We start from the raw sequence: 72,089 nt of genomic DNA, 5'->3' as shown, positions 1-72,089 counted from the left end.
ACGTGACATTACATCCACTAATTATTCCTGTAAATTTTACGTTCAAAAAGTCAAATGGCGCTCCTTCCCTTCTGAGCCCTGCTGTGCGCCCAAACAGTGGAACATTTTTGTGAAATAAAATTAAATGTTTATTTTCTCCCTCCACATTCCATTAATTCATGTGAAGCACCTGAAGTGTTAATAAACTTCTTGAATGTAGTTTTGAGTACCTTGAAAGGTGCAGTTTTTAAAATGATTTCACTTTTGGGTATTTTCTGTCATATAAGCCCTCCAAAAATGCTTGAATTTCCCATTGACTTCCATTATACTCGTTACTCGTTACCCCAATGTGGAGTTTACTCTTTGCCACATGGTTTTTATTTTACCTTCCTCTGGATCAACATGTTAGGCCATGTTAGGTTAGGCTACGGGTTGACCTAGATGGAATTAAAGTCCTCCTTCAACCTTAATAACTATGTTACTATGTTACTATGTTACTCGGGTCAAGCACCAGAACATTATTTACAAAGCCTCCTCATTTCAGGGGCTAAAAAAGTAATTGGATAAATTAAAACTTTGTAGAGAATCCTTTGTAGACAATGACTGCCCGATATCTGGAAGCCATGGACGTCATCAAGTGTTGGGTTTCCTCCTTTGCTATGCTTTGCCATGACTTTACTGCAACTGACCTCAGTTGTTGCTTATTTGTGGGTCTTTCTGCCTTAAACTTTGTCTTAAGCATGTGAAATGTATGCGTGAAAGTGTTGAGTTATGATGATTAACGCAGCCATTTCAGAATATTCCACTTCTTTACCTTAAAAAACTCCTGGGTTGATTTTGCATTATGTTTTGGGTCATTGTCCATCTGTACTGTAAAGTGCAATCCAATCAACCTTGCTGCATTTGGTTGAATCTGAGCAGAAAGTATAGGCCTGTAATCTTCAGAATTCTTCCGGCTGCTTCTGTCTTCAGTGACATCATCAATAAACACTAGTGACACAGTGCCATTGGAAGCCATGCATTCCCATGCCATTACACTGTCTCCACAATGTTTTACAGAGGATGTGGTTTGCTTTGGATCATGAGTGGTTTCAAGCCATTTTTCATACTTTCCTCGTCACATCATTCTGGTGCATGTTGATCTTAATTTCATTTATCCAGAACTAGGCTGGCTTCTTAAGATGTTTTTTTGGAAAAGTCTAATCTGGCCTTTCTATTTTTAAGGCTGATTAATGCGTTGTCAGATCTAAAATGAAATATCTGCAGTCACTTTGAGTTACTGGAGATGTGTGAATCCTCCCAGTGCACGCTCTGTGCACTATGACAATTTGCCATTCTCTGCCCCAGGGACAGCGGTCAGGAATGCGGTAAGCGGTAAGCATACTCCTTCCCATCCTATAGGTGTACATCACACATTTTACAAGTCAGGCTCAATGAAGAGTCCATTAGAGTAACATGTGCCAAATTCACTTTTAATGAATTTGGCCCATCTTTTTGGTTCACAGTGATAATTTTGGCCACTTCAATGGCACAGTCACCACCTGAGAAATGCTGCGAGGTTCAACATTGATTCTATGGGTGCAATGGTCTGTTGAAATAGAAATGTAAAAATAATTACAGTAAATTGTAATTTCTAATAGTTTAACCCCTTCCCTTTGCAGTCAATTTTTGTTTTTTTTTCCTCTCCTACTTCCAAGAGCCAAATATTTTTTATCTTTCATTATCATTATGAGGGCTTTTTTTGAGGACTAGATGTAGTTTTGAATAACACCATTATGTTGTGTATTTAAAGTACTGAAATTTTTTTTAAAAAATCCAATTATGAAAAAAAATGCAAATGAATGATTGTTTTGGGTTTTCTGGAGGTTTTGTGGTAAAAGTTATTCAGAGTCATTTTCTTAGTATAATTTATATATGAATAAATATATATTTTTAAATACTCTCAATAAATGATTAATATTGTACTATTTTGAGTTGTGTGTAATTAATATAGTAATGATTAAGGTTTACATATTTTAAATATCTATTCGAAGCTGGGTATGGTGCAATGTAACTTGAGCCACACCACCTTGGCTCATTTTTAATTTAGCTGTTTTGTAGATGCCTGCTATTTTATAGAACACGAGACAACTATGAATCAAGCCAATTCAATAGTTGAGTGTGGGTAAAGTGTGTCACCATAGCCATACCTCCATTTTCGAGTTGCACTCGCCTACCCCATCTTCTTTAATGCTCCCTCCACAGAAGAAAACAGATTTCTACTAGCTTTTCAGATGATTTCATTATTTCCCACAAGTCTGGGAGATCTCTTGGACGTTCCAGAGGAGTTGTCAAGTATGCTTTGCGTTATGTATGACCTAATGAAGGTCTGTCTGTAATAACTGTCTGTAATAGTATGGCAGCTCTTAATAAGGTGACAGGATTTGCACAAGCAACATCATTTACCAGGTCCCTGGGGAACCCTAGCCTTCACCTTTTAACCCCTTTATTGGGATCTCAATTTATGTAGAGCCACCAAGGTTATATTTTGTGCATTCTTACATAGAGGAGGCTCATCAATAGTGATGAGCGAACCCGAACTGTAAAGTCTGGGGTTCGTACTGGACTCCTAGCGTCCGTGCAAGAACCCTGAACACTGACTTTTTCCAAGAAGTCCATCATAATGTTCGGGTTCGCCATCTGAATAAAGCTTTTTGAAAGGCTGCTGTCCAGCCAGTCAACAAACTTTTAGGCTGAGGGCACTTCCGGAGCCATTACAGCCAAGCTAAGTACTGGCATAGCTGCGATTGCCCTGCACACCATGTAACCCTGCCTTTAAAAAGTTCCAGTGATGGGTTGCATCTCCATTCTGCGCTGTCAGTGTGGTTCAATGAGCCATATCAGCTTTGTGTTGTTTGCCATATAAGCCCCATGCTCTGTGCCTGAATTGACTGTTCATGTGTGCCATAGCTGCATTGTGTAGACTGCCCTAAAAACCTGTTAACCGGCAAAATCACATAGCAGCTCTGAGCCTAGCCAGTTTGATGCACATCCATTGCCTGGTAAATGTGCTGAACTTGGTGGTGCAAAACTTCTTGAATGAGTGGGCCTCCATAAGGGATGAGTGTGCCGTGTTGCACTGCTTTGAAGATTCCACCAACATGGCCAGCACTGATGACGCCATCATCAGCATTACTATCCCACTTCCATGTCTGCTTGAAAAAAAACCTTCAGGCAATGATGAATGAGGTGATGGCTCTGGATGAAGAGGAACGGGAGGACCAGGCAACATTCACACCTTCATCAGGCCTTTCATCCACACATAGCTCGGAGGGTGGGTTCCTGTACCCACAGCGGCCTGGTACACAAGGGTCCAGCCAAGAGACAGTTTTGGAGGATGAGGTTGAGGAGGATATTGTGGAATAGTGTTTTCAGCAGGGTGGCAATCCAAGTTTCTCATGGGTATCACTCGAGTGAAGCAAGGGCTGGGTCCTCTTTCCTCTGTACCTGTCTGTGATTGTTAGTTTGTTTATTTTAAGTTATATTGGTGTTTTGTATATAACCCCTTCTCATGTACAGCACCATGGAATCAATGGTGATATATAAATAAATATTAATAATAATAAATAATAATAATATTGTTAGATAATGCATGGACTAATGGTCTTTACCTGGCTGTCATCTCTGCTATTTGCTGGGTTTGAAGCTCGACAGTACATAAGCTATACTCAAGCAATTGTTAGGCAAGACCTTTCTACCGGTGTATGCATAATTCATCTAGTAAACAATTTCTTCAAATTCCAAATGTAACAATATTTTCTGCTTGCTTTGAGCTTGATATAAACTAACAATTTTTGAACAACGTATTATAACTTCAAATTAGATATTTTCATTCAAAGAATATGGCAAATTAGCAGCATTCTCCTTTTATGAACATGAAGGTCAAATCATGTGTTAAAATATTTTATAATTCTAAAGTGACATTTCCCTGCCAGAAATGCAAATTTATTACATGCAAATGAGAGTTGGCAAAAGAGGATATGTTGTTCGTCCTATTTCATGGGTATTTGATTGCTTATACATCTCTATGCAAAAGAAGAGGTTATTCTAATAGAAACAGGAGAGGCAATTTCAAAGTGTTGATGAAGTGACATTGATTCAGCAGAGATACATGAGACGATACTAAATGTAATCAGTCTACATGCAAATCAACCCCCTGGTGTAGCATTTTAATGACAACTCAAAATAACTATCACTCTTATTCAAGTCACACTTATTTCAGAGATTAAACCAAGCTGCATTTAAATCACACAACCTGTCAACAGTATTTGAGTCATGTAGCAGAGTTCACAGTGGGAATATTTCATTTTTTAGACTTAATATATAGAAATGCATGCATAACTGAGGATCATTTTTTTCAGCAAGAACAGCAAGTTTAAAGAAGTAGTTACTTTCCCCACAGCTCTCAGTATGGTAATTTCACTAAACACGATGATTATCTGTAGAAAGGTTAATAAATAATGTAATGTCTTTCCAAAGCCAATTAAAAAAAGGATCACCTACAGTAGTTCTCCATTTTCTTTCTAAATAGTTATATTATGAATCAAGTAAATGCTTGTTTTTTTATGCTGTGCTAAGTTTACCCCTGCCGCCTCAGTGTCTATACTATTCTTGCTCTTTTGTATGGTATACACAGTAAATAATTGTTGGCATGTCTTATTAATAAAAATAAAAAATTATGCCTATATTAACCCGACATGAAGGGGAACAGACAAACACAGACAACCACTTCAATGTGATATTTTGTTAATCAAATAGACAAAAGAACTAATTCTTTAAAAATAGAAGGTGCCTCTCGTTTGAGGGACTGCACAATAAATAACCTCTGCATTTAGTGGCAATGGTACATTAGAGATCCCAAAAAATTGTGCTAAAGACTCGCTAGGTAATATATAGGATTTCTGTGATAAAGCTCCTCACAAATTCACTCATGTCAGAAAAGTGTATGTGCGTACGTACATGGGTTTAAGTTTATCCACCAGGTATGACAAATAGTAGTTGTTGCTATAGAGACTTAACTGTATAAGAAGGTTTATAACAGAGTATTACTTATTGGTGCCAGAGTCAGGGGCAATCCTTTGAGCTACTTCAGGGTCTTTTGGTGCTTCCCTCTGCCCCCAACACACATTTTGTAAGCACTTTTTCAGATGTTTAATAATTTGTTTCCCAATGGGTAAGCAGAAGCAAAGATGTCTAGCATGCCTAAACACCCCTTTCCTTCTGGTAATAAACTAGTAAATGCTTTACCAATGTGCTTCTAGTTAGCAAACCATTATAACATCTGGACTCTGAATACGATGAAAGTTTTGACCCTTAATTTTATATAATATTAAACATAGCATAATCCATATATTAACCCCTTAATGACCGCCAATACCTCTTTTAACTGACCTGAGATATAAGAGAATAGCCTCCCCATACAGGTGACAATCCAGTAGCTGTCAGCTGTCCACTATAGCTGATAACTTGCTGTATCAGCTACGATCAGTGTTGGCACCGTCCAAATCTGTTTAGCCCCTTAGATGCTGCTGTCAATAGTGACTACATCATTATAAATGGTTAGGGTACCGTCACACACTGCCATTTCGATCGCTATGACGGTACGATTCGTGACGTTCCAGCGATATCGTTACGATATCGCTGTGTTTGACACGCAGCAGCGATCAGGGATCCTGCTGAGAATCGTACGTCGTAGCAGATCGTTTAGAACTTTCTTTTGTCGCTGGATCTCCCGCTGGCATCGCTAGATCGGTGTGTGTGACACCGATCTAGCGATCTAGCGATGCGATCTAGCGATGCGTTCGCTTGTAACCAGGGTAAACATCGGGTTACTAAGCGCAGGACCGCGCTTAGTAACCCGATATTTACCCTGGTTACAAGCGTAAAACTAAAAAAAACCAAACAGCACATACTTACATTCTGGTGTCCGTCAGGTCCCTTGCCGTCTGCTTCCCGCACTCAGTGACTGCCGGCCGTAAAGTGAAAGCAGAGCACAGCGGTGACGTGCTTTCACTTTCACTTTACGGCCGGCAGTCAGTGAATGCGGGAAGCAGACGGCAAGGGACCTGACGGACACCAGAATGTAAGTATGTGCTGTTTGTTTTTTTTTACGCTGGTAACCAGGGTAAACATCGGGTTACTAAGCGCGGTCCTGCGCTTAGTAACCCGATGTTTACCCTGGTTACCCGGGTACCTCGGCATCGTTGGTCGCTGGAGAGCTGTCTGTGTGACAGCTCCCCAGCGACCACACTACGATTTACCTACGATCACGGCCAGGTCATATCGCTGGTCGTGATCGTAGGTAAATCGTATAGTGTGACGGTACCCTTAAAAGAGTGTGGGGGCTTCCTATTTATCCAAATTGGTGCCCTCAGATCATCATTTTGTGGTCCTGATGTTTGTCATGGCAATTCATGAACAAATAGGGGCCTTAGAGTCTGACTGCTGTAGTATTCTGTTCAGAAGTTAGAGACATTTAGGTGGTAAAAATACACATTTTCATTTCTGTCATACCACTTTGCATTAATTCCTGTAAAGCACCTGAAGGGGTAACAAACTAACTGACAGCAGTTTTCAATATGTCAGGGGGTACTGTTTTTAAAATGGTATCACGTTTGGGTTTTTTTCCAAAATATATGACCCCTAAAGTCACTTCAAACATGGATAAGTCCTTAAAAAAAGAAATTTTGTAAATTTCCTTGAAATTATGAAAAATTGATGCTACATTTTTAAACCTCGTACAATGCTAACAAAATAAAATAACATTTTACAAATGGTGCTGATATAAAGCTGACATGTGGGAAATGTTATTTATGAACCCCTTTACCCCCAAGGGGGGTTTGCACGTTAATGACCAGGCCAATTTTTACAATTCTGACCACTGTCCCTTCATGAGGTTAGAACTCTGGAACGCTTCAACGGATCCCAGTGATTCTGACATTGTTTTCTCGTGACATATTGTACTTCATGATAGTGGTAAAATTTCTTTGATATTACCTGTGTTTATTTGTGAAAAAAATGGAAATTTGGCGAAAATTTTGAAAATTTTGCAATTTTCCAACTTTTAATTTTTATGCAATGAAATCACAGAGATATGTCACACAAAATACTTAACAAGTAACATTTCCCACATGACTACTTTACATCAGCACAATTTTGGAACCCAAATTTTTATTTGTTAGGGAGTTATAAGGGTTAAAAGTTGACCAGCAATTTCTCATTTTTACAACACCATTTTTTTTTAGGGACCACATCTCATTTGAAGTCATTTTGAGGGGTCTATATGATAGAAAATAATGAAGTGTGACACCATTCTAAAAACTGCACCCCTCAAGGTGCTCAAAACCACATTCAAGAAGTTTATTAACCCTTCAGGTGTTTCACAGGAATTTTTGGAATGTTTAAATAAAAATGAACATTTAACTTTTTTCACAAAAAATTTAATTCAGCTCCATTTTGTTTTATTTTACCAAAGGTAACAGGAGAAAATGGACCCCAACAGTTGTTGCACAATTTGTCCTGAGTATGCCAATACCCCATATGTGGGGGTAAACCACTGTTTGGGCGCATAGCAGAGCTCAGAAGTGAAGGAGCGCCATTTGACTTTTCAATGCAAAATTGACTGGAATTGAGATGGGACGCCATGTTGCGTTTGGAGAGCCCCTGATGTGCCTAAACATTGAAACCCACCGCAATTAACACCATTTTGGAAAGTAGACCCCCCAAGGAAATTATCTAGATGTGTGGTGAGCACTTTGACCCATTAAGAGCTTCACAGAAGTTTATAATGCAGAGCCGTAAAAATAAAAAATCATATTTTTTCACAAAAATGATCGTTTTGCCCCCAATTTTTTTTATTTTCCCAAGGGTAAGAGAAGAAATTGGACCCCAAAGTTGTTGTACAATTTGTCCTAAGTACGCTGATACCCCATATGTGGAGGTAAACCACTGTTTGGGCGCATGGGAGAGCTCGGAAGGGAAGGAGCGCCGTTTGACTTTTCAATGCAAAATTGACAGGAATTAAGATGGGACGCCATTTTGCATTTAGAGAGCCACTGATGTGCCTAAACATTGAAACCCCCCAAAAGTGGCACCATTTTGGAAAGTAGACCCCCTAAGGAAGTCATCTAGATGTGTTGTGAGAGCTTTGAACCCCCAAGTGTTTCACTACAGCTTATAATGCAGAGCCATGACAATAAAAAATCTTTTTTTTCCATAAAAATTATTTTTTAGCCCCAGTTTTGTATTTTTCCAAGGGCAACAGTTGAAATTGGACCCCACAAGTTGTTGTCCAATTTGTCCTGAGTACATTGATACCCTATATGTGGGGGGAAAACCACCGTTTGAGTGCATGACAGAGCTCGGAAGGGAAGGAGCGTCATTTGGAATGCAGACTTAAATGGTTTGGTCTGCTGTTGTGAATTCTGTGGCTGAGTTCACTTCTGTGGTCACAAGTGGTATTGCAGTCTCTGGGCTTCCTCCCTCAGGTGTTTTGGTGAGCTCGTTGGCTGCCTTGCTATTTAGCTCCACCTGAGTCTGTCTTCCTTGCTCCTTGTCAATGTTCCAGTGTTGGATCTGAGCTACTGCATCTTTCCTTGGGCCTGCTGCTCTGCTAGATAAGTGCTTCTAGTTTGTTTTCTGTTTTTTCTGTCCAGCTTGCTATTAACTTTTGCTGGAAGCTCTGAGAAGCAAAGGGGTGCACCGCCGTGCGGTTAGTTCGGCACGGTGGGTCTTTTTGCCCCTTTGCGTTGTTTTCGTTTTAGGGTTTTTTGTAGACTGCATAGTTCTCTTTGCTATCCTCGCTCTGTCTAGAATATCGGGCCTCACTTTGCTGAATCTATTTCATTCCTACGTTTGTCTTTTCATCTTGCTAACAGTCATTATATGTGGGGGGCTGCCTATTCCTTTGGGGTATTTCTCTGAGGTAAGTCAGGCTTGTATTTCTATCTTCAGGCTAGTCAGCTCCTCAGGCAGTGCCGAGTTGCATAGGTAGTGATAGGCGCAATCCACTGCTGCTTATAGTTGTGTGAGGATAGATCAGGTACTGCAGTCTACAGAGATTCCACGTCTCAGAGCTCGTCCTATTGTTTTTGGTTATTGCCAGATCTCTGTATGTGCGCTGATTACTGCACGCTGTGTTGCCTGATTGCCAGCCATAACAGTACAAGGAGCCGGCCAATGATTCCCAATAGAGGGAAAAAAGAAATCCTGACATCATTTTTTTTTCTTAGCTCTGTCTTCAGTCTTTTTTTTCCCCTAGACATTAGAGTGCTTCAGGACACAGCTGTGGACATGGATATTCAGGCTCTGTGCTCCTCAATGGATAATCTCGTTGTAAATGTACAAAAGATTCAAGATACTATTGATCAGAAATCGATGCTAGAACCAAGAATTCCGATTCCTGATTTGTTTTTTGGTGACAGAACTAAGTTCCTGAGCTTCAGAAATAATTGTAAGCTATTTTTGGCCTTGAAACCTCATTCTTCTGGTAATCCTATTCAACAGGTTTTGATTATTATTTCTTTTTTGCGCGGCGACCCACAGGACTGGGCGTTTTCTCTTGCACCAGGAGATTCTGCATTGAGTAATGTTGATGCATTTTTCCAGGCGCTGGGATTGCTTTACGATGAGCCTAATTCAGTGGATCAGGCTGAGAAAAATCTGCTGGCTTTATGCCAGGGTCAGGATGATGTAGAAGTATATTGTCAGAAATTTAGGAAGTGGTCAGTACTCACTCTGTGGAATGAATCTGCACTAGCGGCTTTGTTCAGAAAGGGTCTCTCTGAAGCTCTTAAGGATGTAATGGTGGGATTTCCTATGCCTGCTGGTTTGAATGAGTCTATGTCCTTGGCCATTCAGATCGGTCGTCGCTTGCGCGAGCGTAAATCTGTGCACCATCTGGCGGTATTGTCTGAGAGTAAACCTGAGCCTATGCAGTGCGACAGGACTATGACTAAAGTAGAACGGCAAGAACACAGACGTCTGAACAGACTATGTTTCTATTGTGGTGATTCTACTCATGCTATTTCTAATTGTCCTAAACGCACTAGGCGGTTCGATAGCTCTGCCGTTATTGGTACTGTACAGTCCAAATTCCTTTTGTCCATTACCTTAATGTGCTCTTTGTCATCGTATTCTGTCATGGCGTTTGTGGATTCAGGCGCTGCCCTGAATCTGATGGATTTGGATTATGCTAAACGTTGTGGATTTTTCTTGGAGCCTTTGCGGTGTCCTATTCCGTTGAGAGGAATTGATGCTACACCTTTGGCCAAGAATAAGCCTCAGTACTGGGCCCAGCTGACCATGTGCATGGCTCCTGCACATCAGGAAGTTATTCGCTTTCTGGTACTGCATAATTTGCATGATGTGGTCGTGTTGGGGTTGCCATGGCTACAAACCCATAATCCAGTATTGGATTGGAACTCTATGTCGGTAACCAGCTGGGGTTGTCAGGGAGTACATGGTGATGTTCCATTTTTGTCTATTTCGTCATCCATTCCTTCTGACATCCCAGAGTTCTTGTCAGACTTTCAGGATGTATTTGAAGAGTCCAAGTCTGATGCCCTACCTCCGCATAGGAATTGTGATTATGCTATCGATTTGATTCCTGGTAGTAAATTCCCTAAGGGTCGTTTATTTAATTTGTCCGTACCTGAACACACCGCTATGCGCAGTTATGTGAAGGAGTCCCTGGAGAAGGGACATATTCGCCCGTCGTCGTCACCATTGGGAGCAGGGTTCTTTTTTGTAGCCAAGAAGGATGGTTCGCTAAGACCGTGTATTGATTACCGCCTTCTTAATAAGATCACTGTTAAGTTTCAGTATCCCTTGCCATTGATTTCTGACTTGTTTGCTCGGATTAAGGGGGCTAGTTGGTTTACTAAGATTGATCTTCGTGGTGCGTATAATCTGGTGAGAATCAGGCAGGGAGATGAATGGAAAACGGCATTTAATACGCCCGAGGGTCATTTTGAGTATCTGGTGATGCCGTTCGGACTTGCCAATGCTCCATCTGTTTTTCAGTCTTTTATGCATGACATTTTCCGTGAGTATCTGGATAAATTCTTGATTGTTTACTTGGATGACATTTTGATCTTCTCAGATGATTGGGAGTCTCATGTGAAGCAAGTCAGAATGGTTTTCCAGGTACTGCGTGCTAATTCCTTGTTCGTGAAGGGATCAAAGTGTCTCTTCGGTGTGCAGAAAGTTTCATTTTTGGGGTTCATCTTTTCCCCTTCAACTATCGAGATGGATCCGGTTAAGGTTCAGGCCATCCAGGATTGGACTCAGCCGACATCTCTAAAGAGTCTGCAGAAATTCCTGGGCTTTGCTAATTTTTATCGTCGCTTCATCTGTAATTTTTCTAGCATTGCCAGACCATTGACCGATTTGACCAAGAAGGGTGCTGATTTGGTTAATTGGTCTTCTGCTGCCGTGGAAGCTTTTCAGGAGTTGAAGCGTCGTTTTTGCTGTGCCCCTGTGTTGTGTCAACCTGATGTTTCTCTTCCGTTCCAGGTCGAGGTTGATGCTTCTGAGATTGGTGCAGGGGCGGTTTTGTCACAGAGAGGTTCTGGTTGCTCAGTGTTCAAACCATGTGCTTTCTTTTCCAGGAAATTTTCTGCTGCTGAGCGTAATTATGATGTGGGCAACCGAGAGTTGCTGGCCATGAAGTGGGCATTCGAGGAGTGGCGTCATTGGCTTGAGGGTGCTAAGCATCGCGTGGCGGTTTTGACTGATCATAAGAACCTTACTTATCTTGAGTCTGCCAAGCGCTTGAATCCTAGACAGGCCCGTTGGTCGTTATTTTTTGCTCGTTTTGATTTTGTGATTTCATACCTTCCGGGCTCTAAAAATGTGAAGGCGGATGCTCTGTCTAGGAGTTTTGTGCCCGACTCTCCGGGGTTATCTGAGCCGGCGAGTATCCTCAAGGAAGGAGTCATTGTGTCTGCCATCTCCCCTGATTTGCGGAGAGTGTTGCAGAAATTTCAGGCTAATAAACCTGATCGTTGTCCGGCCGAGAAACTGTTCGTCCCTGATAGGTGGACTAGTAAAGTTATCTCTGAACTTCATTGTTCGGTGCTGGCCGGTCATCCAGGAATCTTTGGTACCAGGGAGTTGGTTGCTAGATCCTTCTGGTGGCCATCTCTGTCACGGGATGTGCGTGCTTTTGTGCAGTCCTGTGGAATTTGTGCTAGGGCTAAGCCCTGCTGTTCACGTGCCAGTGGGTTGCTTTTGCCCTTGCCGGTCCCGAAGAGGCCTTGGACACATATTTCGATGGATTTCATTTCTGACCTTCCCGTTTCTCAAAAAATGTCGGTCATTTGGGTGGTCTGTGATCGCTTTTCTAAAATGGTCCATCTGGTGCCCTTGGTTAAATTGCCTTCCTCCTCTGATTTGGTGCCTTTGTTCTTCCAGCATGTGGTTCGTTTACATGGCATTCCTGAGAATATTGTTTCTGACAGAGGTTCCCAGTTTGTCTCGAGGTTCTGGCGAGCCTTTTGTGGTAGGATGGGCATTGACCTATCTTTCTCCTCGGCCTTCCATCCTCAGACTAATGGCCAGACCGAACGAACCAATCAGACCTTGGAAACATATCTGAGATGTTTTGTTTCCGCTGACCAGGATGATTGGGTGTCATTTTTGCCGTTGGCTGAGTTCGCCCTTAATAATCGGGCCAGCTCGGCTACCTTGGTCTCTCCATTTTTCTGCAATTCTGGGTTCCATCCTCGTTTCTCTTCAGGACAGGTTGAGTCTTCGGACTGTCCTGGTGTGGATTCTGTGGTGGACAGGTTGCAGCAGATCTGGACTCAGGTAGTGGACAATTTGACCTTGTCCCAGGAGAAGGCTCAGCTTTTCGCTAATCGCAGACGCCGTGTGGGACCCCGACTTCGTGTTGGGGATCTGGTTTGGTTATCTTCTCGTCATATTCCTATGAAGGTTTCCTCTCCTAAATTTAAACCTCGTTTTATTGGTCCGTATAGGATTTCTGAGATTCTCAATCCGGTGTCTTTTCGTCTGACCCTCCCAGACTCCTTTTCCATACATAATGTATTCCATAGGTCGTTGTTGAGGAGATACGTGGCTCCATCTGTGGAGCCTCCTGCCCCTGTTTTGGTGGAGGGGGAATTGGAGTATATTGTGGAGAAGATTTTGGATTCTCGTGTCTCTAGACGGAAACTCCAGTATCTGGTCAAATGGAAGGGTTATGCTCAGGAAGATAATTCCTGGGTTTTTGCCTCTGATGTCCATGCCCCAGATCTTGTTCGTGCCTTTCATGTGGCTCATCCTGGTCGGCCTGGGGGTTCTGGTGAGGGTTCGGTGACCCCTCCTCAAGGGGGGGGTACTGTTGTGAATTCTGTGGCTGAGTTCACTCCTGTGGTCACAAGTGGTATTGCAGTCTCTGGGCTTCCTCCCTCAGGTGTTTTGGTGAGCTCGTTGGCTGCCTTGCTATTTAGCTCCACCTGAGTCTGTCTTCCTTGCTCCTTGTCAATGTTCCAGTGTTGGATCTGAGCTACTGCATCTTTCCTTGGGCCTGCTGCTCTGCTAGATAAGTGCTTCTAGTTTGTTTTCTGTTTTTTCTGTCCAGCTTGCTATTAACTTTTGCTGGAAGCTCTGAGAAGCAAAGGGGTGCACCGCCGTGCGGTTAGTTCGGCACGGTGGGTCTTTTTGCCCCTTTGCGTGGTTTTCGTTTTAGGGTTTTTTGTAGACTGCATAGTTCTCTTTGCTATCCTCGCTCTGTCTAGAATATCGGGCCTCACTTTGCTGAATCTATTTCATTCCTACGTTTGTCTTTTCATCTTGCTAACAGTCATTATATGTGGGGGGCTGCCTATTCCTTTGGGGTATTTCTCTGAGGTAAGTCAGGCTTGTATTTCTATCTTCAGGCTAGTCAGCTCCTCAGGCAGTGCCGAGTTGCATAGGTAGTGATAGGCGCAATCCACTGCTGCTTATAGTTGTGTGAGGATAGATCAGGTACTGCAGTCTACAGAGATTCCACGTCTCAGAGCTCGTCCTATTGTTTTTGGTTATTGCCAGATCTCTGTATGTGCGCTGATTACTGCACGCTGTGTTGCCTGATTGCCAGCCATAACAGTCTGCAGACGTCACATTGCATTTGCAGAGCCCCTAATGTACCTAAACAGCAGAAACCCCCCACAAGTGACCCCATATTGGAAATTAGACCATCCAAGGATCTTATCTAGATGTGTTGTGAGAACTTTGAACCCCCAAGTGTTTCACTACAGTTTATAATGCAGAGCCTTGAAAATAAAAAATCTTTTTTTTCCACACAAATATTTTAGCCCCCAGTTTTGTATTTTCCCAAGGGTAACAGGAAAAATTGGACCCCAAAAGTTGTTGTCCAATGTGTCCTGAATACGCTGATACACCATATGTTGGGGTAAATCCCTGTTTGGGCGCACGGGAGAGCTCGGAACGGAAGGAGCACTGTTTTACTTTTTCAACGCAGAATTGGCTGGAATTGAGATCGGATGCCATGTCGCGTTTGGAGAGCCCCTGATGTGCCTAAACAGTGGAACCCCCCAATTATAACTGAAACCCTAATCCAAACACACCCCTAACCCTAATCCCAATGGTAACCCTAACCACACCCCTAACCCTGACACACCCCTAACCCTAATCCCAACCCTATTTCCAACCATAAATGTAATCCTAACCCTAACTTTAGCCCCAACCCTAACTGTAGCCTTAACCCTAGCCCCAACCCTAACCCTAACCCTAACCCTAACCCTAGCCCCAATACTAGCCCTAATCCTAGCCCTAACCCTAGCCCTAGTCCTAACCCTAGCCCTAACCCTAACCCTAGCCCTAACCCTAACCCTAGACCTAACCCTAACCCTAGCCCTAACCCTAGCCCTAACCCTAATGGGAAAATGGAAATAAATACATATTTTAAATTTTTTTATTTTTCCCTAAGTGGGTGATGAAGGGGGGTTTGATTTACTTTTATAGCAGGTTTTTTAGCAGATTTTTATGATTGGCAGCCGTCCCATACTGAAAGACGCTTTTTATTGCAAAAAATATTTTTTGCGTTACCACATTTTGAGAGCTATAATTTTTCCATATTTGGGTCCACAGAGTCATGTGAGGTCTTTTTTTTGCGGGATGAGTTCACATTTTTATTGGTAACATTTTCGGGCACGTGACATTTTTTGATCGCTTTTTATTCCGATTTTTCTGAGGCAGAATGACCAAAAACCAACTATTCATGAATTTCTTTTGGGGGAAGCGTTTATACCGTTCCGCGTTTGGTAAAATGGTTAAAACAGTTTTATTCTTCGGGTCAGTGCGATTACAGAGATACCTAATTTATATCATTTCTTTATGTTTTGGCGCTTTTATACGATAAAAACTATTTTATAGAAAAAATAATTATTTTTGCATCCCTTTATTCTGAGGACTATAACTTTTTTATTTTTACTTTGATGATGCTGTATGGCAGCTCATTTTTTGCAGGACAAGATGACGTTTTCAGCGGTACCATGGTTATTTATATTCATCTTTTTGATCGCGTGTTATTCTACTTTTTGTTTGGCAGTATGATAATAAAGCATTGTTTTTGCCTCTTTTTTTTTCCGGTGTTCACTGAAGGGATTAACTAGTGGAACAGTTTTATAGGTCAGGTCGTTACGGACGCGGCGATACTAAATATGTGTACTTTTATTGTTTTTTTTATTTAGATAAAAAAATGTATTTATAGGAACAATATATATATATCTTTTTTTTTTTTTTTTTTTAGGAATTTTTTTTTACACATGTGAATATTTTTTATTTACACTATAACATTGCCCCAAGGGGGGGCATCATGTTATAGTGTAAGATCACTGATCTGACACTTTGCCGTGCACTGTGTCAGATCAGCGATCTGATGTGCACTCCTGCAGGCTTACCAGTGCTTGCTCTGAGCAGGCGCTGGTAAGCCACCTCCCTGCAGGACCCGGATGCAGCTCCGTGGCCATTTTGGATCCGGGTCTGCTGCAGGAAGGAGGGGGTAAGAGACCCTTGCAGCAACGCGATCACATCGCATTGCTCCTGGGGTCTCAGGGAAGCCCGCAGGGAGCCGCCTCCCTGCGCTATGTTTCCCTATACCGCCGGAACACTGCGATCATGTTTGATCACAGTGTGCCAGGGATAATGTGCCGGGGGTGGTCCGTGACCGCTCCTGGCACATTGTGCCGGATGTCAGCGGCGATAGTCAGCTGACACCCGGCCGCGCTCCCCCGTGAGCACGGCCGATCGTTATGACGTACTATCCCGTCGGTGGGCATACGGGCCCACCCCACCTCGACGGGATAGTACATCTAATGTCAGAAAGGGGTTAATGGTTTGCTGTGGTATGACCATCTGGATTAAAGAGATAATCATTTAAATTTAGAAAAGTGCAAATTTTTTAACATTTTTCCAAAATTTTTGATATTTTTTATAAATAAACACAAAACATATTGACCTAAATTTACCATTATCATAAAGTATGATGTGTCACGAAAAAACAATCTCAAAATCACTGGGATTTGTTGAAGCGTTGCAGAGTTATTACCACATAAAGTGACACTGGTCAGATTTCAAAAATTTGGCTCCGTCACTGAGGGGTTAAAACATTTGTTGTTTCAATGTACACTTGAGAGCATCTCACATATTCTCTGCAATTAGGAGTTTGAAATGTTTGAAGGGAACATGGAAGTGATGGCCCTAAGCAACTGTCCCTTTTGCCCTCCCTATAATAATCTGTCAAGGCAAGAAAAAAGCGTTACATTATATTGTTGTGACTAGTGTTGAGCATTCCGATACCGCAAGTATTGGGTATCGGCCGATACTTGCGGTATCGGAATTCCGATACCGAGTTCCGATACTTTTGTGGTATCGGGTATCGGTATCGGATCCATAGTAATGTGTAAAATAAAGAATTAAAATAAAAAATATTTATATACTTACCTCTCCGGAGGCCTCTGGACATCACCGCTGGTAACCGGTAGCCTTCTTTGTTTAAAATGAGCGCGTTTAGGGACTCCCATGACGTCACGGCTTCTGATTGGTCGCTTGCCGCTCATGTGATCGCCAGGCGACCAATCAGAAGCTGCGACGTCATTCTCAGGCCCTAAACTCCTCATTCTAGGAATTTAGTACCTGAGGAATGACGTAGCGGCTTCTGATTGGTCGCGTGGCGGTCACATGAGCGTCACGCGACCAATCAGAAGCCGCGACGTCATTCTCAGGTCCTAAACGCGCTCATTTTAAACAAAGAAGGCTGCCGGTTACCAGCGGTGATGTCCAGGGGCCTCCGGAGAGGTAATTATATCAATATTTTTTATTTTAATTCTTTATTTTACACATTAATATGGATCCCAGGACCTGAAGGAGAGTTTCCTCTCCTTCAGACCCTAGGAACCATCAGGATACCTTCCGATACTTGGTGTCCCATTGACTTGTATTGGTATCGGGTATCGGTATCGGCGATATCCGATACTTTTTGGGTATCGGCCGATACTATCTGATACCGATACTTTCAAGTATCGAACGGTATCGCTCAACACTAGTTGTGACCAAAAGTGTTGAGACTCACAAATTTAGGTTTTCATATAGTTTGCTACTTGAGTATGTTTAAATCTTTTGTCAAATGTTTCTATGGTTAGTACAATTATCAGAATTTCATACATTTTTAATCTTCTATTAATAAATATCAAGTTTATGGAAAGACTCATTATTTACAGTGTTGACCCATATTTATCATGACTCTGTAATTTACCCTGGCATGCTGGATTTTAGCTTCTGGGCTAATTCTGTCTGGTCTCTTGATAGCGCTCACCTTTTATTTCCTGGTCAGTCATTTTTCCAGATGTCCCAAACAGTCTGAACATGGCTTCCTCAGAAAAAAATAACTTTACCACAGTCCTCTGCAGTCTAATCTCTGTACTTCCTGCAAAATGTCAGTCTATTCTTGATGTCTTTATTGGAAAAAAGTTTGCTGTCGTTCTTGTCATTAGGCCGGCCTTAAAAAGCCTCACTGTGTGTTGAGATGACACCAGTGACCCCTGCTTACTGCCAATTCTGAGCAGCATATGTCCTGTCACTGCATTTTTCCTGGCAGATAATGGCTGATATATTCAGCCATCATCTGCGTCTAACAGCTGCGGGTGGAGCAGAGCTTCCAAAGTATTGCTGTCACCCCACTAGATAAGGAAAATGTAATTGAGATATCTCTTCCAGAGTACTGCATGCTGCTGGAAGAGAGGGTTGGTATAAGAGGACTGTGCTGCCCATTCCCACCCATTTTATTGCTCTTAACCACAATGTTGCACAATTGCGTTATCGACCATGTTCCTTTAGCCAGAAGAGGTGATAATAGGACACAGAAACTTAAAAAAAGAGAGGCTTTTTGGATTCGTAATCTACAAACCTTGGAACCCCAGTGGTTGAATAGGGAATAGCCCATGGCTAGTTCACTCTGCACTCTACATTCTATGCGCCTATGTCGGACATAGATCTTTCGCGCATGTGCATGTCACATTGAGACACTTCCTCCCACCCCACCAGCGTATGTTTACGCCGAGCTATTCCATACAATGTGCCTGTGCAGCTCCCTTGTAGCTTTTCCTGTGCAACCGCACTAGCACATCACCCAGCTGTTTGGCATTTCACCCTAATGCCACACTATTTAAATCGCCCTGTACAGCACACAACGCACCTGCCACCACCACAGAGGCTCCTTCCTGGTTCCCACCTACCACTTGTATTAAGGTAATTACTTTTTATACTTTGGCAGTTTCTGACTCTATATGTTCTTTATGTCTTACTAATTTTGTTCTCCTCTGTATCTAGATTGCACTGCTGCCTTCTTACACAAAACAGGTATGGCTATCTGACCTGTCTCTGTTTTCTCAAAGCCTTTTTTCCTATGGATTTATTACTTTTCCAGGCTACTCCTTGCACAATTTTCTTTGATACCTGATGTTACAGGAACTTATTTTTTGCTCACCACTTTGTGGCTCCAGCAGTCTTGTGTTCCTCTGTAATATTACTATACATATTTTACATGTTAGGATGTCCTTTGAGATAATATATCTATTTATGGTATTTACAGCTGTGTGATTCACTTGACTATAAGAAAACCCTTTTTCTACACTAATCGTTTGATGCATGATATTGGTAATTTTATGTCAATTCTGTGTCTCTTTATATTTGATTTCATACATTTGTTATATTATCTGATTACTTTTGTGCTTCTGTTTAGATAACCTTGATAAAGGCTGAATTATGGCTGAAATGTTGGGTTCTGTTACGTATTAAATAAATAAACACACATTTTGCAAGAAATCCTATTTGTGCAACAGGTTTTTCTATTATTTTAATCAGTGTCACAGCGCCAACCTGACAATGCCTGTAGTTTACTTAGCAAAATCCTGCTGACAGGTTCACATTAAATTAAAAAAAAAAAATATATATATATATATATATATATATATATATATATATTGTGAGGGACATGGGAGAATCTATTTTTAATTTTAAGTTCAGGACATCTCCTTCCAATTCAGAAATGTGCCCCCACCCTTGGGATTCCACAGGGTCATTGTTTTCTTTTAATTAAAAGAGATAGGACAAGCTCTTTTGAAGCTGTTAACACAAGGGTGCAAACTCTTCTGCAGCTATAGCAACCTGAACCTCTTTGTGTGACCAAGCACATGGCACAGGAAGGCTATGAAGTATGGAATCTGGAAAATTACAGATAATGACAGAATGCAATAACTCTAAGATAAGCCAAGCACATATTTCGAATCGGCATTCCTTTCCCCATGTGCCCATATTATTTAGCCACCTGTAGCACTCTGGATTATGGAGTTATAAGACATAGCTAGCAGTAATTACATATGGTAGTCATATTTAGTCTCTATGTGCAGATAAAATCCTTCGGAATCCAGTGGTGTTACAACCAATCCATTCAGAGCTTCGGGCGCAAAGTTATGGGCTAGCCACAGTTCTAGGCAGAAAATCATATTCTCAGACATGGGAGGAGAGAAGCTGCACCAACCAGGGGTGGGAGCAGATGTGTGAGGTAGCAACCTAGGAGATATAAGGCAGCCCCTCATTTTGGACTGAGATTTCTGATGGCAGGAGGATACGTTTGCTGATGCAGCCAGGAAAGCTTGTAGCTAAGATTTGGACCTGTGATCCATAAGCGCCTTCCTGTGGTCACATGCTACATAGCACGGTAATTTCAACCTATCTATATCCTATCCTTGTACTACACTCCTGATGGTATATATTTGCTCTTGTATGTATAGCTGTATTTTCTAGTACACCTCCTCGGTGATTAAATATAAAATTAATCTTGGGCTGCTCTTTTATCTCGATCCACGAATCCCCACGTCCGCATGCTCCATTGGTTATATTATAAGCTACCGCAGGGTTGGTGACTGACCCGATATAAGCCTGCTGTCGCATGGGGCTTATTTTAAATGAGGAACTGGTGGCAGAATACCGTACTGTTTTAGTGAGGAACTCTGGCAGTGACAGGCAAGACGTTTAGATTTATATTCCCAGGCTGGACTGGTGATATATATCCCCCCTCACTGGGTGCGCCTCACTAACCCGTACCTATAAGGGAAGGCTTTCCGGTGACTATTTGCCCTCGCTGCAGTTCCCTGACTTACCTGAGGCAAGTGGTGGCGTCAGAGAGCCGATCCCTCCTTCTCTCCCCTCCCCCGAGGTGAGCGAAGTCGACGCCCCACTTTCCCTGTGAGATCCCTTACAGATTGGTGGCAGAGCGGTGGGATCGAGATAATAGTGTGTGTGGGATCCCTACTTCCAGACACTAAGGACTAACAGCAGTAGCTTTTGCTGCTGGCATCTTAAGATCAGCTCAGCACTAGACGGTCCTATTGCAAAGTACAGTAGGTGTGTGGGTGCTTGAGTTGCCGCTGTGTCCATGACTGAGGGCTGAAAAGACTGGCTGCAAGCACTCGAAGTCGGACAAGAATGATGTCCGTGGAGCTAGCCCGTAATGCAGAGAATGACTGTACTGGCCCTCCTACTGCCCTTCTCCCAGGACAGCTCAGATCGGAGGCCCTCTTTCAAGCTGCCCTGGCGTGAGGAAGCCTACATAGCCCTCCTAAAAGCGGCAGATCGCTAGGCAGATCGGGAGACGGTAGAGCGCCAGGCAGATCGAGAGGTACTATTTTTCTGACTTGAACGCCCCGCCCTTCACCATGCTGTGATCTTAATTACATCCAAACACAGTTGGTTCCGACCTTCCTATAAATGCAGGCTTTACCATGTTATTAGCCAGAGGTAAGTGTTCACACTAGGCAGACAGGTCAGGTACCCATCCGATCTGAGATTACCTTGATGTTTGGTGGATGGGCTCACAATTTTTGGCCAAATCTTGTGCTAAGCATCTCATGTGTTTTTTCATAGGTTATTATTATTATTATTATTTATTTATATAGCACCATTGATTCCATGGTGCTGTACATGAGAAGGGGTTACATACAAGTTACAAATATCACATACAGTAAACAAACTAACATAGGTTTCAAAAGCCATTATGCTATTCACATTTCATGTGTCGCACATTTCCTTGCTTTAGTACAGTAAAATTGAGTGCAGCCATTGATCTATTTGCTATGTAAGTCTTTTTTGGTTATGCACCAGTTCAGACTAGATGGCTGTTCAGTCAGTTTTCCTATATTTACTATGTACTATTTTTTCTGACTTGAACGCCCCGTCCTTCACCATGCTGTGATTTTAATTACATCCAAACACAGTTGGTTCCGACCTTCCTATGAATGCAGGCTTTACCATGTTATTAGCCAGAGGTAAGTGTTCACACTAGGCAGACAGGTCAGGTACCCATCTGATCTGAGATTACCTTGACGTTTGGTGGATGGGCTCACAATTTTTGGCCAAATCTTGTGCTAAGCATCTCATGTGTTTTTTCATAGATTTCACAAGCCATTATGCTATTCACATTTCATGTATCACACATTTCTTTGCTTTAGTACAGTAAAATTGAGTGCAGCCATTGATCTATTTGCTATTGAAGCTGTTAACACAAGGATGCGAGCTCGTCTGCAGCTATGGCAACCTGAACCTCTTTGTGTGACCAAGCACATGGCACAGCAATGCTATGAGGTATGGAATCTGGAAAATTACCAATAATAACAGAATGCAATATCTCTAATATCAGCCGAGCACATATTCCGAATCAGCATTCCATTCCCCACATGACCATATTATTTAGCCAACTGTAGCACTCTGGATTATGGAGTTATAAAGCATAGCTAGTAGTAATTACATAAGTAGTCATATTTAGTCTCTATGTGCAGATAAAATCCAGTGAATCCAGTGGTGGTACAACCATTCTATTCAGAGCTTCGGGTGCAAAGTTATGGACCAGCCACAGTTCTAGGCAGAAAATCATATTCTTTGACATGGGAGGAGAGAGGCTGCACCACCCAAGGGTGGGAGCAGATGTGGGAGGTAGCAACCTAGGAGATATAAGGCAGCCCCTCATTTGGACTGAGTTTTCTGATGGCAGGAGGATACGTTTGCTGATGCGGCCAGGAAAGCCTGTAGCTAAGATTTGGACCTGTGATCCATAAGCGCCTCCCTGTGGTCACATGCTACATAGCACGGTAATTGCAACCTATCTATACTCTATCCTTGTACTACACTCCTGACGGTATATATTTGCTCTTGTATGTATAGTTGTATTTCCTAGTGCGCCTCCTTGGCGATTAAATATAAAATTAATCTTGGGCTGCTCTTTTATCTCTATCCACGAATCCCCTTGTCCGCATGCTCCGTTGGTCATATTATACACTACCGCAGGGTTGGTTCCTGACCCGATATAAGCCTGCAGTCGGATGGGGCTTATTTTAAATGAGGAACTGGTGGCAGAATAGCATACTGTTTTAGTGAGGAACTCTGGCAGTGACGGCCGGGAGGTTTAGATATATATCCCCAGGCTGGACTGGTGATATATATCCCCCCTCACTGGGAGCGCCTCACTAACTCGTACCTATAAGGGAAGCCTTTCCGGTGACTATTTGCCCTCAGTGCAGTTCCCTGACTGACCTTAGGCAAGTGGGGGCGCCAGAGAGTCAATTCCTGCCGGGTCCTTCTCTCCCTTCCCCCGAGGTGAGCGAAGTCAACGCCCCCCCTTTCCCTGTGAGATCCTTTACATATATACATGTTTGGGATCTGCATAATCATTCTCTCATGGACAATCATTTTGCCTGGTCAGTTTTACCGTATAGTGAATATAGTAAATATAAAACAAAATAAAAAGTGCATCACATTATAAAGTGAATGGTTTCATTGAAATGTATATCTTGTCCCACAAAAAACAAGCCCTCATAAGGCTATGTGGTCAGAAAAATAAAAAAAAGTTATGGCTCTTGGAAATAGCCCAGGCAAGGCACGAAGGGGTTAAAGAGTCAATATTAACTTTATAGGATTGTTACCGCTTATACTACAGGCTAAGTGAAATACAGCTGAAAAAGGGGCAGCACTGCTTACCTGCCCAGGTCTCTGAACAAATGCTCTACAGGATGCAGCCAGCCCATGTAGCAATGATGTTGGCAACACAGGTGCAAAATGCTAAATAGACAGCCACTGCTAGCCTACCAATTATTGGAGGGGTGACTGCTTAGTATATGTTTGCACAATTAAGGCCCGAATAAGGCTCTGTTCACATGCAGGAAATGCATAATGTCTGGTTCACAGCCTATTAGTCACATCCCTACTATTCGATTAGGTGGGCTGGCCAGCACTCTCTCAATGCATCCCATGTGAGCACCCCTGTATAAAAGACCCAATGTGCTGGGCTTGGCTGCACCCTGAAAAAATAAAGTGCACAAAATACATATAAATATGTAAGGTATTGGTCGATATTTTGGCCAAGATATGCAAGATCGCAACCAAATGTCAATTTGAATTTTTGGATGATTTCCAGTACTATTTTGTGGCTTTGCTACTAGCTTAGAGGCTAAGTAATCTTTTTTTAATGAAGACGCTATGACAGCTTGTCACTCTTCTCAAGGAGAAATTTTATCCCCCAGTCTTTACTGTTTTGTATATTCTGCAAAATGGTTGATTGCCGCTTTAGTATTTTAGTGGTATTTGAATAGCAGCTGATCTGCTGTACCAGGTAGCAGTCACTAAACAGTCTGACAGAGCTGTGGTGTTGTGCTTCGTACATCCAACCTCTTCTAGTGCTAAAAACAGCTGATCGGTAACAGCTCCAATCTGATATTGATTACCTATCTTAAGGATTGGTCATCAATGTTAAAGTGGTGAAAACCCCTCTTTGGGGTTTCATAAAAGATTGAACACAAAAAAGTTTCACGTACCCTAAATTGCATATATTGCCACATTACCTTATCTGAATTAATTATCTGATATCCACTGTTAGGGCTCGCTCACATTGGCGAGAGATAGCTGATGTTTCATCGGATAGCACTAGCCCCAATGTTAGTGTGCCGAATAATGTTTATTTTCTCATGCTTAATCGGCTGAGAAAAAAATCACTGCATTCTGCGATTGGCAGCATCTATGTGTGGTGCAAAACCTATATAAAGTTAGGTCCATATATATTTGGACAGAGACAACATTTTTCTAATTTTGGTTCTAGACATTACCACAATGAATTTTAAACAAACAATTTAGATGCAGTTGAAGTTCAGACTTTCAGCTTTCATTTGAGGGTATCCACATTAAAATTGGATGAAGGGTTTAGGAGTTTCAGCTCCTTAACATGTGCAACCCTGTTTTTAAAAGGACTAAAAGTAATTGGACAGATTAAATAATTGTAAATAAAGTGTTCATTTCTAGTACTTGGTTAAAAACCCTTTGTTGGCAATGACTGCCTGAAGTCTTGAACTCATGGACATCATAAGACGCTGTGTTTCTTGCTTTTTGATGCTCTGCCAGGCCTTCACTGCGGTGGTTTTCAGTTGCTGTTTGTTTGTGGGCCTTTCTGTCTGAAGTTTAGTCTTTAACAAGTGAAATGCATGCTCAATTGGGTTGAGATCAGGTGACTGACTTGGCCATTCAAGAATATTCCACTTCTTTGCTTTAATAAACTCCTGGGTTGCTTTGGCTTTATGTTTTGGGTCATTGTCCATCTGTAGTATGAAACGACGACCAATCAGTCTGGCTGCATTTGGCTGGATCTGAACACACAGTATGTCTCTGGATACCTCAGAATTCATTCGGCTGCTTCTGTCCTGTGTCACATCATCAATAAACACTAGTGACCCAGTGGCACTGGCAGCCATGCATGCCCAAGCCATGACACCGTGTTTTACAGATGATGTGGTATGCTTTGGATCATGAGCTGTACCACGCCTTCGCCATACTTTTCTCTTTCCATCATTCTGGTAGAGGTTGATCTTGGTTTCATTTGTCCAAAGAATGTTCTTCCAGAACTGTGCTGGCTTTTTTAGATGTTTTTTAGCAAAGTCCATTCTAGCCTTTTTATTCTTGATACTTATGAGTGGCTTGCACTGTGCAGTGAACCCTCTGTATTTACTTTTATGCAGTCTTTTCTTTATGGTAGATTTGGATATTGATACGCCTACCTCCTGGAGAGTGTTGTTCACTTGGTTGGCTGTTGTGAAGGGGTTTCTCTTCACCATGGAGATTATTCTGCGATCATCCACCACTGTTGTCTTCCGTGGGTGCCCAGGTCTTTTTGCATTGATGAGTTCACCAGTGCATTCTTTCTTTCTCAGGATGTACCAAACTGTAGATTTTGCCACTCCTAATATTGTAGCAATTTCTCGGATGGTTTTTTTCTGTTTTCGCAGCTTAAGGATGGCTTGTTTCACCTGCATGGAGAGCTCCATAGACCGCATGTTTACTTCACAGCAAAACCTTCCAAATGCAAGCACCACACCTCAAATCAACTCCAGGCCTTTTATCTGCTTAATTGAGAATGACATAACAAAGGGATTGCCCACACCTGTCCATGAAATAGCCTTGGAGTCAATTGTCCAGTTACTTTTGGTCCCTTTAAAAACAGGGTGGCTCATGTTAAGGAGCTGAAACTCCTAAACCCTTCATCCAATTTTAATGTGGATACCCTCAAATGAAAGCTAAAAGTCTGAACTTCAACTGCATCTGAATTGTTTTGTTTAAAATTCATTGTGGTAATGTCTAGAACCAAAATTAGAAAAATGTTGTCTCTGTCCAAATATATATGGACCTAACTGTATACAATATGCCCCCACTCACAGAATGGAGGAGCTGGAGAAATTAAGCTCTCCATCTTCTCCGCACCCGTGATCCGATTCTCGCAAGCAAGAGAATCAAGTCACAGCTAAATGACACTCAGCTTGCACTCGGAGCAGAGTTTGAGCTGAGGAACATTTGCATATAGCATCCGATTCTCTCGCATGAGAGAATCATCGGATGCTAATTGCCGGTGTGACCGAGCCCTTACCATGTTAGTTGTTTATCACTACGAAGACACTTGAATGAAATCCAACAATGAAATATGTATCTTGATAAAACTGAAGGATTCCATTCCATCGTGCAGCCAGGTATTAACAGACTTTGGATTAATTACGAAAGAGATTCTTTTTTTTTCTAGCTCATCAATATAAGTTTGTTAGAGCAGCATGTGATTTTCTCTGCATTTTCTTTCCTTTTACTTAGTGGCAATTTTAACATTTGAATTCATAGTAGTGCTCCCTTTACCTAACAGTGTTGTATTCCTCAGTGTAAAATTGCCTTTTGTTATATGTGATAATACCATTCAGCCCCCAAAAGTAATTGTCCAAGGACAATGTGAGCATGAGCTAGTCAATTTCCTAATTAGTATTCCTTTTTAATACTTGCCTGTTTGTGCTGGCAGAACAATCTGAAGTTTGGCTGTAGTCCACAAAGCTATAACGGCCAAGGAAAGACAGAATTTATTTGTGATAGTTTATTTCTGCATTTTCTTTTAGACTCTCTATTTGCTTCCAGTGGCAGCTGAACGGTTGTAAAATTGAAGTCCTCATGCAGCTTTTTAATTAGATATCTGTTTATTTCCTACCTATACCATGTAATAGTAGAATACAGAAATAGCATTCATCATTACTCATTTCTGGGGTTTTCTCTTTTATGATTTTTTTTAACTCTCTTAGCTGCTAAACCCTTTCCTGGTCATTGGTTGCTTACAATATGATGCCTGCTGTCCATGCAGAACCATGGTGACAGTGGCCCAGGGGCATTGCTGGAGTCTTTGATCAGAGGCCTAAGGCCTATGTTATTCACATACTTCCCCACCAAAAAAAAAGGAATAATAAAAATGAATAAATACAATATACAGTGGATATAAAAAGTCTACACACCTATATTAAAATGCCAGTCTTTTGTCATGTAAAAAAGCAATACCAAGAAGAATCATTTGAAAGTCTACCTTTTATGTCATACTAATGTGTAAAAATCAGCTGAGAAACAAATCTTTTCAGGTGGAAAAAGAAAAATAAAGAACAAAAATAAAGTGGTTGCATGAATATACGCAGCTTTAAAAAGTCTGTCCACAACTTTATCATTGATGACCTATCCTTGGGATAGGTCATCATTGTCTGATCTGTTTGACACCTGGCACCCTCGCTGATCTGTTGTTTTCGATGTCAGCCGCAGCCGCCAGCGGGAAATGCTCAATTGCAGAGCTGCTCCATCTTTGGATAGTGGTTGTGGCCTGGATCTGCATATCTGCCTCCCATTTGGAGAAGGCATGATCGGCAAGAGTGCCAGATGTCAGACCACATCTTATTAGACATTGATGACGTATCTTAAGTATTGGACAATGTTAAAGTAATGGACAACCTCTTTAAGCTAATACTTTGTTGAAGTACCCTTTGAATTTATAACAGCATTCAGTCATTTTGGATAGGAGTGTATCACTATGGAACATCTAGAATTAGCAATCATCAGCCACTCTTCCTGGCCGTAGTGCTCCGTATCTGTAAGATTGTTCTCTACTGTGTATAGGATTCTTCAGGTTATTCCACAGATTTTTGTTAAAAATAATTCTGTTCAAAATTGACTTATAATTGGAACAATTAATATAATTCTCTCCACTTTGACTAAAGCCCCAGTTCCAGCTGCTGAGAAGCAACCCCAAAGCATAATACTGTCTCATCATGCTTCACTGTGGGTATGCTGCTCTTTTGGTGATGCACAGTGTTGACTTAGTGTCAAACATATCTTTTGGAATTAAGACCATAAAGTTAAAATTCGGTCTCATTTATGTGGGCATAGCCACATGCGTACAGTGAGTATTTCAATGCAATCCTATGGCGGCGGAATTGCCGCGATTCCTCAGAAATTATGAACATGCTACGGATTTTACCGGTATACGATTCCGCAGCGGAAAAATCCGTAGCATGGGCACAGCAACTGCGGAATCCCATAGGATTGCATGGGAATGCATTTTTAAAGCATTTTTTAAGCGTTTCCGCTGCATCAAAAAGACTGCAGAAACGCATAAAAATCGCAACGTGGGCACAAAAGGGAGAGGTAGGGTGGGATCTTCGTTCTTCTGACAGGATGGTGAGATAACTCACCTCAGATTTTTATACCTTTTCACTTCCCTGTCTTTCTCAAAGCAGCCAATCAAAAACATGAAAAAGAACACTAAAACCACCAGTTAAAACCGGAAATAACCTGCTCCTGGACTCCACAGCTTACTGCATGACTTTTTTTTACCTTGCCTCATATGAAGGAATTAACTCTTAAAAACCAAAACATAAGAGAAACCCAATAAAAAGCTAGGTCTGTGTTACCATGAGGCCCTCCTTACATCTGCGCTTCGGTGGGGGGGCTACCATGGTAGCAAAAAACCCATAAATAATATAACAAAAGCACAAGACACTAAAGTGTGAAAGAATAATGGCCATGGTGTTTATTTAGGGTAACTAAAGAGTCAATTAAAACATTTAATAAATTAATAACCAATAGACCAATAAAGTTATCATAATGCTAAACAAATCCACCCAGAAAACTGGACGTTTTTTCCAAACTCCATGTTCCAAAGAGGCATGCCTCCCTCCCCCCCGCAAAACGGTACAGCCATGTCTCAATTATAGATTAAAGATCCAAATTAAAAATGTCAAGGCCAATGTCAGAAAGATGAACAAGATCGTTCCTGTAAATGCCAGAGGTGAAACCCTCTAAGTCCATATGCCTGAAAGAAAAAACGTTCAATAAATATACAAACTTCTCCATTCTGTTAATAATTAGTGATGAGCGAATATACTCGTTACTCGAGATTTCTCGACCATGCTCGGGGGTCCTCTGAGTATTTTTTAGTGCTCAGAGATTTAGTTTTTCTTGCTGCAGCTGAATGATTTACATCTGTTAGCCAGCATAAGTACATGTGGGGATTCCCTAGCAACCAGGCAACCCCCACATGTACTTATGCTGGCTAACAGATGTAAATCATTCAGAAAAACTACATCTCCGAGCACTAAAAAATACTCGAAGGACCGGAGTAAATCTCGAGTAACCAGTATATTCGCTCATCACTATTATTAAACCTTCTTGAAATTTTACCCCCAAAAATAAATTTGGCCTAGACCAAAGCAGTCTGGGAATGATTTTGGAAAAAAACAAAACAAGAACTATTACATTTTAAGTTTAAAAGGAGAGATCTCTTTTCATCAAGTCAAGAAAATCTAGAGTGTTTTTTTTCCCCTGATCGTTTCCTCCTATATGAACTATAATTATGTCAGGAGTAGGCCATTTAAATGGTAATTTCTTCAATTCTGGAATCAAATCCTTTCATTTCTTTCCTGTGACTGTGTGCCAAAAGACCTGTATTGAAGAAGAACTAAATGAAAGGTTTTCGGTATAGGACCTCTGGCTTGCTCTCCTCTCAGCCCAGTGTGTAAATGAATGTCTAACATTCCATACTAAAAGAAGACCTAACAAAGTTTCAATTGCTAGTCATAAAGTTCTGGATGAACATACAGTTTAAATCTTCTTGACTCCCATCTACCAATTCTCAAATTTTTTTGGTCCCTTAAACCTAACTGGGAAGCTTCTGTCGGTCGCACCGTGGGTCTGCGAGTCCTCTGAGCACTCCTGCCTCTCCGGGACACCTGTGGTGTTTCAGCTGTGGATCGATGATCAGGAGAAGGAGAAATAGCTTCATCAGCTAGCTAGCTTCTTATCTATTCTGCTCTGTCCTTTTCTCCTGCTTTCCGTACCAGCTGCTGAAGTAAGCTGTCCATCTTCTATCTACGTTTTTCTGACAGGATGATGAGATAACTTCCCCTGACGAAGCTGCGTCTAGCAGCGATACGCGTGGGGCTCCCCCCACACTCTCTGTATCCCAGGTTCGCCCTTTTCCACCTTTGACTACTGACTGCCGACGACCCATGCCACATACTGGATGACCTACTCTGGGTATTTATCTTTAACCCCTGTATCTTTTTACATCATTGTGCCACATACTTCCATTTTTATGGACGCCTTCTCTATACCTGAGTGGGCTTATTTCCCCACCTGGCTGCTTTGCTTGTCGCATCTCTTTACTTAGCTAATATCCCATTTTTTTTTTTTTTGGGGGGGGGATTTTTTTTTATATTATTCTCTTATGCGCTTATTGGGGCCCCATTGATGGTATTAGTCTCTTTCTCTATATTAGGGCACTTTATTTATTGCAAGGTTGTCTGGGGACGCCCAGACTCTTTATGCTCATATATGTTTATATTTGTATAGATATTGTTATATTGTGGCCATTTGAAATATTGAGTCATATTTTACCTATATAAGTATCAAAGGGTTCTTATTTTTCCATATTATAGGCCTTTCCCATATACTGTTTTGGGAAAGGTATGTATATATATTCATGCATATACTTCTATGGTATAACAATCCAATTGTGGCATGTCTTTATTGCTGTCATTTAATATCATTTATATTTGGGCTGTTTATATATGAATATCTTGGGACCAGTAGTGTGGTTGTGGTATTTTATATGTTTTTATTTTTGTGCATTTGTTTCTTTCTTCAATAAATTATTTTTGTATTTTTTGCTATTCAGTTTGTATTTTTTTGGGCGTGCGCCCTATTTGCATAGCTTTCTTTCTCTTGTTGTTTTTCCATGATGTTTTTGCTATGCATTGAGCTGCACCCCTTTATATGTTCATCATAATTATGATAACTCTCTAAATATTTCGATGATGAGATAACTGGCAGCAACTCAGATTTGTATACCTTTTTGTCTTCCTGTTCTTTTTCAAAGCAGCCAATCAAAAACATGAAAAAATGCACCAAAAACCACCAGCTAACATTGGAAATAACCTGCTCATGGACTCCACGGCTTGCTGCTTGACATTTGACCTTGCCTCAGATTAAAGAATGAACTCTTAAAAACCAAAACATAACAGAAACAAAAATACAAATATAAAATTAAGCTAGGGTCTGTGTTACCATGAGACCACCCTTACATCTGCGCTTCAAGGGGGGCTACCATTATACTCATCTATGTAGAAGCCTTTTCCTTCCGGATTCGTCCGATCAGTTGGGTCATTCCCTTGCTGCCTTGAGGGAGGCTGGAGCAGGAGGCAGGAGGAGGGTCTGACAGAGAATGGGAGAGGTGTCTGTTGTGACATCACTGACAATTTTCTGCCAGACAGGAAAACTAGTCGGTGAGTCAGCAGCTCCTCTAGAATCAGGAGATAGCTGCTCACATGATGGTGTGATATCTAGGACACCTTGCAGAATGCTGACAGGGTGTATCTTACATATTGTCAGCATTCTGCAGCCTAGATACACACACAAATTATACAGAAAGCGTGACAACCCCTTTAACCCCTTAACCCCCAAGGGGGGGTTTGCATGTTAATGACCGGGCCAATTTTTACAATTCTGACCATTGTCTCTTTATGATGTAATAACTCTGGACCGCTTGCATGGATCCTAGTGATTCTGACACTGTTCTCTCGTGACATATTGTACTTCATGATAGTGGTAAAAAATTTTTGATATGACTTGCGTTAATTTATGAAAAAAATGGAAATTTGACAAAAAGGTTAAAAATTTCGCAATTCTCCAACTTTGAATATTCATACCCTTAAATCACAGATATATGTAACACAAAATACTTAATAAGTAACATTTCCCACATTTCTACTTTACATCAGCACAATTTTGGAAAACATTTTTTGTTAGGAAGTTATAAGGGTTAACCCCTTAACCCTAGAACGCATATTGGGGGCCTTTTAGGCCCTCATGCTTACATTTTTGCTATTATCTGCAAAATTACTTTAGTTATAATTTTGAAACTCCAGGTATTCCTCAAGTATGTCGTTGTTGATAATATCCAGTTGTTCATATAATTTTTTTCATAGGCATTATCGTGTAACAATGCTTGTTTGGTGAAAACTACATCTGTACGAATTGGGGGCCTTTTAGGCCCCCGCTATTTTTATCATGTTCTCAGTAGTGTTTGTGTCTCAATTTACTTAATTTGTACTCAGTAATGCTGGTGGAGGGGCCAGGGTGTGGATAATAACATGTGAGGATGTCATGTGATTTTTGGAGGGAGTGATAAGGCCATGACATCACCTCAGGTCCTTCGGAACACAGTAATGAGCTGTGTATAGAGTACTGAGGACAGTATACACTGTGAGCTAATAGCTGAAGGACCTGTGATAAGATAAGCCGTTGAGAGGAAATCTGATTCATTTTCAGTTTCTGTTTCTAAGAAGCTTGCAAAGGCTAGAGCTTGTGAGCCACAAAAATCCAGAGAATTGTACACCACCTAAAAGTATAAAAGGTAAGAGCTGCTGAGGGTGAGAGGAAGAAGGGGGGATATTACACTTACAGTGTGTCACACACAAGCAAAGAGTGGCCAACCCTGGTTCTGTTCATTGTTTTTTCTTTTAGTTTGCTAACATCTAGTCAGCAATGGCACACTCTTCCTCCAAGTGTCTGACTGACCAAGAGATTGTAGCGATTATGTTTCAAAGCGATGATGAAAGTGAACTATCTTTGTCTGATGAAGAATATCTGCCACCAGCTAATCAAACATCCTCATCCAGTGATTCTTCTGATGATGAAGAAGTGAATCTAGTGGATCCTCAAGAAGTGATAAGCAGAACATCCAAAACGAATGTTTTTTGGGACAGTAATCCTACATTAGTCGGACGTACTCCAACACACAATATTGTGAGACAGGCTCAAGGAGCTGTGGGAAGTCCCAGTTACTTTACCCCTAAAGATGTATTCTGTACTTATTTTTCTGACAATATTGCAGAAGAGGTCCTATTATGTTCAAACCTAGAATGAAGACGTATCGCCTCTGCAAAAAATAAGTCCTGGAAAAATATCTCAAAAGAGGAACTTTATGCATATATTGGACTTTTACTGCTGGTAGGGAGTCAAAAATCGTATGATGTCCCAATACGAGAATTGTTTCTGGACCCACTTTCTGATCCACACTATAAGGCGACAATGTCAGTGGGCAGATATGAGGAAATTAGAAGAATCATTCGCTTTGATGATAAGCGAACTCGTGCAGCGAGGTTTGAAGCAGACAAATTAGCCCCTATCAGTTATATCTGGAACATATTTATCAAAAATTGCACAAAACTTCTGAAAAAATAACATGTCAGAATTGTTTGGAAGACTAAGGGTGGTTTCACACTTGCGTTTTTGTCTGCAGCGTTTTTTGCACAAAAAAAGCATGCGTTTTTTTCCTATATTTCACATTGAAAACGCATGCGTTTTTTTGTGTACGCGTTTGGTCGCGTTTTCAATCGCATGCGTTTTTTTACTGCATGCGTTCATTTTCAGAAATGCAACTTGTAGTATTTTTGAGAGGCGTTTTTTGGACACATAAAAACGCATGCGTTTTCATGCGTTTTTTTGGGTCAAAAAATACATTGGAGTCAATGGGGACGCATGCGTTTTTTTGTGCATGCGTTTGCATGCGTTTTTTGACGCATGCGTTTTTTTTAGCTAAGGTAGACTAGACTCTAGATAAGGTTGTCTAGACACTGATAAGCCTCCCCCATAGCAGCAGGGTGATAAAAGGAAGGTTGGGGGAAGTTTCTGGTCACTTCTCATCAGACTCCAAAGAAGACAAGACACTGCCCGGACGCATTGGTGGACAAGACCCAGAGCAATGTGAGTATATCCTAGCCAATGCATTTATTTTCAATTTTTTGGATCTACATGTCCTAATTTCTTCCTTTTTTTCTTTCAACATGCATCAGAATGTCTTCTGCGGAGTCTTCATCTGATGAGGAGTTTGAGCCACGTCAGTCAGAAGGGGATCATGTCAGTGAGGTTAGTTTTTTGTCCTTCAGCTTGGTAAGTATTGACTGTCACATCGACACATGAGACAATTTGATTTTTTTTTATAGAGCACTTCTACTGAGGGACAGAGAGGGACGGAGCAGCGGAGTCAAGGTCCGGTGGGAAGACGGCAGCGGGTATGTATAGAAGGCAGACTGTCCTCATTGTAATATTCTTGAATCTTCCTTTCTGTACCCTTGATTTTCTTTTAATTTTTCTGGTATGATCCTTTTCTGAAAGTTGACTTTCATATTCCTGCCATTTCTCATCTTCTGGTATTTTTTTCCCCCAATGTGATTGAGTAAAGTTATATGATTGTCTTTTAATTTTAGGTTTCACAACGGGACGATGACCAGATCGATAATGACCTCTTGATCACCCTGGTCCAGGAGCGAGTCCCGTTGTGGGACAGCCGGGATCCACAGCACGCAGTCAACAGTACGCTCCATCGGTTGTGGAGTGAGGTGGCCCAAGCGTTGTGGGATGGCTGGGAGAATGCCCCGCCACGGGTCCGTAATGCATTTGGTAAGTATTGCAATGCAGTGTGAAGCAGCAGAGACCTTGGCCGGGCTCTCTTGACTGTGTGTGATGAAAGTAACTTTTCGGAGTTTCTGTCATCACACACAGTCAAGAGAGCACCGCCAAAAGTACATTTTCTGACCATTATATTTTATTGTTATTTCACAGTGGACAAAATAAGAACACGTTGGTGTTCCATGAAGGACCGCTTCAACAAGGACCTTCGCGCAGAGAATCGTGCTGCAACTGGTTCCGGAGCAAGGCACTGGCTGTACAAATACCACCGTGTGCTGGCCTTTTTAAGACCGGTCCTTCTCATGAGAACGTAAGTATTTCTCACATGCTTCCGCTTGTATTGCATTGACATAATATGTAATTTTAAATTCCACAGGATGTACCGTCTTGTTATATTTTGGTTTTAATTTTTTGTTTTCTTCTTTCACAGCACACACAGCACGACTGTCGCAACAGTTTCTGGAGCGGTCCTTCAGCAGGCAGCCACGGACCCGTCCCAGCCATCCAGCAGCGCAGCAGCAGGTGGGCTTCCACACTCACTGGAGACCAGGGAGCTGGCTGTTGTGAATTCTGTGATCAAGCTCCCTCCTGTGGTCACGAGTGGTACTGCGGCTTCTGAGTTTCCTTCCTCAGGTGATGAGGTTAAGTCGTTAGGTGCTGCTCTATTTAACTCCACCTAGTGCTTTGATCCTGGCCTCCAGTCAATGTTCTAGTATTGGTCTTGCTTCCTCCTGGATCGTTCCTGTGGCCTGTCTGCTCAGCATAAGCTAAGTTCTGCTTGTGTTACTTTTGTTGCTATATTTTCTGTCCAGCTTGCTTTTTTGGTTTTGCTTGCTTGCTGGAAGCTCTGAGACGCAGAGGGAGCACCTCCGTACCGTTAGTCGGTGTGGAGGGTCTTTTTGCCCCTCTGCGTGGTTGTTTGTAGGTTTTTGTGTTGACCGCAAAGCTATCTTTCCTATCCTCGGTCTATTCAGTAAGTCGGGCCTCACTTTGCTAAATCTATTTCATCTCTGTGTTTGTGAGTTAAGAGGAAAATACAGTCATTATATGTGGGGGGCTGCCTTTTCCTTTGGGGAATTTCTCTGAGGCTAGGTAGGCTTATTTTTCTATCTTCAGGACTAGCTAGTTTCTCAGGCTGTGCCGAGTTGCATAGGGAGCGTTAGGCACAATCCACGGCTACCTCTAGTGTGGTTTGATAGGTTTAGGGATTGCGGTCAGCAGAGTTTCCACGTCTCAGAGCTCGTCCTATGTTTTGTGGTTTTTGTCAGGTCACTTGTGTGCTCTGAACTTCAAGGTCCATTGTGGTTCTGAATTACCTATTCATAACAGTACTGGAGGCCCAAGGTACTATGCTTCTCAATAGAGGGAAAAAAGAAGTTCTGAGACCATTTTTTTTTCTTTGCACTGTGTTTTGCCTTTTTTTTCCCCTAGACATTTGGGTGGTTCAGGACACAGGTGTGATGATGGACATTAAAGGTCTGTCTTCATGTGTGGATCTTCTCACTGCAAGAGTACAAAATATTCAAGATTTTGTGGCTCAGAATTCTATGTTAGAACCAAGAATTCCTATTCCTGATTTGTTTTCTGGAGATAGAGCTAAATTTCTGAGTTTCAAAAATAATTGCAAACTGTTTCTGGCGTTGAAACCTCGCTCCTCTGGTGACCCAGTTCTACAAGTTAAGATCATTATTTCTTTATTACGTGGCGACCCTCAAGACTGGGCATTTTCCCTTGCGCCAGGAGACCCTGCATTATGTAATATTGATGCGTTTTTTCTGGTGCTCGGATTACTGTACGATGAACCTAATTCAGTGGATCAGGCAGAGAAAAATTTGCTGGCTCTGTGTCAGGGTCAGGATGAGATAGAAATTTATTGTCAGAAGTTTAGAAAGTGGTCTGTGCTCACTCAATGGAATGAATGTGCTTTGGCAGCAATCTTCAGAAAGGGTCTCTCTGAAGCCCTTAAGGATGTCATGGTGGGATTTCCTATGCCTGCTGGTCTGAATGAGTCTATGTCTTTGGCCATTCAGATCGGTCGACGCTTGCGTGAGCGTAAATCTGTGCACCATTTGGCGGTATTATCTGAGCATAAACCTGAGCCTATGCAGTGCGATAGGACTTTGACCAGAGCTGAAAGGCAAGAACACAGACGTCAGAATGGGCTGTGTTTCTACTGTGGTGATTCCACTCATGCTATCTCCAATTGTCCTAAGCGCACTAAGCGGTTCGCTAAGTCTGCCACCATTGGTACGGTACAGTCGAAATTTCTTTTGTCCGTTACTTTGATCTGCTCTTTGTCTTCCTATTCTGTCATGGCATTTGTGGATTCAGGCGCTGCCCTGAATTTGATGGATTTGGAGTTTGCTAGGCGCTGTGGGTTTGTCTTGGAGCCCTTGCAGTGTCTTATTCCATTGAGAGGAATTGATGCTATGCCTTTGGCCAAGAATAAGCCTCAGTATTGGACCCAGCTGACCATGTGCATGGCTCCTGCGCACCAGGAGGATATTCGCTTTCTGGTGTTGCAAAATCTGCATGATGTGGTCGTGTTGGAGTTGCCATGGCTACAAGTCCATAACCCAGTATTAGATTGGAAATCAATGTCTGTGTCCAGCTGGGGTTGTCAGGGGGTACATGGTGATGTTCCATTTCTGTCTATCTCATCATCCACCCCTTCTGAGGTCCCAGAGTTCATGTCTGATTATTGATGTATTCGATGAGCCCAAGTCCAATGCCCTACCTCCACATAGGGATTGTGATTGTGCTATCGAGTTGATTCCTGGTAGTAAGTTTCTTAAGGGTCGACTGTTTAATTTATCTGTACCTAGGCACGCCGCTATGCGGAGTTACGTAAAAGAATCCTTGGAGAAGGGTCATATTCGGCCGTCGTCATCGCCATTGGGAGCAGGGTTCTTTTTTGTGGCAAAGAAGGATGGTTCACTGAGACCTTGTATTGATTACCGCCTTCTAAATAAAATCACGGTCAAATTTCAGTACCCCTTGCCGCTGCTATCTGATTTGTTTGCTCGGATTAAGGGGGCTAGTTGGTTCACCAAGATAGATCTTCGTGGTGCATATAATCTTGTGCGTATTAAACGGGGCGATGAATGGAAAACTGCATTTAATACGCCCGAGGGCCATTTTGAGTACCTAGTTGTGCCATTAGGACTTGCCAATGCTCCATCAGTATTTCAGTCCTTTATGCATGACATCTTCCGAGAGTACCTGGATAAATTCCTGATTGTATACTTGGATGATATTTTGGTCTTCTCGGATGATTGGGAGTCTCATGTGAAGCAGGTCAGAATGGTGTTCCAGGTCCTGCGTGCTAATTCTTTGTTTGTGAAGGGATCAAAGTGTCTCTTTGGTGTTCAGAAGGTTTCATTTTTGGGGTTCATTTTTTCCCCTTCTACCATCGAGATAGACCCTGTTAAGGTCCAGGCCATTTATGATTGGACTCAGCCAACATCTCTGAAGAGTCTGCAAAAGTTCCTTGGCTTTGCTAATTTTTATCGTCGCTTCATCTGTAATTTTTCTAGTATTGCTAAACCATTGACCGATTTCACCAAGAAGGGTGCTGATGTGGTCAATTGGTCTTCTGCTGCTGTGGAAGCTTTTCAAGAGTTAAAGCGTCGTTTTTCTTCTGCCCCTGTGTTGTGTCAACCAGATGTTTCGCTTCCATTCCAGGTTGAGGTTGATGCTTCTGAAATTGGAGCGGGGGCTGTTTTGTCGCAAAGAGGTGCTGATTGCTCGGTGATGAAGCCATGCGCCTTCTTTTCCAGGAAGTTTTCACCTGCTGAGCGAAATTATGATGTTGGCAATCGAGAGTTGCTGGCCATGAAGTGGGCATTCGAGGAGTGGCGTCATTGGCTTGAAGGAGCTAAGCATCGCGTGGTGGTCTTGACTGATCACAAGAACTTGACTTATCTCGAGTCTGCCAAACGGTTGAATCCTAGACAGGCTCGTTGGTCGCTGTTTTTCTCCCGTTTTGACTTTGTGGTTTCGTACCTTCCGGGCTCTAAAAATGTGAAGGCGGATGCCCTGTCTAGGAGTTTTGTGCCCGACTCTCCGGGTTTGCCTGAGCCGGCGGGTATTCTCAAAGAGGGAGTAATTGTGTCTGCCATCTCCCCTGATTTGCGGCGGGTGCTGCAAAAATTTCAGGCTAATAAACCTGATCGTTGCCCAGCAGAGAAACTGTTTGTCCCTGATAAGTGGACGAATAAAGTTATCTCTGAGGTTCATTGTTCGGTGTTGGCTGGTCATCCTGGAATCTTTGGTACCAGAGATTTGGTGGCTAGATCCTTTTGGTGGCCGTCTCTGTCGCGGGATGTGCGTTCTTTTGTGCAGTCCTGTGGGATTTGTGCTCGGGCTAAGTCCTGCTGTTCTCGTGCCAGTGGGTTGCTTTTGCCCTTGCCGATCCCGAAGAGGCCTTGGACACATATCTCTATGGATTTTATTTCGGATCTCCCTGTCTCTCAAAAGATGTCGGTGATTTGGGTAGTTTGTGATCGCTTCTCTAAGATGATCCATTTGGTACCCTTGTCTAAATTACCTTCCTCCTCTGATTTGGTGCCATTGTTCTTCCAGTATGTGGTTCGTTTACATGGCATTCCAGAGAACATCGTTTCTGACAGAGGTTCCCAGTTTGTTTCGAGGTTTTGGCAAGCCTTTTGTGCTAGGATGGGCATTGATTTGTCTTTTTCCTCGGCTTTCCATCCTCAGACAAATGGCCAGACTGAACGAACCAATCAGACCTTGGAAACATATCTGAGATGTTTTGTTTCTGCTGATCAGGATGATTGGGTGTCCTTTTTGCCGTTGGCTGAGTTCGCTCTTAATAATCGGGCCAGCTGGGCTACCTTGGTTTCACCGTTTTTCTGCAATTCTGGGTTCCATCCTCGTTTCTCTTCAGGGCAGGTTGAGTCTTCGGACTGTCCTGGTATGGATACTATGGTGGACAGGTTGCAGCGGATTTGGACTCATGTAGTGGACAATTTGACCTTGTCCCAGGAGAAGGCTCAACGTTTCGCTAATCGCAGACGCAGTGTGTGTGGGTCCCCGACTTCGTGTTGGGGATTTGGTTTGGTTGTCATCTCGTTATATTCCTATGAAGGTTTCCTCTCCTAAGTTTAAGCCTCGTTTCATTGGTCCGTATAGGATTTCTGAGGTTCTTAATCCTGTGTCTTTTCGTTTGACCCTTCCAGATTCTTTTTCCATCCATAACGTATTCCATAGGTCATTGTTGCGGAGATACGTGGCGCCTGTGGTTCCATCTGTTGATCCTCCTGCCCCGGTTTTGGTGGAGGGGGAGTTGGAGTATATAGTGGAGAAGATTTTGGATTCTCGTGTTTCGAGACGGAAACTCTAGTATCTGGTTAAGTGGAAGGGTTATGGTCAGGAAGATAATTCCTGGGTCTTTGCCTCTGATGTCCATGCTGCCGATCTTGTTCGTTTCTTTCATATGGCTCATCCTGGTCGGCCTGGGGGCTCTGGTGAGGGTTCGGTGACCCCTCCTCAAGGAAAGGGGGTACTGTTGTGAATTCTGTGATCAAGCTCCCTCCTGTGGTCACGAGTAGAGTTGAGCGACCTTGACCTTTTTAGAGTCGAGCCGGGTTTCGCGAAACCCGACTATCTTAAAAGTCGGGTCGAGTGAAATCGGCCGATTATGACGTAAAGTCGGGATCGACCGAAACACGAAACCCAATGCAAGTCAATGGGGCAGCATAGTCGGCAGTGAGTGGTGGCCAGGAAAACACCTAGAGTGCCCATTTTAATGTCAAAACCATCCATTCTTCTTAATGAAGCTTGTCAAGCGTAATTTACCTTATAATAATTGGAAGGCATTTGAAATTGGGGGTCATTTGGCTAAAGTTGTGGTGGGTAGGGCTGGTTCAAGTAATTAGTGCGCCCAGGAAATCTGGACCACGTCACGGCAGTGGAGCAGGGAGAGGTAAGTATTTCAACTTTGCAAGTGCTGTGAACCTGAGCAAGCAGGGGGGGCCCACTCGTTGGCATTGGCACTGGCACAGGGCCCCTCAAAGTACAGCGGTGTGTTTGCACGGCCGGGGCGCCTCCCACCGGCAGCAACACTTTTGCGTACTATGAGAGGCCCTGTGCCAGTGACGTCGCCAACTAGTATTCCTCCCCCCACCTGATGAAGGAACCTGCACTTTCATCTGCACCTTCCTCTTTGTCCCCGTGTAAGGTGGTATGGTATGCGGGAAGAGCAACCTGACTTTCAGCAGGGTCACAATGTTGTTGTGTAGCGTGCACGGGGAATGTTGCGTTATGGGTCAATGTACCAGCAGACTCATCTATCACTGGCTGGGCAATGGGCAGGATGAGGAGGAAACACAGATATAGGCCCAAAGAATAAAGTTGGCTAAATGCAGTTCAAAATTGGTAACACAGGAATAACCAGGGGGCATTGCAGTGGAGGACAACTGGAATGAGAGGCTGACACAGAGAGTAGGCCCAAATCAGTAAGTAGTCGAAATGCAGTTCAAAATTGGCAACCGTAGTAAACAGGCGGCACAGCTTTGTTCAGTGGAGGAGAACAGCAAGGAGTGGCAGACACCGATAGTAGGCCCCAACCCAACTAGTAGGCCAAATGCAGTCTAACATTAACAACTACTTATCGAGCGCCTGAAAACGGAATTTCAGGACAGGAAACCAGGAGAACAGCAAGGAGTGGCAGACACCGATAGTAGGCCCCAAACCAACTAGTACGCCAAATGCAGTTGTTCCGTTTAACCACAATTTACTGAGAGCCTGAAGATAGAAATTCAGGAAAGGCAACCTGGAGAACACCTTGGAGTGGAACACACCATCTCTCTACACCCCATACCCAATTTGTAGGCCTAATGCAGTGTAGTTTCCAAGAACTACTAAACGAGAGCCGGAAGATCGAAGCTCAGGAAAGGCAACCTGGAGAACACCTTGGAGTGGAACACACCATCTCTCTACACCCCATACCCAATTTGTAGGCCTAATGCAGTGTAGTTTCCAACAACTACTAAACGAGAGCCGGAAGATCGAAGCTCAGGAAAGGCAACCTGGAGAACACCTTGGAGTGGAACACACCATCTCTCTACACCCCATACCCAATTTGTAGGCCTAATGCAGCGTAGTTTCCAACAACTACTAAACGAGAGCATGAAGATCGAAGCATTGGCGAGGAAACCTGGGGAACACCTTGGAGTGGAACACACCATCTCTCTACACCCAATACCCAATTTGTAGGCCTAATGCAGCGTAGTTTCCAACAACTACTAAACGAGAGCCGGAAGATCGAAGCTCAGGAAAGGCAACCTGGAGAACACCTTGGAGTGGAACACACCATCTCTCTACACCCCATACCCAATTTGTAGGCCTAATGCAGCGTAGTTTCCAACAACTACTAAACGAGAGCATGAAGATCGAAGCATTGGCGAGGAAACCTGGGGAACACCTTGGAGTGGAACACACCATCTCTCTACACCCCATACCCAATTTGTAGGCCTAATGCAGCGTAGTTTCCAACAACTACTAAACGAGAGCCGGAAGATCGAAGCTCAGGAAAGGCAACCTGGAGAACACCTTGGAGTGGAACACACCATCTCTCTACACCCCATACCCAATTTGTAGGCCCAATGCAGCGTAGTTTCCAACAACTACTAAACGAGAGCCGGAAGATCGAAGCAATGGAGAGGAAACCTGGGGAACACCTTGGAGTGTAACACACCATCTCTCTACACCCCATACCCAATTTGTAGGCCTAATGCAGCGTAGTTTCCAACAACTACTAAACGAGAGCCGGAAGATCGAAGCAATGGAGAGGAAACCTGGGGAACACCTTGGAGTGGAACACACCATCTCTCTACAGTGGAACACACCATCTCTCTACACCCCATACCCAATTTGTAGGCCTAATGCAGCGTAGTTTCCAAGAACTACTAAACGAGAGCCGGAAGATCGAAGCTCAGGAAAGGCAACCTGGAGAACACCTTGGAGTGGAACACACCATCTCTCTACACCCCATACCCAATTTGTAGGCCCAATGCAGCGTAGTTTCCAACAACTACTAAACGAGAGCCTGAAGATAGAAGTTCAGGAAAGGCAACCTGGAGAACACCTTGGAGTGGAACACACCATCTCTCTACACCCCATACCCAATTTGTAGGCCTAATGCAGTGTAGTTTCCAAGAACTACTAAACGAGAGCCGGAAGATCGAAGCTCAGGAAAGGCAACCTGGAGAACACCTTGGAGTGGAACACACCATCTCTCTACACCCCATACCCAATTTGTAGGCCTAATGCAGTGTAGTTTCCAACAACTACTAAACGAGAGCCGGAAGATCGAAGCTCAGGAAAGGCAACCTGGGGAACACCTTGGAGTGGAACACACCATCTCTCTACACCCCATACCCAATTTGTAGGCCTAATGCAGCGTAGTTTCCAACAACTAATAAACGAGAGACGGAAGATCGAAGCTCAGGAAAGGCAACCTGGGGAACACCTTGGAGTGGAACACACCATCTCTCTACACCCCATACCCAATTTGTAGGCCTATTGCAGCGTAGTTTCCAACAACTACTAAACGAGAGCCGGAAGATCGAAGCAATGGATAGGAAACCAGGGGAACACCTTGGAGTGGAACACACCATCTCTCTACAGTGGAACACACCATCTCTCTACACCCCATACCCAATTTGTAGGCCTAATGCAGCGTAGTTTCCAACAACTAATAAACGAGAGCCGGAAGATCGAAGCTCAGGAAAGGCAACCTGGGGAACACCTTGGAGTGGAACACACCATCTCTCTACACCCCATATCCAATTTGTAGGCCTAATGCAGCGTAGTTTCCAACAACTACTAAACGAGAGCCGGAAGATCGAAGCAATGGAGAGGAAACCTGGGGAACACCTTGGAGTGGAACACACCATCTCTCTACACCCCATACCCAATTTGTAGGCCTAATGCAGTGTAGTTTCCAACAACTACTAAACGAGAGCCGGAAGATCGAAGCTCAGGAAAGGCAACCTGGAGAACACCTTGGAGTGGAACACACCATCTCTCTACACCCCATACCCAATTTGTAGGCCTAATGCAGCGTAGTTTCCAACAACTACTAAACGAGAGCATGAAGATCGAAGCATTGGCGAGGAAACCTGGGGAACACCTTGGAGTGGAACACACCATCTCTCTACACCCCATACCCAATTTGTAGGCCTAATGCAGCGTAGTTTCCAACAACTACTAAACGAGAGCCGGAAGATCGAAGCTCAGCAAAGGCAACCTGGAGAACACCTTGGAGTGGAACACACCATCTCTCTACACCCCATACCCAATTTGTAGGCCCAATGCAGCGTAGTTTCCAACAACTACTAAACGAGAGCCGGAAGATCGAAGCAATGGAGAGGAAACCTGGGGAACACCTTGGAGTGTAACACACCATCTCTCTACACCCCATACCCAATTTGTAGGCCTAATGCAGCGTAGTTTCCAACAACTACTAAACGAGAGCCGGAAGATCGAAGCAATGGAGAGGAAACCTGGGGAACACCTTGGAGTGGAACACACCATCTCTCTACAGTGGAACACACCATCTCTCTACACCCCATACCCAATTTGTAGGCCTAATGCAGCGTAGTTTCCAACAACTAATAAACGAGAGTCGGAAGATCGAAGCTCAGGAAAGGCAACCTGGGGAACACCTTGGAGTGGAACACACCATCTCTCTACACCCCATACCCAATTTGTAGGCCTAATGCAGCGTAGTTTCCAACAACTACTAAACGAGAGCCGGAAGATCGAAGCAATGGAGGGGAAACCTGGGGAACACCTTGGAGTGGAACACACCATCTCTCTACACCCCATACCCAATTTGTAGGCCTAATGCAGTGTAGTTTCCAACAACTACTAAACGAGAGCCGGAAGATCGAAGCTCAGGAAAGGCAACCTGGAGAACACCTTGGAGTGGAACACACCATCTCTCTACACCCCATACCCAATTTGTAGGCCTAATGCAGCGTAGTTTCCAACAACTACTAAACGAGAGCATGAAGATCGAAGCATTGGCGAGGAAACCTGGGGAACACCTTGGAGTGGAACACACCATCTCTCTACACCCCATACCCAATTTGTAGGCCTAATGCAGCGTAGTTTCCAACAACTACTAAACGAGAGCCGGAAGATCGAAGCTCAGGAAAGGCAACCTGGAGAACACCTTGGAGTGGAACACACCATCTCTCTACACCCCATACCCAATTTGTAGGCCCAATGCAGCGTAGTTTCCAACAACTACTAAACGAGAGCCGGAAGATCGAAGCAATGGAGAGGAATCCTGGGGAACACCTTGGAGTGTAACACACCATCTCTCTACACCCCATACCCAATTTGTAGGCCTAATGCAGCGTAGTTTCCAACAACTACTAAACGAGAGCCGGAAGATCGAAGCAATGGAGAGGAAACCTGGGGGACACCTTGGAGTGTAACACACCATCTCTCTACACCCCATACCCAATTTGTAGGCCTAATGCAGCGTAGTTTCCAACAACTACTAAACGAGAGCATGAAGATCGAAGCAATGGAGAGGAAACCTGGGGAACACCTTGGAGTGGAACACACCATCTCTCTACACCCCATACCCAATTTGTAGGCCTAATGCAGCGTAGTTTCCAACAACTACTAAACGAGAGCATGATGATCGAAGCATTGGCGAGGAAACCTGGGGAACACCTTGGAGTGGAACACACCATCTCTCTACAGTGGAACACACCATCTCTCTACACCCCATACCCAATTTGTAGGCCTAATGCAGCGTAGTTTCCAACAACTAATAAACGAGAGCCGGAAGATCGAAGCTCAGGAAAGGCAACCTGGGGAACACCTTGGAGTGGAACACACCATCTCTCTACACCCCATACCCAATTTGTAGGCCTAATGCAGCGTAGTTTCCAACAACTACTAAACGAGAGCCGGAAGATCGAAGCAATGGAGAGGAAACCTGGGGAACACCTTGGAGTGTAACACACCATCTCTCTACACCCCATACCCAATTTGTAGGCCTAATGCAGCGTAGTTTCCAACAACTACTAAACGAGAGCCGGAAGATCGAAGCAATGGAGAGGAAACCTGGGGAACACCTTGGAGTGTAACACACCATCTCTCTACACCCCATACCCAATTTGTAGGCCTAATGCAGCGTAGTTTCCAACAACTACTAAACGAGAGCCGGAAGATCGAAGCAATGGAGAGGAAACCTGGGGAACACCTTGGAGTGTAACACACCATCTCTCTACACCCCATACCCAATTTGTAGGCCTAATGCAGCGTAGTTTCCAACAACTACTAAACGAGAGCCGGAAGATCGAAGCAATGGAGAGGAAACCTGGGGAACACCTTGGAGTGTAACACACCATCTCTCTACACCCCATACCCAATTTGTAGGCCTAATGCAGCGTAGTTTCCAACAACTACTAAACGAGAGCATGAAGATCGAAGCAATGGAGAGGAAACCTGGGGAACACCTTGGAGTGGAACACACCATCTCTCTACACCCCATACCCAATTTGTAGGCCTAATGCAGCGTAGATTCCAACAACTACTAAACGAGAGCATGATGATCGAAGCATTGGCGAGGAAACCTGGGGAACACCTTGGAGTGGAACACACCATCTCTCTACAGTGGAACACACCATCTCTCTACACCCCATACCCAATTTGTAGGCCTAATGCAGCGTAGTTTCCAACAACTACTAAACGAGAGCCGGAAGATCGAAGCTCAGGAAAGGCAACCTGGGGAACACCTTGGAGTGGAACACACCATCTCTCTACACCCCATACCCAATTTGTAGGCCCAATGCAGCGTAGTTTCCAACAACTACTAAACGAGAGCCGGAAGATCGAAGCTCAGGAAAGGCAACCTGGGGAACACCTTGGAGTGTAACAAACCCTCTCTCTACACCACGGAAGGGCTGATTCTTAGGAAGGAAGGCTGTCGGAAAGAAGCAGGGCGCGTCCGAGGGTGATTATATTCTTATTAGGTATATACTCACCCTCGGACGCGCCCTGCTTCTTTATTTGTAATGAATGTTTATTTGCAATGTTGTTTTGACTTACTCTATTTTTTTGGTAAATAATGATTTTATTATTTTCATTGTTTTGCATCTTCTTGGCAATAATATAAAGAAGACGCAACAGGACAACACTCGGTGGATGCCATATCTGTGTTTAAAATTGAAAAAACCTTTCAGTTAACTACTTGCAGGAGAAAGTTATTGTAGCTGGTGGCTATTTTTAGTACTGTACCAGATTTTTGTTGTATGTGTTTGTTTTTAATGTTAAAATGTCTGCATTTGATATCTCTCCAGTATTTTCTTTTTTATAAGCAAAATACTTATTTTTATATTTTCTGATGTTGGTTCCAGGGGTACACGGGCAGCAGTGGTGTGGTCAGTGGAGGCCTAGTGGAAGGAGTGACCGCAGACAGGCATCGAAGGCCTAAAATAATAACACATGGCTGTAGGCAATTTTAAATTGGTTCCAGGGGTACACGGGCAGCAGTGGTGTGGTCAGTGGAGGCCTAGTGGAAGGAGTGACCGCAGACAGGCATCGAAGGCCTAAAATAATAACACATGGCTGTAGGCAATTTTAAATTGGTTCCAGGGGTACACGGGCAGCAGTGGTGTGGTCAGTGGAGGCCTAGTGGAAGGAGTGACCGCAGACAGGCATCGAAGGCCTAAAATAATAACACATGGCTGTAGGCAATTTTAAATTGGTTCCAGGGGTACACGGGCAGCAGTGGTGTGGTCAGTGGAGGCCTAGTGGAAGGAGTGACCGCAGACAGGCATCGAAGGCCTAAAATAATAACACATGGCTGTAGGCAATTTTAAATTGGTTCCAGGGGTACACGGGCAGCAGTGGTGTGGTCAGTGGAGGCCTAGTGGAAGGAGTGACCACAGACAGGCATCGAAGGCCTAACATAACAAAAATGTCAATACAATGGTATTGTCAGTGGCAGGCATTGAAGGATGTCAGCGCATAGACTAAACATTGGTGGAGCTGTGAGATAATTTTGCAAGTGGTAGAGCACTGTTTGAGCTGGGGTGGGGGGAAACTGTCTTGTGGCCGGCGGTACAGGCCCAGGGCCCCTCATATTACAACGGTGTGTCTGACGTTGGGTGCGCACCACCACCGCCAGAGACACTTTATTGTACTAGGAGGGACCCAGTGGCAGTGCCGTCGACCAAAAGCGGGCTCACCCACCTCTTCAGACAAACTGCACTCTCATGGGTGCTGTCGCCAAGTGTCGATACCACGGCCCCGTGTGGGGAGTTTGGCCATTTAGTGAGGTGTAAACATGTCGTATGCTGGACAATCAGGTGCAGAAAATTACGAGATTGGAAAAGGCATTCAGAATAGTCCACAGGCAAGACCTTTTCATAGGAAAGCTAGGTGTCAGCCGGGCAAGGTGGGGCAAAAGATTTCGAAATCCAGTTGTGGTTCATTTTAATGAAGGTTAGATCATCTACATTTTGGGTAGCCAGACGAGTCCTTTTTTCTGTTAGTATTGAACCTGCAGCACTGAATACTCTTTCTGATAGGACACTAGCTGCCGGGCAAGCAAGCTCCTGCAATGCATATTCTGCCAATTCTGGCCAGGTGTCTAATTTTGATGCCCAGTAATCAAATGGGAATGACGGTTGAGGGAGAACATCGATAAGGGATGAAAAATAGTTTGTAACCATACTGGACAAATGTTGTCTCCTGTCACTTTGAATTGATGCTGCAGTACCTGTCCTGTCTGCGGTCATAGCAAAATCACTCCACAACCTGGTCAGAAAACCCCTCTGGCCAACGCCACTTCTGATTTCTGCCCCTCTAACTCCTCTGGTCTGCTGGCCCCTGCAGCTCGTGTGAGAACGATCACGGGCGCTGTGTGCAGGGAATGCCAGAAGCAAACGGTCAACAAGAGTTGATTGTTTGGTTGCTAATATTAGTTCCAAGTTCTCATGTGGCATTATATTTTGCAATTTGCCTTTATAGCGAGGATCAAAGAGGCAGGCCAACCAGTAATCGTCATCATTCATCATTTTAGTTATGCGTGTGTCCCTTTTGAGGATACGTAAGGCATAATCCGCCATGTGGGCCAAAGTTCCAGTTCTCAAATCTGCGGTTGTGCTTGGTTGAGGGGCAGTTTCAGGCAAATCCACGTCACTTGTGTCCCTCAAAAAACCAGAACCCGGCCTTGCCGCGCCACCAATTTCCAGTGGCCCCGGAAAAGCTTCCTCATTAAAAATATAATCATCCCCATCATCCTCCTCGTCCTCCTCCTCCTCTTCGCCCGCTACCTCGTCCTGTACACTGCCCTGGCCAGACAATGGCTGACTGTCATCAAGGCTTTCCTCTTCCTCAGCTGCAGACGCCTGATCCTTTATGTGCGTCAAACTTTGCATCAGCAGACGCATTAGGGGGATGCTCATGCTTATTATGGCGTTGTCTGCACTAACCAGCCGTGTGCATTCCTCAAAACACTGAAGGACTTGACACATGTCTTGAATCTTCGACCACTGCACACCTGACAACTCCATGTCTGCCATCCTACTGCCTGCCCGTGTATGTGTATCCTCCCACAAAAACATAACAGCCCGCCTCTGTTCACACAGTCTCTGAAGCATGTGCAGTGTTGAGTTCCACCTTGTTGCAACGTCTATGATTAGGCGATGCTGGGGAAGGTTCAAAGATCGCTGATAGGTCTGCATACGGCTGGAGTGTACGGGCGAACGGCGGATATGTGAGCAAAGTCCACGCACTTTGAGGAGCAGGTCGGATAACCCCGGATAACTTTTCAGGAAGCACTGCACCACCAGGTTTAAGGTGTGAGCCAGGCAAGGAATGTGTTTCAGTTGGGAAAGAGAGATGGCAGCCATGAAATTCCTTCCGTTATCACTCACTACCTTGCCTGCCTCAAGATCTACAGTGCCCAGCCACGACTGCGTTTCTTTCTGCAAGAACTCGGACAGAACTTCCGCGGTGTGTCTGTTGTCGCCCAAACACTTCATAGCCAATACAGCCTGCTGACGTTTGCCAGTAGCTGCCCCATAATGGGAGACCTGGTGTGCAACAGTGGCAGCTGCGGATGGAGTGGTTGTGCGACTGCGGTCTGTGGACGAGCTCTCGCTTCTGCAGGAGGACGAAGAGGAGGAGGAGGGGGTGCGAACGGCTACAGCCAATTGTTTCCTAGACCGTGGGCTAGGCAGAACTGTCCCAAACTTGCTGTCCCCTGTGGACCCTGCATCCACCACATTTACCCAGTGTGCCGTGATGGACACGTAACGTCCCTGGCCATGCCTACTGGTCCATGCATCTGTTGTCAGGTGCACCTTTGTGCTCACAGATTGCCTGAGTGCATGGACGATGCGCTCTTTAACATGCTGATGGAGGGCTGGGATGGCTTTTCTGGAAAAAAAGTATCGACTGGGTAGCTCGTAGCGTGGTACAGCGTAGTCCATCAGGGCTTTGAAAGCTTCGCTTTCAACTAACCTGTAGGGCATCATCTCTAACGAGATTAGTCTAGCTATGTGTGCGTTCAAACCCTGTGTACGCGGATGCGAGGCTAAGTACTTCCTTTTTCTAACCATAGTCTCATGTAGGGTGAGCTGGACTGGAGAGCTGGAGATCGTGGAACTAGCGGGGGTGCCGGTGGACATGGCAGACTGAGAGACGGTGGGAGATGGTATTGTTGCCACCGGTGCCCTAGATGCAGTGTTTCCTACTACGAAACTGGTGATTCCCTGACCCTGACTGCTTTGGCCTGGCAAAGAAACCTGCACAGATACTGCAGGTGGTGCGGAAAATGGTGGCCTTACACTGCCGGAAGGGATGTTGCGTTGCTGACTAGCTTCATTGGCCGAGGGTGCTACAACCTTAAGGGACGTTTGGTAGTTAGTCCAGGCTTGCAAATGCATGGTGGTTAAATGTCTATGCATGCAACTTGTATTGAGACTTTTCAGATTCTGTCCTCTGCTTAAGGTAGTTGAACATTTTTGACAGATGACTTTGCGCTGATCAATTGGATGTTGTTTAAAAAAATGCCAGACTGCACTCTTTCTAGCATCGGATACCTTTTCAGGCATTGCAGACTGAGCTTTAACCGGATGGCCACGCTGTCCTCCAACAGGTTTTGGCTTTGCCACGCGTTTTGGGCAAGATACGGGCCCGGCAGATGGAACCTGTTGCGATGTTGATGCCTGCTGCGGCCCCTCCTCCTCCGCTTCAGAACTGCTGCCGCCTGCACCCTGTTCCCCCAATGGCTGCCAATCGGGGTCAAGAACTGGGTCATCTATTACCTCTTCTTGTAGCTCGTGTGCAACTTCGTCTGTGTCACCGTGTCGGTCGGTGGTATAGCGTTCGTGATGGGGCAACATAGTCTCATCAGGGTCTGATTCTTGATCAGCACCCTGCGAGGGCAATGTTGTGGTCTGAGTCAAAGGACCAGCATAGTAGTCTGGCTGTGGCTGTGCATCAGTGCACTCCATGTCAGATTCAACTTGTAATGGGCATGGACTGTTAACTGCTTCACTTTCTAAGCCAGGGACGGTATGTGTAAAGAGCTCCATGGAGTAACCCGTTGTGTCGCCTGCTGCATTCTTCTCTGTTGTTGTTTTTGCTGAAGAGGACAAGGAAGCGACTTGTCCCTGACCGTGAACATCCACTAACGACGCGCTGCTTTGACATTTACCAGTTTCACGAGAGGAGGCAAAAGAGCTAGAGGCTGAGTCAGCAAGATAAGCCAAAACTTGCTCTTGCTGCTCCGGCTTTAAAAGCGGTTTTCCTACTCCCAGAAAAGGGAGCGTTCGAGGCCTTGTGTAGCCAGACGATGAACCTGGCTCCACAGCTCCAGACTTAGGTGCAATATTTTTTTTCCCACGACCAGCTGATGCTCCACCACTACCACTACCCTCATTACCAGCTGACAATGAACGCCCCCGGCCACGACCTCTTCCACCATACTTCCTCATTGTTTTAAAAACGTAAACAAACTAACGGTATTTGTTGCTGTCACACAAATTACACGGTGAGCTATAACTTCAGTATGATTTAGCTACCCCTTTACAGGTGAGTGAGACCACAACGAAAATCAGGCACAATGTTACACACTCTGTTGTTGGTGGCAACAAATGAGAGAGATGCCACACACGCAGGACTGTCACTGAAGCACAAATGTAAATATTAATCTCCCACTGATTTGATTTTTTTTTTTTTTTAAGGGAGACTTTAGGAAAAAAAAATAATAGAATAAAATGATTTTTTCAGGAAGAATTTAGAAACCAAATAAAATAAAATGATTTTTTCAGGGAGAATTTAGAAAACAAATAAAACAAAAAAAGGCTTTCTATGGCCCACTGAGTGAGAGATGACGCACACAGGAGTCAGGAGTGGCACACAAGCCCAGAGGCCAATATTTATCTCCCACTTTTTTTTTTTTGTTCCAGGGAAAATTTATAAACCCAATAAAAAAAATAATAAATAGGCTTTCTATGGCCCACTATCTGAGAGACAGAGAGAGATGGCACGCTTAGGACTGGCACACAAGCCCAAAGGCCAATATTAATCTCCCTTTTTTTTTTAAGGGAGAATTTATAAAACAAAAAAAAAAAAAATAAATAGGCTTTCTATGGCCCACTATTTGTGAGAGAGATGGCACGCTCAGGAGTGGCACACAAGCCCAGAGGCCAATATTAATCTCCCACTATTTTTTTTTTTTCCAGGGAAAATTTATAAACCCAATAAAAAAAAATAAAAATAAATAGGCTTTCTATGGCCCACTATCTGAGAGAGAGAGATGGCACGCTTAGGACTGGCACACAAGCCCAAAGGCCAATATTAATCTCCCACTGATTGATTTATTAATTTTTTCAGGTAGAATTTAGAACCCAAATAAAGCAAAAAAAGAAAAAGAAAAAGGGCTTTCTATGGCCCACTGAGTGAGTGATGATGCACACAGGAGTCAGGAGTGGCACACAAGCCCTGAGGCCAATATTTTTCTCCCACTGATTGATGTAGTGATTTTTTCAGGTAGATTTTAGAACCAAAATCAAGCAAAAAAATAAATAGGCTTTCTATGGCCCACTGAGTGAGTGATGATGCACACAGGAGTCAAGAGTGGCACACAAGCCCTGAGGCCAATATTTTTCTCCCACTGATTGATGTAGTGATTTTTTCAGGTAGATTTTATAACCCAAATCAAGCAAAAAAATAAATAGGCTTTCTATGGCCCACTGAGTGAGAGATGACACAGACAGGGATGGCACTCTAGCAGAAATGTCAATCTTAATCTCCCACAAAAAAAAAAAAAAAAACAGGGAGTGTCCTTCAATTACTATCTCCCTGCAGTAATCTCAGCCAGGTATGGCAGGCAGCAATAAGGAGTGGACTGATGCACAAATTAAATAAAAAGTGTGTACAAACCAAAAAGATAGCTGTGCAGAAAGGAAGGAACAAGAGGATTTGTGCTTTGAAAAAAGCAGTTGGTTTGCACAGCGGCGTACACACAGCAATGCAGCTATCAGGGAGCCTTCTAGGGCAGCCCAATGAGCTACAGCGCTGAGGGGAAAAAAAAAAAAATGTAGCTTCCACTGTCCCTGCACACCGAAGGTGGTGTTGGGCAGTGGAAATCGCTACAGCACAAGCGGTTTGGTGGTTAATGGACCCTGCCTAACGCTATCCCTGCTTCTGACGAAGCGGCAGCAACCTCTCCCTAAGCTCAGATCAGCAGCAGTAACATGGCGGTCGGCGGGAACTCCCCTTTATAGCCCCTGTGACGCCGCAGACAGCAAGCCAATCACTGCAATGCCCTTCTCTAAGATGGTGGGGACCAGGACCTATGTCATCACGCTGCCCACACTCTGCGTTTACCTTCATTGGCTGAGAAATGGCGCTTTTCGCGTCATTGAAACGCGACTTTGGAGCGAAAGTCGCGTACCGCATGGCCGACCCCGCACAGGGGTCGGATCGGGTTTCATGAAACCCGACTTTGCCAAAAGTCGGCGACTTTTGAAAATGAACGACCTGTTTCGCTCAACCCTAGTCACAAGTGGTACTGCGGCTTCTGAGTTTCCTTCCTCAGGTGTGAAAGGGTTAACTCCCATTTCACCCGATCTGCAGGGACAGGGGAAGTGGTAGTTTAGCCCAGGGGGGGTGGCTTCACCCCCTCGTGGCTACGATCGCTCTGATTGGCTGTTGAAAGTGAAACTGCCAATCAGAGCGATTTGTAATATTTCACCTAAAAAACTGGTGAAATATTACAATCCAGCCATGGCCGATGCTGCAATATCATCGGCCATGGCTGGAAACACTTATGTGCACCCACCCCACCCCTCCGATCGCCCCCCCAGCCCCCCGATCTGTGGTCCGCTCCCCTCCGTCCTGTGCTCCGCTCCCCCATCCTCCTGTCCGCTTCCCCCGTGCACCAATCACACCCCCTGCGCTCCAATCAAACCCCCCCGCACTCCGATCCCCCCCGCACACAGCGACCCCCCCCGTGCTCCGATCCACCCCCCCGCACAGCGATCCCTCACCCCGTGCTCCAATCCTCCCCCGTGCTCCAATCCTCCCTCCCGTGTTCCGATCCACCCCCCCATGCTCCGATCCACCCCCCCGTGCTCCGACGCCCCCCCCGTGCCCTGATCTCCCCCCCCTTATACTTACCTGGCCGCCCGAGGTCCGTCCGTCTTCTTTCCTGGGCGCCGCCATCTTCCAAAATGGCGGGCGCATGTGCAGTGCGCCCGCCGAATCTGCCGGCCGGCAGATTCGTTCCAGAGTGAATTTTGATCACTGAGATAGGTTATATCTCAGTGATCAAAATAAATAAAATAGTAAATGACCCCCCCCTTTGTCACCCCCATAGATAGGGACAATAAAAAAATAAAGAATTTTTTTTTTTCACTAAGGTTGGGGTAAGAACTAGGGTTAGGGTTAGGGGTAGGGTTAAGGTTAGGGTTAGGGGTAGGGTTAGGGGTAGGGTTAGGGTTAGGGTTAGGGGTAGGGTTAGGGGTAGGGGTAGGGTTAGGGGTAGGGTTAGGGGTAGGGTTAGGGGTAGGATTAGGGTTAGGGTTTCGGTATGTGCACACATATTCTGGTCCTATGCGGATTTTTCCACAGCGGATTTGAAAAATCCACAGTGCTAAACCGCTGCCGATTTATCGTGGATTTACCGCGGTTTTTCTGCGCATTTCACTGCGGTTTTACAACTGCGATTTTCTATTGGAGCAGTTGTAAAACCGCTGCGGAATCCGCAGAAAGAAGTGACATGCTGCGGAATGTAAACCGCTGCGTTTCCGTGCAGTTTTTCCGCAGCATGTGTACAGCGATTTTTGGTTCCCATAGGTTCACATTGAACTGTAAACTCATGGGAAACTGCTGCGGATCCGCAGCATTTTCTGCAGCGTGTGCACATACCTTTAGAATTAGGCTATGTGCACACGGTGCGGATTTGGCTGAGGATCCGCAGCAGTGTTCCATCAGGTTTACAGTATCATGTAAACATATGGAAAACCAAATCCGCTGTGCCCATGGTGCGGAAAATACCGCGCGGGAACGCTGCGTTGTATTTTCCGCAGCATGCCAATTCTTTGCGCGGATTCCGCGGCGTTTTACACCTGTTCCTCAATAGGAATCCGCAGGTGAAATCCGCACAAAAAACACTGGAAATCCGCGGAAAATCCGCAGGTAAAACATAGTGCTTTTTACCCGCGGATTTTTCAAAAATGGTGCTGAAAAATCTCATACGAATCCGCAACGTTGGCACATAGCCTTAGGGTTGGGTTGGAATTAGGGTTGTGGTTAGGGTTAGGGGTGTGTTGGGGTTAGGGTTGTGGTTAGGGGTGTGTTGGGGTTAGGGTTGTGATTAGGGTTATGGCTACAGTTGGGATTAGGGTTAGGGGTGTGTTGGGGTTAGTGTTGGAGGTAGAATTGAGGGGTTTCCACTGTTTAGGCACTTCAGGGGGTCTCCAAACGCAACATGGCGCCACCATTGATTCCAGCCAATCTTGTATTCAAAAATTCAAATGGTGCTCCCTCACTTCCGAACCCCGACGTGTGCCCAAACAGTGGTTTACCCCCACATATGGGGTACCAGCATACTCAGAACAAACTGCGCAACAATTACTGGGGTCCAATTTCTCCTGTTACCCTTGAGAAAATAAAAAATTGCTTGCTAAAACATCATTTTTGAGGAAAGAAAAATGATTTTTTATTTTCACGGCTCTGCGTTGTAAACGTCTGTGAAGCACTTGGGGGTTCAAAGTGCTCACCACATATCTAGATAAGTTCCTTGGGGGGTCTAGTTTCCAAAATGGGGTCACTTGTGGGGGGTTTCTACTGTTTAGGCACACCAGGGGCTCTGCAAACGCAACGTGACGCCCGCAGACCATTCCATCAAAGTCTGCATTTCAAAAGTCACTACTTCCCTTCTGAGCCCCCACGTGTGCCCAAACAGTGGTTTACCCCCACACATGGGGTATCAGCGTACTCAGGAGAAACTGGACAACAACTTTTGTGGTCCAATTTCTCCTGTAACCCTTGGGAAAATAAAAAATTCTGGGCTAAAAAATTATTTTTGAGGAAAGAAAACGTATTTATTATTTTCACGGCTCTGTGTTATAAACTTCTGTAAAGCACTTGGGGGTTGAAAGTGCTCACCACACATCTAGATAAGTTCCTTTTGGGGTCTAGTTTCCAAAATGGGGTCACTTGTGGGGGGTTTCTACTGTTTAGGCACACCAGGGGCTCTGCAAACGCAACGTGACGCCCGCAGACCATTCCATCAAAGTCTGCATTTCAAAAGTCACTACTTCCCTTCTGAGCCCCCACGTGTGCCCAAACAGTGGTTTACCCCCACACATGGGGTATCAGCGTACTCAGGAGAAACTGGACAACAACTTTTGTGGTCCAATTTCTCCTGTAACCCTTGGGAAAATAAAAAATTCTGGGCTAAAATATTATTTTTGAGGAAAGAAAACGTATTTATTATTTTCACGGCTCTGCGTTATAAACTTCTGTAAAGCACTTGGGGGTTGAAAGTGCTCACCACACATCTAGATAAGTTCCTTTTGGGGTCTAGTTTCCAAAATGGGGTCACTTGTGGGGGGTTTCTACTGTTTAGGCACACCAGGGGCTCTGCAAACGCAACGTGACGCCCGCAGACCATTCCATCAAAGTCTGCATTTCAAAACGTCACTACTTCACTTCCGAGCCCCAGCATGTGCCTAAACAGTGGTTTACCCCCACATATGGGGTATCAGCGTACTCAGGAGAAACTGGACAACAACTTTTGGGGTCAAATTTCTCCTGTTACCCTTGGGAAAATAAAAAATTGCGGGCTAAAATTCATTTTTGAGAAAATAATTTTTTTATTTTATTTTCATGGCTCTGCGTTATAAACTTCTGTGAAGCACTTGAGGGTTCAAAGTGCTCACTACACATCTAGATTAGTTCCTTTGGGGGTCTAGTTTCCAAAATGGGGTAATTTGTGGGGGATCTCCAATGTTTAGGCACACAGGGGCTCTCCAAACGCGACATGGTGTCTGCTAATGATTGGAGATAATTTTCCATTTAAAAAGCCAAATGGCGTGCCTTCCCTTCTGAGCCCTGCCGTGCGCCCAAACAGTGGTTTACCCCTACATATGGGGTATCTGCATACTCAGGACAAACTGGACAACAACATTTGTGGTCCAATTTCTCCTATTACCATTGGCAAAATAGGAAATTCCAGGCTAAAAAATCATTTTTGAGAAAAGAAAAATTATTTTTTATTTTCATGGCTCTGCATTATAAACTTCTGTGAAGCACCTGGGGGTTTAAAGTGCTCAGTATGCATCTAGGTAAGTTCCTTGGGGGGTCTAGTTTCCAAAATGGGGTCACTTGTGGGGGAGCTCCATTGCATAGGCACACAGGGGCTCTCCAAATGCGACATGGTGTCCGCTAACAATTGGAGCTAATTTTCCATTCAAAAAGTTAAAAGGCGCGCCTTCCCTTCCGAGCCCTGCCGTGTGCCCAAACAGTGGTTTACCCCCACATATGAGGTATCGGCGTACTCGGGAGAAATTGCTCAACAAATTTTAGGATCCATTTTATCCTGTTGCCCATGTGAAAATGAAAAAATTGAGGCGAAAATAAATTTTTTGTGAAAAAAAAGTACTTTTTCATTTTTACGGATCAATTTGTGAAGCACCTGAGGGTTTAAAGTGCTCACTAGGCATCTAGATAAGTTCCTTGGGGGGTCCAGTTTCCAAAATGGGGTCACTTGTGGGGGAGCTCCAATGTTTAAGCACACAGGGTCTCTCCAAACGCGACATGGTGTCCGCTAACGATGGAGATAATTTTTCATTCAAAAAGTCAAATGGCGCTCCTACCCTTCCGAGCCTTACCATGTGCCCAAACAGTGGTTTACCCCCACATGTGAAGTATCGGTGTACTCAGGAGAAATTGCCAAACAAATTTTAGGATCCATTTTATCCTGTTGTCCATGTGAAAATGAAAAAATTGAGGCTAAAAAACTTTTTTTGTGAAAAAAAAGTACTTTTTCATTTTTACGGATCAATTTGTGAAGAATCTGGGGGTTTAAAGGGCTCACTATGCATCTAGATAAGTTCCTTGGGGCGTCTAGTTTCCAAAATGGGGTCACTTGTGGGGGAGCTCCAATTTTTAGGCACACGGGGGCTCTCCAAATGTGACATGGTGTCCGCTAAAGAGTGCAGCCAATTTTTCATTCAAAAAGTCAAATGGCGCTCCTTCCCTTCCAAGCCCTGCCGTGCGCCCAAACAGTGGTTTACCCCCACATATGAGGTATCAGCGTACTCAGGACAAATTGGACAACAACTTACGTGGTTCAGTTTCTCCTTTTACCATTGGGAAAATAAAAAAATTGTTGCTGAAAAATCATTTTTGTGACTAAAAAGTTAAATGTTCATTTTTTCCTTCCATGTTGCTTCTGCTGCTGTGAAGCACCTGAAGGGTTAATAAACTTCTTGAATGTGGTTTTGTGCACCTTGAGGGGTGCAGTGTTTAGAATGGTGTCACTTTTGGGTATTTTCAGCCATATAGATCCCTCAAACTGACTTCAAATGTGAGGTGGTCCCTAAAAAAAATGGTTTTGTAAATTTCGTTGTAAAAATGAGAAATCGCTGGTCAAATTTTAACCCTTATAACTTCCTAGCAAAAAAAAATTTTGTTTCCAAAATTGTGCTGATGTAAAGTAGACGTGTGGGAAATGTTATTTATTAACTATTTTGTGTCACATAACTCTCTGGTTTAACAGAATAAAAAATTCAAAATGTGAAAATTGCGAAATTTTCAAAATTTTCGCCAAATTTCCGTTTTTATCACAAATAAACACAGAATTTATTGACCTAAATTTACCACTAACATGAAGCCCAATATGTCATGAAAAAACAATCTCAGAACCGCTAGGATCCATTGAAGCGTTCCTGAGTTATTACCTCATGAAGGGACACTGGTCAGAATTGCAAAAAACGGCAAGGTCTTTAAGGTCAAAATAGGCTGGGTCATGAAGGGGTTAAACTTAGGAGAGGAAACCTTCATAGGAACATAACGAGACGACAACCAAACCAAATCCCCAACACGAAGTCGGGGACCCACACAGCGCCGGCGGTTAGCGAAACATTGAGCCTTCTCCTGGGACAATGTCAAATTGTCCACCACATGAGTCCAAATCTGCTGCAACCTATCCACCACAGTATCTACACCAGGACAGTCCGAAGACTCAACCTGCCCTGAAGAGAAACGAGGATGGAAACCAGAATTGCAGAAAAACGGCGAAACCAAAGTAGCCGAGCTGGCCCGATTATTAAGGGCGAACTCAGCCAACAGCAAAAAGGACACCCAATCATCCTGATCAGCAGAAACAAAGCATCTCAGATATGTTTCCAAAGTTTGATTAGTTCGTTCGGTTTGGCCATTTGTCTGAGGATGGAAAGCCGAGGAAAAAGACAAATCAATGCCCATCCTAGCACAAAAGGATCGCCAAAACCTCGAAACAAACTGGGAACCTCTGTCAGAAACGATGTTCTCCGGGATACCATGTAAACTAACCACATGCTGGAAAAATAATGGCACCAAATCAGAGGAGGAAGGCAATTTAGACAAAGGTACCAAATGGACCATCTTAGAAAAGCGATCACAAACCACCCAAATGACCGACATCTTTTGAGAGACGGGGAGATCCGAAATAAAATCCATAGAAATATGCGTCCAGGGCCTCTTCGGGACCGGCAAGGGCAAAAGCAACCCACTGGCACGAGAACAGCAGGGCTTAGCCCGAGCACAAGTCCCACAGGACTGCACAAAAGAACGCACATCCAGTGACAAAGACGGCCACCAAAAGGATCTAGCCACCAAATCTCTGGTACCAAAGATTCCAGGATGCCCAGCCAACACTGAACAATGAATCTCAGAGATAACTCTATTAGTCCATCTATCAGGGACAAACAGTTTCTCCGCTGGGCAACGGTCAGGTCTATCAGCCTGAAATTTTTGCAGCACCCGCCGCAAATCAGGGGAGATGGCAGACAAAATTACCCCCTCTTTGAGAATATCCGCCGGCTCAGGAACACCCAGAGAGTCAGGCACAAAACTCCTTGACAGGGCATCAGCCTTCACATTCTTAGAGCCCGGAAGGTACGAAACCACAAAATCAAAACGGGAGAAAAATAACGACCATCGAGCCTGTCTCGGATTCAACCGTTTGGCAGACTCAAGATAAGTCAAATTCTTGTTATCTGTCAAGACCACCACGCGATGCTTGGCTCCTTCAAGCCAATGACGCCACTCCTCGAATGCCCACTTCATGGCCAACAACTCTCGATTACCAACATCATAATTACGCTCAGCAGGCGAAAACTTTCTAGAAAAGAAAGCACATGGCTTCATCCCTGAGCCATCAGAACTTCTTTGCGACAAAACAGCCCCTGCTCCAATCTCAGAAGCATCAACCTCAACCTGAAACGGGAGCGAAACATCTGGCTGGCACAACACAGGGGCAGAAGAAAAACGACGCTTCAACTCCTGAAAAGCCTCTACAGCTGCAGAAGACCAATTGACCACATCAGCACCCTTCTTGGTCAAATCAGTCAACGGTTTAGCAACACTAGAAAAATTAGCGATGAAGCGCCGATAAAAATTAGCAAAGCCCAGGAACTTTTGCAGGCTCTTTACAGATGTCAGCTGAGTCCAATCGTAAATGGCCTGGACTTTAACAGGGTCCATCTCGATAGTAGAAGGGGAAAAAATGAACCCCAAAAATGAAACCTTCTGAACTCCAAAGAGACACTTTGACCCCTTCAAAAACAAGGAATTCGCACGAAGGACCTGGAACACCATTCTGACCTGTTTCACATGAGACTCCCAATCATCCGAAAAGACCAAAATATCATCCAAATACACAATCAGGAATTTATCCAGGTACTCTCGGAAGATGTCATGCATACAGGACTGAAATACTGATGGAGCATTGGAAAGCCCGAATGGCATAACCAGGTACTCAAAATGGCCCTCGGGCGTATTAAATGCTGTTTTCCATTCATCGCCTTGTTTAATACGCACAAGATTATACGCCCCTCGAAGATCTATCTGGGTGAACCAACTAGCCCCTTTAATACAAGCAAACAAATCAGACAGCAACGGCAAAGGATACTGAAATTTGACTGTAATTTTATTAAGAAGGCGGTAATCAATACAAGGTCTCAAAGAACCATCCTTCTTGGCCACAAAAAAGAACCCTGCTCCTAACGGTGATGACGACGGGCGAATATGGCCTTTCTCCAAGGATTCCTTTATATAACTCCGCATAGCGGCGTGTTCTGGCACAGATAAATTGAACAATCGGCCGTTAGGAAACTTACTACCAGGAATCAAATTAATAGCACAATCGCAATCACTATGAGGAGGTAGGGCACTGGCTTTGGGCTCATCAAATACATCCCGGTAATCCGACAAAAACTCTGGAACTTCAGAAGGAGTGGAAGACGAAATAGACGAAAATGGAACATCACCATGTACCCCCTGGCAACCCCAGCTGGACACAGACATAGATTTCCAGTCCAATACTGGATTATGAACCTGTAGCCATGGCAACCCCAAAACGACCACATCATGCAGATTATGCAACACCAGAAAGCGGATATCCTCCTGATGTGCAGGAGCCATGCACATGGTCAATTGGGTCCAGTAACGAGGCTTAATCTTGGCCAAAAGCGTAGCATCAATTCCTCTCAATGGAATAGGATACTGCAAGGGCTCCAAGAAAAAACAACAGCGCCTAGCATACTCCAAGTCCATCAAATTCAGGGCAGCGCCTGAATCCACAAATGCCATAACAGAATAGGATGACAAAGAGCAAATCAGAGTAACGGACAATAGAAATTTAGACTGTACCGTACCAATGGTGGCAGACCTAGCGAACTGCTTAGTGCGCTTAGGACAATCGGAGATAGCATGAGTGGAATCACCACAGTAAAAACAAAGCCCATTCCGACGTCTGTGTTCTTGCCGTTCAGCCCTGGTCAAAGTCCTATCACATTGTCACATTGCATAGGCTCAGGCCCATGCTCAGATAGTACCGCCAAATGGTGCACAGCTTTACGCTCACGCAAGCGTCGATCGATCTGAATGGCCAAAGACATAGACTCATTCAGACCAGCAGGCATGGGAAATCCCACCATGACATACTTAAGGGCTTCAGAGAGACCCTTTCTGAAGATTGCTGCCAGGGCACATTCATTCCACTGAGTGAGCACAGACCACTTTCTAAACTTCTGACAATATATCTCCGCTTCATCCTGACCCTGACACAGAGCCAGCAAGATTTTCTCTGCCTGATCCACAGAATTAGGTTCATCATAAAGCAATCCAAGCGCCAGGAAAAACGCATCAACATCACGCAATGCCGGATCTCCTGGCGCAAGGGAAAATGCCCAGTCTTGAGGGTCACCACGTAACAGAAAAATAATGATCTTTACTTGTTGAACAGGGTCACCTGAGGAGCGAGGTTTCAAGGCAAGAAACAATTTACAATTATTTTTGAAATTCAAGAACTTAGATCTATCACCAAAAAACAAATTAGGAATTGGAATCCTAGGCTCTGACATCGGATTCTGAACCACAAAATCTTGAATGTTTTGTACCCTTGTAGTGAGATTATCCATCCAAGAGGACAGACCTTGAATGTCCATGTTTACACCTGTGTCCTGAACCACCCAGAGGTAAAGGGGAAAAGAGAGACAAAACACACTGCAAAGAAAAAAAAATGGTCTCAGAACTTCTCTTATCCCTCTATTGAGATGCATTAGTACTTAGGGCCACCTGTACTGTTATGACCTGGTGGTCAGGACAATAATGGACCTGGTGGTTAAGAGCACACGGAATGACCTGATAGTTACTGATAATAAGGACGAGCTCTAGGACGTGGGAACTCTGCTGACCGCAATCCCTAATCCTATCATGCACACTAGAAATAGCCGGGGATTGCTCCTAACGCTCCCTATGCAACTCGGCATAGCCAAAGGAACTAGCTAGCCCTGAAGATAGAAAAATAAAGCCTACCTTGCCTCAGAGAAATTCCCCAAAGGAAAAGGCAGCCCCCCACATATAATGACTGTGAGTAAAGATGAAAATACAAAGACAGAGATGAAATAGATTTAGCAAAGTGAGGCCCGACTAACTGAACAGACTGAGGATAGGAAAGGTTGCTTTGCGGTCAGCACAAAAACCTACAAAAAGACCACGCAGAGGGCGCAAAAAGACCCTCCGCACCGACTCACGGTGCGGAGGCGCTCCCTCTGCGTCCCAGAGCTTCCAGCAAGCAAGACAACAATAAAAATAGCAAGCTGGACAGAAAAATAGCAAACCAAAGAAAAACAAGCAGGAACTTAACTTCTGCTGGGAAGACAGGTCACAAGAACGATCCAGGAGTGAACTAGACCAATACTGGAACATTGCCAGGTGGCATGGAGCAAAGATCCAAGTGGAGCTAAATAGAGCAGCCAGCTAACGAATTAACCTCGTCACCTGTGGAAGGAAACTCAGAAACACCCACCAGAGGAAGTCCATGGACAGAACCAGCCGAAGTACCATTCATGACCACAGGAGGGAGCCCGACAACAGAATTCACAAAAGCCATCCTTCTTGGCCACAAAAAGGAACCCTGCTCCCAACGGTGATGACGACGGGCGAATATGACCTTTCTCCAAGGATTCCTTTATATAACTCCGCATAGCGGCATGCTCTGGCACAGATAAATTAAACAGTCGGCCCTTAGGAAACTTACTACTAGGAATCAAATTAATAGCACAATCGCAATCCCTATGAGGAGGTAGGGCACCGGATTTGGGCTCTTCAAATACATCCCGGTAATCTGACAAAAACTCAGGGACTTCAGAAGGAGTGGAAGACGAAATTGACAGCAATGGAACATCACCATGTACCCCCTAACCCCAGCCGGACACAGACATAGATTTCCAATCCAAAACTGGATTATGGATCTGTAGCCATGGCAATCCCAAAACGACCACATCATGCAGATTATGCAACACCAAAAAGCGAATATCCTCCTGATGTGCAGGAGCCATGCACATGGTCAATTGAGTCCAGTACTGAGGCTTATTCTTGGCCAAAGGCGTGGCATCAATTCCTCTCAATGGAATAGGATGCTGCAAGGGCTCCAAGAAAAAACCACAGCGCCTGGCAAACTCCAAGTCCATCAAATTCAGGGCAGCGCCTGAATCCACAAATGCCATAACAGAATAGGACGACAGAGAGCAAATCAGAGTAACGGACAAAAGAAATTTAGACTGTACCGTACCAATGGTGGCAGACCTAGCGAACCGCTTAGTGCGCTTAGGACAATCGGAGATAGCATGAGTGGAATCACCACAGTAAAAACACAGCCCATTCCGACGTCTGTGTTCTTGCTGTTCAACTCTGGTCAAAGTCCTATCACACTGCATAGGCTCAGGCCTATGCTCAGAGAATACCGCCAAATGGTGCACAGCTTTGCGCTCACGCAAGCGCCGATCGATCTGAATGGCCAAGGACATAGACTCATTCAGACCAGCAGGCGTGGGAAATCCCACCATGACATCCTTAAGGGCTTCAGAAAGACCCTTTCTGAAAATTGCCGCCAGGGCACACTCATTCCACTGAGTAAGCACAGACCACTTTCTAAACTTCTGACAGTACACCTCCGCTGCATCCTGACCATGACACAAAGCCAGCAAGATTTTCTCTGCCTGATCCACTGAATTAGGTTCATCATAAAGCAATCCAAGCGCCAGAAAAAACGCATCTACATCACGCAATGCAGGATCTCCTGGCGCAAGGGAAAATGCCCAGTCTTGAGGGTCACCACGCAACAAAGAAATAATGATTTTTACTTGTTGAACGGGGTCACCAGAGGAGCGGGGTTTCAAAGCTAGAAACAATTTACAATTATTTTTGAAATTCAGGAACTTAGATCTATCCCCAGAAAACAAATCAGGAATAGGAATTCTAGGCTCTAACATCGGATTCTGAACCACAAAATCTTGAATGTTTTGTACCCTTGCAGTGAGATGATCTACACAAGAGGACAGACCTTGAATGTCCATATCTACACCTGTGTCCTGAACCACCCAAAGGTTAAGGGGAAAAGAAAGACAAAACACACTGCAAAGAAAAAAAAATGGTCTCAGAACTTCTCTTATCCCTCTGTTGAGTTGCATTAATACTTTGGGCCAGCTGTACTGTTATGGACCTGGTGGTTAGGAGCACCAGGAACGACCTGATGGTGAAACTCACACAAGACAAGCTCTGGGAAGTGGGAACTCTGCTGACCGCAACCCCTAATCCTATCACACAACTAGAAGTAGCCGTGGAGCGTACCTAACACAGCCTAGACGCCTCTTCACAGCCTAAGAGCTAACTAGCCCTAGAAATAGAAAATAAAGCCTAAATTGCCTCAGAGAAATTCCCCAAAGGAAAAGGCAGCCCCCCACATATATTGACTGTGAGTAAAGATGAAAGTCACAAACACAGAAATGAAACAGGTTTCAGCAAAGAGAGGCCCGACTTACTAAACAGACTGAGGATAGGAAAGGTATCTTTGCGGTCAGCACAAAAAACTACAAAAAGACCACGCAGAGTGTGCAAAAAGACCTCCGCACCGACTCACGGTGCGGAGGTGCCACTCTGCATCCTAGAGCTTCCAGCTAGCAAAACAAAATCATGAGAGCAAGCTGGACCAGAAAACAATGAACAAATAATAACTGGCAGGGACTTAGCTTCTGCTGGAGTAGACAGGTCAACAGAAAGATCCAAGAGCGAACTGAACCAGTACAAGAACATTGACAGCTGGCATGGAGTAATGATCTGAGTGGAGTTAAATAGAGCAGCCAGCCAACGAATAAACTCCGTCACCTGTGGAAGGAACCTCAGAAGCAGCAGCACCACTCACAGCCACCAGAGGGAGTCCATGGACAGAACTCGCCGAAGTACCATTCATGACAACAGTAGGAAGTTCGATAACAGAATTCACAACAGTGACATTTTTTGATCGCTTTTTATTCCAATTTTTGTGAGGCAGAATGGCCAAAAACCAGCTATTCATGAATTTCTTTTGTGGGGGGCGTTTATACAGTTCCATGTTTGGTAAAATTGATAAAGCCGTTTTATTCTTTGGGTCAGTACGATTACAGCGATACCTCATTTATATTTTTTTATGTTTTGGCGCTTTTATGCGATAAAAACTATTTTATAGAAAAAAGAATTGTTTTTGCATCGCTTTATTCTGAGGACTATAACTTTTTTTATTTTTTCGCTGATGATGCTGTAGGTGGCTCATTTTTCGCGGGACAAGATGACATTTTCAGTGGTACCATGGTTATTTATATCTGCTTTTTTGATCGCGTGTTATTTCACTTTTTGTTTGGCGGTTTGATAATAAAGCGTTGTTTTTTGCCTCGTTTTTTTTTTTTTTTTTACGGTGTTCACTGAAGGGGTTAACTAGTGGGACAGTTTTATAGGTCGGGTCGTTACAGATGCAGCGATTCTAAATATGTGTACTTTTTTTTTTTTATTTAGATAAAATATTGTTCCCATAAATACATTTCTTTTTTTTTCTTTATTTAGGAATTATTATTTTTTTTTTTTTACACATCTGAATTTTTTTTTTACATTATCACTTTGTCCCAGGGGGGACATCACTATATAGTGACAGATCGCTAGATCTGACACTTTGCAGAGCACTGTGTCAGATCAGCTATCTGACGTGCACTGCTCCAGGCTTACAGGCGCCTGCTCTGAGCAGGCGCTTGTAAGCCACCTCAATGCAGGAGCCTGAAGTAGCCCCACCGCCATTTTGGATCCGGGTCCTGCAGGGAGGAGATGCTCGGTACAAGCTGAGCACATCGCCTTCTACCGAGGGTCTCAGGGAAGCCTGCAGGGAGCCCCCTCCCTGCGCAATGCTTCCCTATGCCCCTGGAATGCTGCAATCATGTTTGATCGCAGTGTTCCGGGGGTTAACGTGCCAGGAGCAGTTTGTGAACGCTCCTAGCACATAGTGCCGGATGTCAGCTGCGATAGTCAGCTGACACCCTGCCACGATCGGCCGCGCTTCCTCCCATGAGTGCGGCCGATTGCATATGATGTACTATCCCATCACTGGGAATTATGTCCCAGGTCACCTCGACGGGATAGTACATCATATCGGATTAAGGGGTTAAAAGTTGACCAGCGATTTCCCATTTTTACAACACCATTTTTTTTTAGGGACCACATCACATTTGAAGTCACTTTGAGTGGTCTATATATAGAAAATACCTAAAAGTGACACCATTCTAAAAACTGCACCTCTCATGATGCTCAAAACGGCATTCAAGAAGTTTATTAACCCTTCAGGTGCTTTACAGGAATTTTTGGAAAGCTTAAAAAAATGAACATTTAACTTTTTTCACAAAAAAATTATTTAGATTCAATTTGTTTTATTTTTCCAAGGGTAACAGGAGAAATTGGACCCCAAAAGTTGTACAATTTGTCCTGAGTATGCCGATACCTCAGATGTTGGGATAAACCACTGTTTGGGCGTATGGCAAAGCTTTGACTTTTCAATGCAAAATTGGCTGGAATTGAGATAGGACGCCATGTCATGTTTGGAGATCCCCATGATGTGCCTAAACAGTGGAAACCCCCCACAAGTAGCACCATTTTGGAAATTAGACCCCCTAAGGAACTTATCTAGATGTGTGGTGAGCACTTTAAATCCACAAGTGCTTCACAAAAGTTTATAATGTAGAGCCATAAAAATGAAAAATAATTTTTTTCACAAAAATTATATTTTCGTCCCCAATTTTTTATTTTTCCAAGGGTAACAGGAGAAATTGGACCCCAAAAGTTGTTGTCCAATTTGTCATGAGTACTCTGATATTCTATATGTGGGTGTAAACCACTGTTTGGGAGTACGGCAGAGCTCGGAAGGGAAGGAGCACCGTTTTACGTTTTCAACGCAGAATTGGCTGGAATTGAGATTGGACACCATGTCGCATTTGGAGAGCCCCTGATGTGCCTAAACAGTGGAAACCCCCCAATTTTAACTCCAACCCTAATCCCAACACACCCCTAACCCTAAACACAACCCTAGCCATAACCCTAATTACACCCCTAAACCTAACACGCCCCTAACCCTAATCCCAAACCTATCCACACCCCTAAACCCAACACACCCCAACTCCAACACACCCCTAACCCTATTCCCAATCCTAATCTCAACCGAGATTTGTGAAGTCTTGCGAGACCTTGGCACTCTCTTCAATGTAGCACAGTGACCCACTCCACTGCGCAGGCGCAAGGTTCCCATTCCTGCAGTGTGAATACATCATAACACACTGTAGGGCGGGATTTGGGGCCTCTGCAACATGCAGGAGCGATAGCCTGATGTCAGTTCCTGGGCAGCACAATTTGCGCATGCCCGAAAACTGTTGGCAGAAACATAAGAGCCACCTTCACAGAATGCAGCCTTAGTGCTGCAGAAGGTGGCTCTTTTATTTAAAAACGCCCTAGGGAGGTGACATGTTCCCTTTCACTTCAAAGAAAACATTTTGCGATCCCATGTTATAATACCTGTATACTCCCCCCCAGTGCTCAGGAGATGTGGTATGATCAGTCCATGTTCCTGCACAGTTAGACACAACCATTACACAGTACACAGCAGGGGCACATTTATAAGATTATCTCAGCACAGGAACATTTTTTAACAGCATTCAATTGTGGAAGTTATTATTATTCCAATACCTGTTGATCAAAATGAAGTTTTGTTTGTGGAAAAACCCATTTAATGAATGTTTCTTGTTTTATGGAAATGTGAATCCTTGGTTATGACACTATGCAATTACACTGATATTGATGCATTTGTCAATATGCACTTTATATCCATAGATTGCGCTATCACCTTTTATTTGCTTATGGATTTTACACATACATCACTGGGTTGCCCAGTTTGTTATGCTTCAGAACACTTCACCACTGTTTTTCTGGAGTCAAAATGTCACATTTCAGATGAGTCAATGATGCACTGCTTTATATATATAAATGCTCAAATATAAGAATTACAGTGCACAAATATTCAGATACAAGCACTCATTATACACACCTTACATTCATTAAATACATTGCTAGTTAATTACACCGTAAATACATTATACACATGTATGTATGTATATATATATATATACAGTGGGGCAAAAAAGTATTTAGTCAGTCAGCAATAGTGCAAGTTCCACCACTTAAAAAGATGAGAGGCGTCTGTAATTTACATCATAGGTAGACCTCAACTATGGGAGACAAACTGAGAAAAAAAAATCCAGAAAAACACATTGTCTGTTTTTTAACATTTTATTTGCATATTATGGTGGAAAATAAGTATTTGGTCAGAAACAAACAATCAAGATTTCTGGCTCTCACAGACCTGTAACTTCTTCTTTAAGAGTCTCCTCTTTCCTCCACTCATTACCTGTAGTAATGGCACCTGTTTAAACTTGTTATCAGTATAAAAAGACACCTGTGCACACCCTCAAACAGTCTGACTCCAAACTCCACTATGGTGAAGACCAAAGAGCTGTCAAAGGACACCAGAAACAAAATTGTAGCCCTGCACCAGACTGGGAAGACTGAATCTGCAATAGCCAACCAGCTTGGAGTGAAGAAATCAACAGTGGGAGCAATAATTAGAAAATGGAAGACATACAAGACCACTGATAATCTCCCTCGATCTGGGGCTCCACGCAAAATCCCACCCCATGGGGTCAGAATGATCACAAGAACGGTGAGCAAAAATCCCAGAACCACGCGGGGGGACCTAGTGAATGAACTGCAGAGAGCTGGGACCAATGTAACAAGGCCTACCATAAGTAACACACTACGCCACCATGGACTCAGATCCTGCAGTGCCAGACGTGTCCCACTGCTTAAGCCAGTACATGTCCGGGCCCGTCTGAAGTTTGCTAGAGAGCATTTGGATGAACCAGAGGAGTTTTGGGAGAATGTCCTATGGTCTGATGAAACCAAACTGGAACTGTTTGGTAGAAACACAACTTGTCGTGTTTGGAGGAAAAAGAATACTGAGTTGCATCCATCAAACACCATGCCTACTGTAAAGCATGGTGGTGGAAACATCATGCTTTGGGGCTGTTTCTCTGCAAAGGGGCCAGGACGACTGATCCGGGTACATGAAAGAATGAATGGGGCCATGTATCGTGAGATTTTGAGTGCAAACCTCCTTCCATCAGCAAGGGCATTGAAGATGAAACGTGGCTGGGTCTTTCAACATGACAATGATCCAAAGCACAGCGCCAGGGCAACGAAGGAGTGGCTTCGTAAGAAGCATTTCAAGGTCCTGGAGTGGCCTAGCCAGTCTCCAGATCTCAATCCTATAGAAAACCTTTGGAGGGAGTTGAAAGTCCGTGTTGCCAAGCGAAAAGCCAAAAACATCACTGCTCTAGAGGAGATCTGCATGGAGGAATGGGCCAACATACCAACAACAGTGTGTGGCAACCTTGTGAAGACTTACAGAAAAAGTTTGACCTCTGTCATTGCCAACAAAGGATATATTACAAAGTATTGAGATGAAATTTTGTTTCTGACCAAATACTTATTTTCCACCATAATATGCAAATAAAATGTTAAAAAAACAGACAATGTGATTTTCTGGTTTTTTTTTTCTCAGTTTGTCTCCCATAGTTGAGGTCTACCTATGATGTAAATTACAGACGCCTCTCATCTTTTTAAGTGGTGGAACTTGCACTATTGCTGACTGACTAAATACTTTTTTGCCCCACTGTATATATATATATACAGTGGGGGAAATAAGTATTCGTTAAGTTTGCCCACTGACAAGGACATGAACAGTCTATCATTTCAAGGTAGTTTAATTTTAACATTGAGAGATAGAATATCAAAAATAAAATCCAGAAAATCACATTGTATTATTGTTATACATTTTTATAGTGCCATTTATTCCATGGCACTTTACATGTGAAAAGGGGGCAAATATAGACAAATACAATTAAACATGAGCAGAGAAACAAGGCATACAGGTACATAAGGAGGGGGGACCCTGCCCGCGAGGGCTCACAGTCTGCAGGGGATGGGTGAGGATACACTAGGAGAGGGCAGAGCTGGTTGTGTGGTGGTTCAGTAGGTTGGGGATCACTGCAGGCTGTAGGCTTGTCTGAAGAGGTGAGTCTTCAGGTTCTTTTTGAAGGTTTCTATGGTAGGCGCGAGTCTGATGTGTTGTGGTAGAGAGTTCCAGAGTATGGGGGAAGCACGGGAGAAGTCTTGGATGTGGTTGTGGGAAAAAGAGATGAGAGGGGAGTAGAGGAGGAGATCTTGAGAGGATCGGAGGTTGCGTGTAGGTAAGTACCGGGAGACCATGTCACAGATGTATGGGGAGACAGGTTGTGGATGGCTTTGTATGTCATTGTAAGGGTTTTGAACTCGAGTCTCTGGGCGATAGGAAGCCAGTGAAGGGCTTGGCATAGGGAAGAGGCTGGGGAATTATATAAATTTGTTTGCATTTTGCGGTGAGAAATAAGTATTTGATCCCTCTGGAAAACAAGACTTAGTACCTGGTGGCAAAACCCTTGTTGGCAAGCACAGCGGTCAGATGTTTTTTGTAGTTGATAATGAGGAATTTT

The sequence above is a fragment of the Ranitomeya imitator genome, chromosome 1 (genome assembly GCF_032444005.1).
Source record: "Ranitomeya imitator isolate aRanImi1 chromosome 1, aRanImi1.pri, whole genome shotgun sequence".
Lineage (NCBI taxonomy): Eukaryota > Metazoa > Chordata > Amphibia > Anura > Dendrobatidae > Ranitomeya > Ranitomeya imitator.
Note: the sequence above shows the minus strand (reverse complement) of the source record.